Source organism: Thermobia domestica, chromosome 1 (assembly GCF_964235325.1).
Source record: "Thermobia domestica chromosome 1, izTheDome1.hap1.1, whole genome shotgun sequence".
NCBI classification, from domain to species: Eukaryota; Metazoa; Arthropoda; class Insecta; order Zygentoma; family Lepismatidae; genus Thermobia; species Thermobia domestica.
The window spans coordinates 182,392,530-182,458,198 of NC_137454.1; the positions used below are offsets into that span (position 1 = coordinate 182,392,530).

The 65,669-nt window shown below is 35.9% G+C and overlaps 1 protein-coding gene across 1 annotated transcript; it reads left to right on the forward strand.

The window, feature by feature from the left end:
- The first annotated feature begins 12,414 nt into the window (after window positions 1–12,414).
- On the forward strand, window positions 12,415–34,271 carry LOC145691758 (uncharacterized). Its single transcript, XM_081767077.1, has 6 exons — window positions 12,415–12,535; window positions 14,948–15,154; window positions 19,511–19,654; window positions 22,046–22,215; window positions 28,501–28,682; window positions 31,055–34,271. The coding sequence occupies exons 2-6, from the start codon at window positions 14,956–14,958 to the stop codon at window positions 32,088–32,090; spliced, it is 1,731 nt and encodes a 576-aa protein (XP_081623203.1). The 5' UTR covers window positions 12,415–12,535; window positions 14,948–14,955; the 3' UTR covers window positions 32,091–34,271.
- The last annotated feature ends 31,398 nt before the right edge of the window (window positions 34,272–65,669 follow it).

The following is a 65,669-nucleotide window of genomic DNA, read 5'->3' on the forward strand; positions in this document are numbered from 1 at the left end:
AGAATCGATATTTTTTTTTACAAATAAAATTTGCGGAAAAATGTATTGTTAGTGCTACATTAGTGCTATAATCAGAATGTTAGTGCTCCTAGTTACAGGAAATTATGAACAAATTAAAGTGGCGAGTCTAGGTTCACCACCATGATCATTATAGGTATTCTGCCATTATTAGCAAGTCACTTGCTTCAATTGAGAAACTTCCATACTCCTAGGTCTTCAGCTAACCTCTTTGTCTTCACGTATTATTTTTGATAACGTAAATCAGCTGTAGTCTCCTTCGCCCTCTTTCTCTCTTTCCTGCCAACACATTCTCATGATACAGTTCCTTCTCAGCCAATATCCCAACCAGTTTTTCTTCCTCTTTTCAATTACGTCTAAAATTGTCATTTTCTTCCCCACCATTTCCAGCACTCCCTCATTCGTTTTCCATTCGACCCGGCTAGTTATTTCCATTCTTCTTCACTCTCACATTTCGAAAGCTTCCATGTCCCCATATAGTACAAAACTTCACACGAAGCATATTATGAGTCTTTTTCTCAACTCTTTATTTAAGAACCTACAAAAATAGACTTTTCTTCTAAATACTTATTTCGCCATTCCTATCCTTTCTTTTATTTCACGTTTTATTTTTTTCCTCTTACTTCTTTATTTGCCATAGGCCGATTCGTTTCAACCAACATGGCTTTTACCTTTCTAACATTTCTTTTCATCCCATATGCTTCACACCCCTTCGTCAAATTTTCCAACATCTTATTGATTTTCTTTTCAGATTTCGCAACAAGCGCTATATTATCTGCAGACCATATACATCTAATAATTCAATCTCTTACCGAAATGCCGTATTCATTATGTAGGCTGCGTTTTACTATCTCTTCTAGAAAGATGTTAAATAATGTTGGCGAGAGACAACATCCTGCCGATCTCCTCTTTCAATTGCATTCTCTCTTATTTCTTATCCTATTCTAACATTTACTTGTTGTCTCATATATAAGTTTCTTATGAGTCTTTGATCTTTTCATTCCAATCCAATCTTCTTTAGACCTTTGAACAACAATTCCCAGTTCACGGACGCCTTTTCTACATCAATAAATAGAATACACATATTTCCATTTTCCCCTAAACCTTTCACTAATTACCCTTAATAAGCCAATTGCGTCTCTTAAATTAAGCTTCTTACGTCACTTAAATGATTATTTGCTTCAATGTCTCAAATTTTCTGTCCCGATATTTGTTGATATTATGGGTGGTGGCATTTTTTAATTTCCCGGGGCAGCAAAAATGTTAAATGCAGTTCTGCGTGTATTTGAATCAATAATATAGTAATATACTAATGAAAAGCGTGAAAATACTTTATGGCGTTGAAGAAATTTGTTCTCACTTGCTATCTCCACCCCTAAGGAAAACCTAAGGATAAATAATATTGCACCTAGAAGTGAAGATTCTAATTCACTTGGCACTTTATACTGTCAAAAAAGAGGAAGTTCTTGAGAGAGTTAAGCTGAACTCCTCTCTCCTTTCTATACAATAACACACATATATATGCATAAAAAAGAATGAGATGGGAAAAATTTGCATCACTGATGAAGAACTATGCTTCCTATTCTACCCAGATTAGGATATTGTAAGAAAAGTACAATTATAATTGGAGTTTCAACATTACAAAATGTTAATATACAGTTGAAGAGAATGTTGTGTCATTGTATATATATTGAAATATAAGTGGTAAGAAATAAATATCAAATAAACTTATGTAGCCCCTATAACTATTGTTACTATCAACATATTCCTAATTAGTGAAATTTAGAATTAAACAGTTGGTTACGCTGCAGAGCAGAATACTATACTAATTTTAAACACATATGTAGCGTTATTTATTATTACGCAAACTGCACAGACAACTTAAAAAAAAAAAAAAGATTTTTGGTCACTGTCTCTTAAAATTTACTAGGATCACGCTAATGAGGCTTAGAAGATTGCAATTTACTACATCCGTCTGTTACATTACATGATAACACTTAAACGAAAGTAATTTTTGAGTTCTATTCTTTGCAATAGATAGCTAGAGAGATTATCGCATTAGAGTACGTTAATGGCTCAATTCGTTAACGTCTCCACAAGGAACGATAACTTAAACGTGGCTATCCGTATCACATATCCCATAAGTGGAAATGTGTACTGAGATTAGATTTTATAGGTTAAAAAAGAAAATATTTTTTGAGGTTAAAAGATTTTTGGTTAAACTTATAAAAAATATTGATGAGGTTAAAATCACACATTCTTGGACTATAAGATGGTATATGCTTCACGTATTTAAGGTATAATAGGGTATATAAAGCCTAAAGTATTGTTTATCGAATCAGTTTAACTTCCAATATGACTTTTTTTTTGACAAAACCAAAAAAAAAAAAAAGAAAGAAAGAAAGAAAGAAAGAAAGAAAGAAAAGATATTGGAGTGATAAAAACCTCACATACTTGGGGTATGGCAGGGTATATGCCGTACGTAATACTGATCACTTCAACTATTTGTGTGGATTTATTCATAAATGTACATTTTGTATGATCCTCTCTATTGTCCTTACCACATTTTTTAAGGTTTAGTTTGTTACTACTTTCTACATTTCGTGATTCATTCGAACCAATCAAAAGATAAATCTGGATTTTATAATACACGGCTCCTGTATTAACCTTATAGGTAAATTGTGGTTAAATAGTATAGGGTCATTGCCCCTATGATGGCCACTGTAACGTTGTTTGCTCGATAACATGCAGTATATTGCAACGATACTCACAAAAAGTTGTGTACGCGAAGTGACACACTTCAACTATACACAGCCACAGGAAACAAAAAAGACACTCAGTATATCGTAAGTTATTACAAAAAAACTGAAAGGATGCAAAGTGTCCATCATTGAAACACACGCTCCATTGATGGCCACATGCATGCTCCTAATATGGCCACATTAAGATCTGCCTATTTTCCCTTCTATTAAGATCGAAAGAACGAATAAATTGTGTGAACGAATAAGAAGAATGTTATTTCCACCGTATATTAGTATTATGACGTTATATTATTCACAACATACACATGAACATACACAACAATTGGACATCCTGGCGTATATAGTTGGATAAATGATATACAAGCTAGGCTACAAGTATTATATGTAAGGGCTAACTACTAACTAGGGTCTAACACAAGCTACTACTTAACTAAGATATTGGACATGGGCTAACTACAGAAGTAATACATCACTTATATAGGTTACCTACTCATCATTTATAATTACATCATTTATATAGGTTACCTACTCATCAAAACAGTCACCACAAAAATATTTAGTTTTTGACATTCGACCGTATGATTAAGCACAGGTTTCATGTACCCAAGCACTACAACATTTATATTGAATCCAGATTTTATCATCTCCAGAGTCATCATAATAATAACCGTTACACTGTCCACAAAAATCTTCTTTCCTTGTCTTAGATGATTCCCTAGTCATCATGCGAGTAGAAGGCCTAGCCTTAAACATGTCTGATGTATCGTTGGAAGTCTTAATATTGGTGGGTCTATATTCCTGACGATGAAGAGATCTAGAAAACTTAGGTTTTGTAGCCACACCACGTGATTTTCTTTCTTTTAGGTGTTGGATTTTGGACGGAGATAATGGATTGTAAATAGCATTACGATGTGGCCTCTTTCGGTTGGTAGGCTGCACTTGAGAGATTGGCAAAATATCTTCAAATGTCACTTGTCGTTGTTCATCAGGTTGTGTATGAATAGTCGTACAATCAATATCATTAGGCAAATTCACAGATCTGGGTGCCGGTGGTGAGTCAGATACAGTGGATGTGCTGGGTTGAGGAGAGCTGGTTTAATTGCATCGTTGACTGTCTTTACTACATTCCTGTTTCCGAATGTTCCCATGTGAGTCTCTGTGTCCACAGAACAAGAATCTTCACTGAAAGCATATCCTTCTGGAGGAATCTTATCAGGATTGATTGGGAAAATCCCACATGCTTCGAAGTCTCTGACACCGTTAGATACAGTCGCTGCTTGCGACCAGGCTTCGAAGAACACAGCTGGGAAAGCTCTCTTAGTGAAAGCCTCTGAAAGATGGCGTCTTTTCCGAATGTTAGTTGCCTGGTTATAATAGTGTTTTAAAGGTTTCATTTATTTCTCATCACCGTCTCATTTAGCCTAACCGACATAACCGTGGGACGTAAAACTTAAAGATTTCATTTCATTTTTTCATTCTGTTTTGTGGAGGGATTTCTGCATCCTTTCTCTGGATCCGCCCTCGCTTAGAGATTAATGCTATCGATAATACAAGCAGGTCTGATTTCACAACCCAGTCAAAACGTTTCTTACTTGTATGGTTAATAAAGATGTAGATTAAAACTATTTCTCTAAATGCTGACGTTCCAAGTGGAATTTTGTTTTAAATCTGATTTGCTAATTTACATACAAATTCTTATTCTATATGCATCTCTACTTAAAGGAAACGCCAAATCTCTTGACTTTTAGGGCGTGGTCTCCTTCATAAGGCTAGCCAATTACAGAGATAGTAGCATTGACTCACTTCACGCATAAACTTGAAACGGCACTTCGAAAAAGATGTTTCAGTCACATACTAACATACAAAAAAATCTGACAACGTCGCAAGTGAATTCTATTGGCAATCGCCAAACGTCAGATTTGCCGTGGATCAGCATAGAATGGCCTTCATATATAACTGTTGACCCTATTATCTGATTATTGCAATAATTTAGTAACAGGAAAAAAAATGCTCACTATACTTTTCACTTCTGGAAAGTCTGACGCCAGCGTTTGCTTCTGCGCTGGTGAATCTCCAGGTTGCGTAAGTCATTAAATGAACGATTTTGTACTTTCCAGTGTCAGTAGACGGAGCGATGGCTCTGTGCCAATGATGGCCACGCCTAACTTCTCTGGCCATCATAGGAACTAAACTTTGTGGCCGTCATTGGCAAACACACTTGTTTAATTCACCACCGACGAGAGGGCAGATCACTCTAAATCCACAGCTAGGCTTTCGTGTTTTACCAACTAGAAGAAAGGTTAAAGCGACACCAACAATATTGTTTACAAAAAACACACTTAGCTAGACATGCATCCCTGTTGAACCTACTCAAATGTTATAAGAAAGTATTAAAACATGCATATTTCTCAAAACGTTGTGTGTACGAGAGTTAATACTTACATTTCAACGATGACAATTTCATCTCGAAATCAGCGTGGCTCTCTTCATTTACAAAATTCACAATTAGCGACGTTCTGTTATTACTGCTGAAATTACGTGATTGTGGCCATCATGTGAACAATGGCCATCATAGGGGCAATGACCCTAGCCAAACTCTCAGACAATAACCCAACATTTCTCGATTTTTCAAAGAAAATGAATTCCTATGATCTTGTAAGATTGCTAGTGAAATATTTATAGCCTATCTTTAAGATATGAAAAATCGATCTCCTAGCAGTTTCGTATTTATGAAAATGAACAGTTTCTTTTAGAGAGTTCTCCAATAGCTAGTACAACCCCAGAGGATGGAAAGATCTACCCAGAAAAAGAGTTGAGTTGAGTTGATTTTGAGTTTAACGTCCCTTTCAGCAGCAAGGCTATATGAGATGAGACCTACTGATTAACGTGGAATCCGAACCACATGTGCTCCCGCCGGGAAACGAACCCAGTACCCGGAAAAAAGATTCAGTAGTAAAAAGAGTATCATTTTTCATAGGGTGCCCATCATCCCTAGTAGTTGAGAGCAATCCTCCTAGATTTATACTTGAAAAGCAGTAGACGAGCTCTCCCTCCTAAATAAAATATAATATATTCCTACATTGATTTGCATGTCAAATACATAGGAAACTACTTCATTTGATAATGTGTGCTCCCTTCTTGTTCGGTTTAATGTCAAAATGTGGCCTATGTGCCTAACAGTGTTCAGTGAACAACGGGCTATCTAGTATTCACTGTGGAAGTAGTTCAAATAATTATTTGAACTAGTTATAATGGCCAGAAGAATGCACGTGGGTATATGTTCCACCAATTCTGAAGTAAAATCTGGGCTTTTTACTTAAGATTTTCATTTTGGCACTTAGCAGGGATTTTATAGTCAGTCCACACACACACACACACACCCACCCACCCACACACACACACACACACACACACACACATATATATTTGGTCTAGGAATTAACTCGTGCGGGTGGACAAAAGATGGGGCAACGAACGGAGCGTCCCACAGTTCCGTGTATCCACACATGTGTTGCAAACCCCTGTCATCGCGTATCGTTCGTAGTATAGGGCAGTGGATTAAAGCGTCAACAACACCAGTTTGTAGTTAAGTGAACATGGCGCAATTTGTGCCTGATAAAGTGTTTTTGCGGGGTGTCCTGCTGCATTACTTTAACATGCAGAAAAGTGCGACTGAAAGTCATCGTATTTTGGTGGAAGTGTATGGTGACCATGCTCTAGCTGAGCGAACGTGTCAGAAGTGGTTTGCACGGTTTAGAAGTGGTGATTTCGGCTTGGCAGACCAAGAGCGAGCTGGACAGCCAAAAAAATTTCAAGACGAAGAATTGACAGCATTGCTCGAGCAGGATTCGTGTCAAACGCAGGAACAACTTACAGCAGCATTAGGCGTTGATCAAACAACAGTCTCCAAACGCTTGAAAGCCATGGGAATGATTCAAAAGATGTCACATTGGGTTCCACATGAATTGAAAGACAGAGACGTTGAAAGACGAAAAACCATTTGCGAATTGCTGCTTCAACGACAGAGCAGAAAGGGGTTTCTGCATCGAATTATTACGGGTGATGAGAAGTGGATCCATTACGAGAACCCTAAACGAAAAAAGGCCTGGGTGAAACCAGGTGAACCAGGTCCATCACAATTAAAACGAGATATTCACTGTGCAAAGGTTATGCTGTGCATATGGTGGGATATGAAAGGTGTGGTGTACTATGAGCTGCTGCAACCGGGTGAAACTATGAATGGGGAACGTTATCGACGACAATTAATGCGTTTGAAGCAAGCTCTGGCCAGAACACGACCAGAATGGGAGAACAGACATGATAAACTTATTGTTCAACATGATAACGCTCGCCCACATGTCGCAAAACCGGTCAAAACCTATTTAGAAAATGTCGGATGGGAAGTTTTACCCCACCCGCCGTATTCACCAGACGTTGCTCCTTCGGACTACTACTTGTTCGATTGCATGAACAACGATTTGATTGGACAGCGGTTTACTTCTTCAGAAGATATCGAAACATGGGTCTCTGACTGGATCGCTTCCAAGGATGAGGACTTCTTTCGCCACGGAATCCGTACATTGCCTGACAGATGGGCGAAAGTGGTGGCTAGCGATGGACAATATTTTTCTTAAGGTATTTATGTATTTTGTGTTTGTACTACAGCTTCAATGTGTGCGTACCAACCGCACGAATTAATTCCTAGACCAAATATATATATATATATATATATATATATATATATATATATATATATATATATATTAATATGGTGTTTCAAATCAACACCAACCTGAGTGTACAAATGCTTCCTTTTAGAGTTACAGGTTGCCGAAAACATGAAAAATGAACTTTATAGGTCCATAGTTCCAAAACTATTGGACCTATGGTACCTTTATTTAGGAACTAGTATGTGCCCTATCCAAGTATCCATGTTTCAGAATCCTGCGTACTTGCGCAACAATTTCTATAGGAGGTAATTGATGAGTACTTCAAATTATATGCCCGTAGCGAAACTGCCTGCATAAAAATGGTTACGTGAGTACGTTAGTATTCTGAAACATGTATTTTTGGATAGCGCAAATATTAGTTCCTAAGTGAAGTCTTGATCCGACTACGGTAAATCCCATAGTATTGGAGCTATGGACCCTTAAATTTTATTTTCCCATGTTTTCTGCAGCCTATAGCTTCGAAAGAAAACCATTTATGCACCCAGGTTCGTCTATATTTTTTGTCTTATCTCGGTGTCAGAAATTACCTCTTAAACATTGTCGGTGTTGTTTTGAAATACCCTGTATTATATCACTTGTGTGTTTTATGTGTCTATCAAGGAAAATATTTAGTATAAACTAATAATAAAACAAAATATAATAAATTAGTTATGTTAAACTGCATTTGACAGGTACCAGAAATAACTACAAAAGAAATCCAAAACTCTGGCTTTGATAAATGAATTAAAACAGAATAGACAATGAGCAACGATTGAGCTCAAGTATTTACTAGTAATAAATGACCCAAAAGTAGACACAGGTTTTCAAGATTCCGAATTGTTGTAATACAAAATAAGAACTGAAAAAAAAGAACTAAAATAGAACTAGAACAAGTGGCAAAGTACATTGTCGGAATTCTTTGGGGGTCGGCAACTAGTCCCCTTTCCCTACACCACTGGAACAGACTTGATCAAATTATTCTTCAACGCAGGTTCCTTCAGTGTAAACGGAGATGCAAGGCAATAGTTAATAGGCAGGACTTGCACTTCAAGCTCAACCAATGGTGTCACTCTTAGTCTGGTTAAGAGTGTAAAATTTGTAACCATAAATTTGAAACGACCTTCTGTATATATCATGAAACGTATAAATCCGTTGAAATATCGATGTAAATAGTTACTACATTTTTTTCTCACTAATATAGTCATTAGAAAAATAATAGATATAAGCAGCCGCACTTAAACTCTCTGGAGAGTATTATGAAAACCTTAAGTTTATTATTTGTTCCGGAGATATTAAACAATATGGGCTCTAGATGTGAGTACAGGGTTCGAATCTGTTGATGGGGTGAGTGTATTTCCCATCACGCCAAGTAATTTCTCTGACTCGTCAAAGAGTTTCCTCTCCGGCATTTCATACATCGTTGTGTACAAATACTAGAAACAATAACGCGATTTGTTGTTTATATGAAATGCAGAGATAGAACGGATTTACTATAGGATGCACGCTTCATCCCGATCACACTTGTGCAAATATTATGCAGTTTATTAGCAAACATATGTTATAATTTATATCAGGAGATATACACTGACTTCCGTTGTGTGTTTAGCATTTTGACAGATTAAAGAACTAATGAATCAAACAATTTATGTTTTATTGTTTGTCACATGTAGTTGTATCTATGATACACAGTTGTTTTCTTTTTTACAGGAGAGACAGCTGCCGATAGTATAATATCTTGCTTTATTAAAAACGAGCTGAAATGCCCGTTCTTTCGCATAGAAAGAATAGGTTTATGGAAATGTATGAACCATTCTTAGGATAAGTATTTAAAGTGTAATAAGAAAACAAAACGTGAGATACTCTATTCTTTGCAGAAATTTTGAACTACTACCTCCTTTGATCAAAATGCCACAATAAAATCAAGGACTGAGGTAGGTACTAAGTTCCAAAATTCATTTCAAACGGACCAACCGTTTTTCGTGATGCGATCAGAGACAACATCCATTTCAATACGAAGAAAGAAATTATAGAAAATTCCTCTCTCCTTCTTAAAACGGAAATTTTCGAAAATGGAGAGAGACCTGTTCGTTAATTTTAGTGAGGAGTTTATACGCCGAATTTCATCTTGTTAACTTCACGAGCTTGTGAGATACTGTGTGTTTTTACTTAAATTTTGAACGCCCTTCACCCCCGTTAGGATACGCCCTTGAATCAAAGTAATGGGATAAAAACTCAGCTCAAGGTAGGTTCTAATTATGTCCAAAAATTAATTTCAAACTGTTTAACTATTTCACCGCGATTCGATCAAAACAACAGGCAATATTGCCTTCCATGTGAAGGAAGATATAGGAAATCGCCTCTCCTCTTTAAAACAGGAATTCTCAAAAGTGCTGAGACATGTGTCCACTTACTTAAAAGTTTCTAACTTGACAGAATCTTGAGATACTCAATTTAAGTATCTGCCAGGGGTAAAGTGCGGGGGGACGAAGTCTCCCTACCTTCAAAAAAAATATGTAGGGGTCCTCCCCAATTCCTAAAAAATTACAATTGGCAAAGATAGGCAGGGTGACGGTGTGATGTCATGCCGCTACCTACCGTTCCCCTACCTTTTCACATCCACTTTTACCCCTGAGTATCTCACTCGTAAGTAGCAGGTGCATAAGTTTTGACCACCAGGATAGGCCTATGCAAATTTACAAAGGAACAGCTATATATTGTACACTCGTGATCAATACAATCCTAATCTCATAATTATTGTCTGAGCCACAAACTAGAACTTGCAGTACACAATGTAGTAGATGGCATGTCCACTCCGCTACATTTCAAGACTTTCATGTATTCCTAGTATTCACATTTTTCTGCGAACCCGAAAAGTCAACATTAATTAATGGAAATCGCCATGTCATTTGAACTTGAACTTAACGAAACAGAACAATATTTGATATTTGTTGGGTAGCATTTTCGTACAGAACAGTGACAGCTGTTATGTTATGTTACACGACGCTTATCAAGTATTTTATTGAGAAACAATGGTTAAGTATACTTTAACAGAGAAAAGCCATATTTCAAGGATTTCTTAGAAAATGATCACAGGGAATTTCGTGTTCTCTTTAGATATATTTTGGAAATAATAAAGCTGCAGTCAACAAAACTGACACTATAACAGCTTTTTCATAAATATAGCTTAAGTTTGTATTGATATATTGACTGTTCAGCAAGATAACATAGGGATTCATTTTCAAGCTGCCCAAAATAAATATTCACAAAGTATTAAAACCACAAATTGAATATATAGATTGCTTTTTTTCGTTGAAATTCTAGAACTGCGTTTCCCAACCGGTGTGCCGCGAGGAAATCGAATCAAAATTGTTAATTCTATTACAATCAAATTGCAAGACATTGAGTCTCACATTATATTTATGAGGAAAAATGTATATCTGTGTTTCACATTACTACTCGTATGAACCTCTACTATGAATCTACAATTTTAAGTTTTATACTCTGTTAATATTCTGCACATTTTTAATGTTAGAAAGGTATTTGTTATCATTGTTATCACCATTATTGCTGCAGATTATTTCGTAACTTGAAATTTTAAAATATCATTAAATCCTTTCGACAAAGCAAACATGGATACAAATGACCTACATTTATGTTTTAAAAGTACAAGAGATTTGTTTCTTTGTTGTTTAATGATCTTCCTTCTTAATGAAAGTTTGGATACCGTTTTTGAAAAAAAAAATGTATTTTTAAAAACCTGAGTGCTATACTTCATTGTAATTTTTTCTATTTTTAAATTAGAATCAAAAATAAGCATAATGATTTATCACGGAGGAAAACAAGTAATCGAGCTTTCTTTTCTGTGAAAAGGATATCAGTAATCACAGAAAAAAATTACCACGTTATTTTATATTTACAATAATAATAATAATAATAATAATAATAATAATAATAATAATAATAATAATAATAATAATAATAATAATAATAATAATAATAATAATATCTATGGGTGTGCCGCGAGAATTCGTGTTACACCTGTAGTATGCCGCAAGTTGAAAAAGGTTGGGAAACGCTGTTCTAGAACATATTTCTGGGGAGGGGAGCAAATGGAAGGTTAGAGAAACTTTTGGGAGCAGCAATAGGTCTGTTTTGGGTTCCGAAAAGAATAGTTTCATATTATATGATCTACAATACAATACAATACAACAAGTCTGGAGGGAGAAGCATATCCAGTCGGGAGTGCTTTCCCCCCTACTATCTTCTGGTGTCATCACTGTATAGAAGCTGCTTTCAAACATGAATAATTATGAACTGCATGGGAAAAAATTAACCATGTGACTACAAAAAGGCTTTGTTTCTCAACTTTATCCGTCTTATGCAGAGTCGTTTTGACAAATGATTAGCGACATGCTAAACGCTTCGACTTACATGCGCGACTTCTGCAGGAAGCATACGTAAGTCGAACGCTTTAGTATGGCACAGTAATCACACATATGGCCCTATAATTTTAATATTATGTTGAAATGAAATCAGGCTTTATAGTATTGAACTGTTCACATAAATTAATAAATAAGTAAATAAATAAACTAAAATAAATATAAATATATAAAATAAATAAATAATAATGAAAGTGATTCAGTTTGTGTGCTAAATTGTTAAATATTGCTTTCCTTACTAAACTTCGGTAGAATTAAACATTAGAAAATATAATTTACTGGATAACTGACTTCGTTTTGTGTAATGCTAACTATTATTCTTTAATTGCATAATAAATATTTCGTAAGGTATTACTCTTTTGTTATCTTAGGAATCACTGTGCTAGAATTACACATGCTTAAGGGGAAATTTATCTTGAACAGATAGTATGTAGTACCTAATACATCCGCTAGATGGCAGCAGCTCTTGTGGTGTGCGAGAAGCAAGTTCTGAAAGTGAAATGTATTGATTTCTTGATTTCCCACTAATAAGAGCACATGTGGTGGAGTTTCCTGCTTCAAGATAATGGAACAAGCATTTAGTATTATAAGCAACTGAAGTACGAAAGTAAGTAGGTTTGTTAATCCATTAAAAAAATAATAACGGATTAACTAATGTTGATAATGGAATAACGTTTCGAAGCATGTTATTATTTTCATTTTAATGCACTAATTCAATTTTCATATTAAATTATTTGTCAAATGTCATGTTTCTTTATGGTGTACTTTCTTATGTCACATGTAAGTTTTGATTTAGTTGTCGATAACATGTCAGTCAATGAAATTTGCTGTGAGAGTACTGTTGACGCATGTATGCATGAATTTGTCTCAGGATTTTCTAAAGCTTTTGATTGTTGTCCACATTCAATATGAGTTACTTCTAAAAGTAACTTTAGAAGTGTAAAGTTACTTCTAAAATTAGACTAAATCTACATAAAAATTGGGATTTCGGAGGAGAGGAGTCAATGCCCCAGGACCCTCCTCCTGCGTACGTCTCAGGTTCTGTTGATCAATTATTTAGATTTTAATAGGAAAATGTAACTAAGGTCCCAATTTTATTTTGTTTTATCGTTCTCTAATTATAATTTTATATTGTAATTTCAAGTGTAGTGAATACAACGAAATATAATTGATTCTTTTGTTATGAACCCAAGTAAGCTTTGCTAAATTTGAAATGAAATGAAATCTTTGAGTTTTACGTCTCACGGTTATGCCGGTTAGGCTAAAGGAGACGGTGATGATGATTAATGAATGAAATGGTGGAGTGAAGAAAGTTGGAGGAAACAGGAGAACCCCGAGGAAACCCACGCACACGGTGTTTGTCCACCACAAAGTTCACTTGGCGGGAGTTGGGATCGAACCCGTGACCCCAAGCACCAGAGGTGAACGCTCTACCACTGATTGGTAAATTTGAGTTCATTGCTGAAAACTACAGTAACACATAACATAGAGGTATATTTTGGGCAAAAGCCCATTTAGTCATTGGCGTTTGCGATTTTTCTCAGAAATCCTTTATGCCATTGACCTGTGACGATATTTTCTAAATCATCTATTGTTCCGCTTCCTGGGAGTCATTTAGGGGGGGGGGGCAAGGAAAAGCAATTGCCTCCTGAGTTTGAGATTTATATAGATTTTATCAATAGAATAGTGGTAAATCAGTGAAAAAAGTTTAAATTTTACTTAGGTGTCTTGCCCCTCCATTTCAAGCAAAATCTGAAAGACGCTCCTGTTTCGCTTATGGTGTTAGGTGCTGAGAAAAAACACCCAATTTTCATACCAAAATTATCAATCTTAGTTATGTTAAGAAAGAAATGAATACCCATTTACCTTTACAGCCTTTGTTATTTATCTAAATACGATTCTCGAAAACACTGGCAGATGAATCTTCATCATCTCCTTCATCATGACATTTTCCAAGTCTATATATCAATTTTATTTCCATACCTGCGGATGTGAATAAAGCACTTAAAATTAGGGAAGTTCATTTTTTTAAAAACATAACTATTCTTTTATTATTTTTTTCCTGTAGAGTATACTCGTATTCAAGAAACAAACTCTCACCTAATTTTCAAAAGTTCTTTATTCGCATCCGTGAATATAGTGATATAATCAGAACAAATAAACTTTACGAAAAAATAAAAAGGAAATGATTGATTCGGATGGTAATTAGGACATCAGTAGCGTGGCTATTTGTCCCCGTCACGATCAACACAGCTTCTCAAAAAAAAAAAAAAAAAAAAAAAAACTAAAAAAAAGAAAAGAAAAGAAAGAAAGAAAGAAAAAGAAAGGAAAATGCAAAGTTGAATCAAGCTTGGTTCCCAAACAACACATTTTCAGTCAAGCCAATCATATTTTTTTACAAAACAATTATGTTTGACTTGCGGTGATCTTAAATGATAAAAAAAAATTGCCCCACAGAATATATATGTATATATTTCTTGATTCAGTGCAAAATAAATTAAAAAGTAGTAAAATCAAAAAGACTGGGCACCGTACTAAATTCGCTCTAAATTTTTTTCGCTATCTAAATTCAGTAATGAATCATAATATTTCTATCAGCGACATAGCCAGGGGCTCGGGACATTTCCCTTTTAAAATTCGATACTGATGGTAATTTAAGAAGAACACTCTTAAATGAGCGTTTCTTCAGTATGAATTAAGTAGTTTCTCTGATTTTAACTAATATTTCAAGTGTTCACCAAATAAGGACCATCAGCTTCATTTCAGGTTTTAGTTGGAGGAGCTAAAACTCCGATACCAGCAGAATTTCGCGTTTTTCATTACCATATTATTGTACTCTTGATTATATTATTAAACATTAGCGCTGATGGCAACTTTGTCTACATACAATGGAAATTCATCTATTAAACGAAAGTTCTAGTTTTGAATTACATTAAATTCTTTGAATCTATAAACTTCTTTCAAAAGTAATTTCCGTTTAATCTCTCCAAATATTTTCCTTTTACTTAAACCAATTTAGCAAACAAAATGGTGATGAAAAGATGTCCACGTTTATATGAGCTATGCCTATGCAAAGCTTCGACTGTTATGGAGGACATCGGCCGCCAGTGTTATGGAACAGATCTTTCACCAGAAGAAAAATGTACATCCCTGTTAGACATCGGCCTTCAAGCGCAATTTTGTAGTGATCCTAGGCTGTTGGCTCAAAAGTCTCTAGAACATATAGGTAAGTAAATAAATAATACGTTTGTTCATTTGGAATTTAATTACTATTTCGGAGCCGAGGAGGGTACATGAGACGCTGACCTAATATGAACCACAATAATTCTAATCCAGAATAAGCCAGGTTCTCCCGTCTCAAAGGAGTACATGCTCTATATTTAGTCACAGAGATGCTATTCTGTTATTTAGAAAGATAAGTTTTTGTTAATTTACGGTATAGTTGGGCATAATGACTAGTTATTCTAAAAGGAAGTCTTGAAAATTGGTTGTGGGTTAAAACATTTTAAAAAGATATTGGTGGATGAAAAGAAATCGGGTCATGAAAGGTTTGAATCCTTTAAATAAGTACATAGTCTTAAACAGTAGGAAAACTTTATGGTAGGTAGTTAAACTGAGCTTCTGCAAAAGAGTTTGAAGAAAAAAGGAATTATTTCTGTATATAAAACAAGGGAAAACAGTATGTTTTATTAATTGATTTTTTATTGCAAAACTATGCTTGTATATACATTGTATGGGAATTCTTACCGAACGACTCTGTTTGTACATTTTTGCGTCATTTTCCAGACCATAAACAGTAAGAGATACTCACATATATACAGTGGTCGAAGTGAGACGGTATGCGGTGGTACACCATACCGCCTCTGGTTTTTCGATGATGAAGACATACCGCCTCTGGTATTTTTAGTGATCAAGACGTACCGTCACGGGAGAGTAGATACTAAATACCTTTAATAAATCCATTTTTATACACAGTAATTGATGAATAGAATTGAACGTAAAAAGATTTTATTTCTTATAGAGAAATAATTTCTAAATTTACAACACTGACATTTTTGTTATCTTTTTCCCAACTTTCGTTTTTAAAATGAGGTGTCTTCAAACAAGTTAATCTAGTTTATAGTTTGATGAGATATATTGAATTGTATCTTTCGTACGTATGTGTGTGTCTTCTTGTCTTAATTCATATGAATGTCGTGTTTTGAGCGTAAGCGGATTTAAAGGTTGTCTGCTGTGGGGGCGATTCTCCCGGAGGTTTGGAATACCCCTCAGTCAATTTGGGGGTCCGGGAGCTTTCCCGTAGAAAATTGTTAGTATAAAAACTCGGTTTTTGAGCATTGTCGTGTATAATTCTCTATAATACAACATAAGGGGATTTTTTTTTCAGGAAGTTGTTGGCGACGGATGAGTCTCTCCATGCCCCCCCCCCCCGGTAACTAAAGAGAAGCTCTCCAGTGGTTTTCAGTCATTATGTAAATAGAAATGCAATATTTTATTCAACATACCCTCACTGTATGTCAACATTTAGATAGTCGGTATGTTGAGTCAAAACTGTAATAACCATTGCTTTTTTTTCCACTTCGAACTATATATATATATATATATATATATATATATATATATATATATATATATATATATATATATATATATATATATATATATATATATATATATATATATATATATATATATATATATATTTCGAAGTGGAAAAAAAGCAGTGGTTATTACGATTTTGACTCGAAGACCTGACTGACTGACCAATTAATTGGTGACGCCCAGGCCAAACCACGTATGCTAGAAACTTAAAATTTGGACCTAGCATAAGATTTCTGATGTAAGATTCCACTAACGATGGATTTTTTTGAAAAATTCAACGTGTTAGGAAGGAAAGAGGGGTGGAAATTACCTCAAAATGTCAATATCTTGAAATCTCTGAAGATTACAGACATGAAATTTGCTATATAGATTTCTCATTTAAGATAATTAGACACGTCTTTCAGCATTTTTTTTAAATATATTTGACCTAAAGGGGAAGAAAAAGAAGGAGAAGGAAAAGGAGTGGGAATTACAATTATTATTTTAAGATGTCCATATCTTGGTATCTCTAATGGTTCAAGACATGAAATTCGGTATTTGTACTTCTAATTTAAAATAATTCGACACATGTTTTTTAATATTTGCCCACGGAAAGTAAAAGGGATGCCGTTACAATTATTATGAATGCATGACTACATCTCGAAATTCGTTAAGGTTAGACACATGAAATCTGATATTTAGATATTTTTATTTAAAATAATTAAAGATGTTTTTCAGCGTTTTTCGTGTTTTTCAGCGTTTTTCGACTTGTATATACATATTAAAATATCAGTTTGGGGAATATGCACTCAGCACAGCTTATCTTGAAACTTTCAAGTTTTGCTACTGGTATTGAGTTCGATAAGAATCACGTACCGTCAAACAGCTGAGCACTTTGTGGATTCTCTCCTTCCTTCTGTTCTCAAGTGTCTTTATTTCAAAACTTATAGTTTATGAAATAGTACTAACCTACTCCGGTCAAGTAGGTGTGAAAAAGCCATTGCAGATCAGCTATTCTAAGAGAGGATGTTCTTCATTTTCACAAGCCAGATGTAGGAAGAGTACCTAACTTATAGGCCCCAAGTAGTTTCCTTTCCAATGCCTTTAACGAAGGACGATATTACTCTGACATCTTTCATCAAGCTGAAGATGCAATAACAACTTTTATAATGTGAAAGAAATAAACAAATAAATAAATATACATACGTCCTTCTCTGAAGTAGTAGCTGTCAAATTAACATATTTAAATTTTTCTTCCCTATTTCTCCATGTTTTTGCCTTTACATGTCCGTCAAGGGAATTTACATAGCTATTGTCTCTTTTCCCTTTTAACCTTCTTGGATATGTTGCAAATTGCGAAGCAACTCTTAACTCGTCAACCCACAAAGAAAAATTAAACACTAGTAAGCTAATATTTTCGATGTGACGACTGTACTGAAATGGTCAAAGATTGCTGTGACATGCTCATACGCTACAAGTTTTTCCTGACTTGTTTTCTACCCTCTCCTGCCAACAAATTTTCTTCAAATATATATATTTTTTTTACATATCTCAACGAAAACGACAGAACAAAAAATAATGTTTATTTTTACCCACTGGGGCAAATTTCGGGGGATGAGGGGGACATGTCTCCTCCAATCTTGGAACTCTTAGGGACTGTCCCCCCAATAATCCAATTTGATATGTGTTTTTGGAGAGAAATGTGATGATTTGTGTCCTATTGCCACAAAGGCAAGTGAGATGAAATTGATGTCCCCCCAGAATAGGCCTCAGATCTGCCCGCCTCCCAATGTTGAAGACAATTCTGCTCCCCTGATCCTCTACAGCTTGCTTTTCAACTTCATAAATATTTTGAACATCGCAAAAAAAAAAAAAAAAAAAAAAAAAAAAAAAAAAAGTAACAGTCTTACCCGTTCCCCCCAATGTTGAACAGAGATTTGCGCCGCTGTTTTTTACCTTCTCTCTTTCTTTGCCAAGTAGGTTGCGGAAAGCGGAACTCTGAGTAGTAGCTGCTTGAGTCTTTCTTGAAATCAATCGCCGCTTTTCTTTTTCTATATCAATTGCGGCTACAAATGAGCAGTACTAATCTGTGGTTCGCTGTTGTAGTTGATGGTATTGGGAACGACGGTGAATGCTTCAAACTAGACCGACGATAGGACACGTATTTGTTATTTTTGTGGAGGTCAATGATTTCTTGGTGCAAATATATTGATTTAATATTCTCTTAAGCCTTGAACTAAAGTAAAGAACACATTTTTTTGGAACCTACTTCCTCGGTTAGAAAGGAACTGGTTCCTTCCCGTATTGCCTCGCCCAAATTATATCCAATCGGCAGACTTTGAATTTGGATCAAATATGGCGTGAAAACTGTAGTCAAAACAGAACCGCTTCAATGTCACCACATGAATATAGGTCCTATTCCTTATCCTTCTCACCATTCTATCTTTCACTGATCTGTAGAAACAAAAGAGTTGCTAAGAGTTTCCAAGAAAAACATGTGGAAACAGCTTGGTTTTATTTTATTATAATACCAGAGGTCAGTTTTCAAAAGGTAGGAACAGCGCATATGATATCTTTATGGAAAAATACTACAGGTTCAGAGTGCTCCTCTCCATTAAGGGATTCACATAAAAGTCAATTCACACATCCCTAAAACTTAAAGAATTAATGGATGTTTAAAATGGAATTAATGGATGAAAACTTAAAGGATGCTTAAAAGAATTTAGACGTTATTCACGTCAACATCCTGACGACCGGCTGTTTAGTGAGATTTTCTGGACGGTCCCGAATATTCCGAAACGAATGGAAACCCTATAACAATAATCCAGCAAATTATTACCCTCAAAGGAAAATAAACAACAACGACCATTCTTTAACGTGCAACAAACAATCACGAAAGCGACTCTGAGGCTTTTACGAAATGAACAAAAATTGATTTCATGGTTAATATAAATTAAATGAAGCAAGTATTAAATTTCTAATGTATGTTTATTTTTTTCAGCAAAATCAGTGCAATCTTCTGTATCATCTCCTCGCTTGCAGTCTATGCTGAAAGATGTTCTCTGTTCTCCTTTCAAGTCAAAAGAACCTGACAATTGGAATTTGATTGAAACTCATCCATTCGTTGAACAATTAAAGAGTTTAGGTAAGTAAATATTTAAGTACAATTAAAAAGAAAAGAAAGTAATCTTTAAGTTCCTTCAATTAAGTATTATCTATATTGCAATTGGCCGTCTTTAATCCTGCACGTTCGGGATTATGGCGGTGCTGGATTAGCAATTTTGTCAGATGATTGAACAATATAACTTGAACTGAAACACCAAACATAAATTACTCTAGGTAAAAGTGCAAACGATTAATACATATATTGGTCGGATATGGACTTTTGGGTTTCGGGTAGAACTACGAAGAATTTCGAAAAACTACTTATTGAGGCTTAATAACAATTGAAAATGTATTATTATGGTAAATTTGGTGGGTACCCCGATGGGGTTCGGGGTACCATGGAGTACATAATTTCTGCATTTTTAAATATTTTGAAACGTATGTCTCCGAAATTTTCTAAAGAACGTTACAAATACCAGTTAGCCGAAAATCTCAACTAGTTACATCTCATAGTTTCCGAAGGTGTCACTCTTTATTTCCCCATATTTCGGTAACCATGAGATGTAACTAGTTACAGTTTTTGGCTAACTGGTATTTGTACCCACCAAATTTAGCATAATAGTAGCCCTACATTTTCAATTGTTGTTAAGTCTCAACAAGTAGTTTTTCGAAATTCTTCGTTGTTCTACCCGAAACCTAAAAGTCCATATCCGACCCATATACTTTCTATGTTTATGTATATTCTGAACTTGTGCAGACGATATAAATATTCTATTTTACAAAGTATTTTATCATTCTAGCAACTGCAGGAATAAAAATATTCTTATTTATTGTTCAATAGAGTTCACAATTAAATTGAAAATCCTTGTGGAAGACAACACAGAAGAGGCATTAATGAAGTACAATGATATTAAAAACAAGTAATAAGAGCTTTATGGCGAAAATATACTGATGAGTGTTATTGTTGAAAAAAGTTCATGATATCCCGTTACTTCTGTGCTTTGGATTTCTCCTTCAAAAAAATCTTTACGGATTATACATAACTTCTATAGAACTGTAGGTTTTGTTGAAATCCATCCGTACAAAACCTACCTTAGTTTGTTAGAGGGAGCGCACTTGAAATTATGAAATTTTGCAGTTATTTTGCATACTCCCTTCGAAGTTCAATACACTTCCTTACACGGTGCTCCAATTTTCCGGATCAGTTAAAAAATTCTGACGACTGTTTCTCACACCATTTTTCCGTAGCTCTAACCACTTTATCAGAGCCCAAATGGCGTTTTTTCGAGCGTTGTTTGAATTTCAGGAATAAATAATAGTCTGACAGAACTAGATCTGGGGAACAAGGAAGATGATCCAGACATTAAAACCCGGATTATGCAATACCAGCTGTGTTTACAGTGCTCGATGAACAGGAGCTATTCAGTTTTCCACGGCGTTGCACTTTCAACTTGTCTTTCAGTTTTGTGTGTAAAGCATAGTAATACTCTGCATTGAATGTTTGACCTTTGGGCAGATATTCTATGAAAATGACTACATCCTTATCCCAGAAGAATGTTACAAACACTTTCCCAGTCGACTTCTGTCTCTTGAACTTCTTGCGGCAAGGGGGATCTGAGTGTAACCACTCCTGTCTTTTGTTTCGTTTCAGAATCGTAGTGGTACAACCATGTTTCGTTCATGGTTACTATCCATGATACAAATTAGTCAGCATTGATGTCAAAATTGGATATGACTTGCCTTGGTGCTTTTACTCTTTCACGCTTTCGATCTGCTGACAGATTTTTGGAAATCTATTTCGCCGAGAACTTGCACATGCCCAAGTTATTATGAATTATGCTACCGATGCGTTCCCGAGAAATGCCCACAATCTCTGTCACACGTTTTGCTGAGATTCTGCGGTTTTCAAGAATAATGTGATGAATTTCATTCACGATTTCGTGGACAGTTACTGCTTTTAGTCTTCCTCCACGTGGAGCATCATCTATTGAGAAATCGACACTTTTAAATTGTACCGCCACTTCTAATCCACTGCATATGGCAAAAAGTTCCCTATTGTTCCACTGATTTCCTCACGAATTTGCTTCGGGGAACAAAAATTTGATGACAGCTCTGAAATCGATGTTCGTGAAATTCGCTGCTTGGGCACACATCATCACTTCAGGACCCTGAAAAACACAATAAAAATTTTGTTATTAATCTGAATATTTAAATTTGTGTACACAGAAACATGTTCTTTAAAATTGTATAATTTTATCATTCTATCTGTATTCCTTCTGGGTTGGGCTACGAATTTTTCATCGGCCCCTCGTATTTGAACGGAAATTAAAATTTAAGAGTTAATGTTAATTTTAGATAATTTAGGTAATGCTTGTGAATCTGATTTAGTGATTATAAACTATGGTTATTGTAATAATAATAATAATTTCAGCTCCTGAAACTGTAGAAGACTTGATGTGTACAGCAGCCACTTTGAGATGGAAACGTGAAAACAGGCAACAATTTTATTCCGAATGGAAAATTTTTTTAACACCTAACATTCGATGTGCAATACTTAAGCTAGACAAAGATCTAATTGAATTTGTTAAGAAGAATTGTAAGGTAAGAATATATCAAGATATTTGTTCCTATAAGATAGATAATTTGGTTTACTCGAGCGTAAAGTTTATACTGGAGAAACATATTAACGAAAACACCTAAATATTAGGAGTAATAATTTTACGTATTACCAAACTATATGTCTTCCAAGTTAAGTATGATATCATAAGCATAGATAGTTGGACTGTTCAAACATTAATTACTAACTGGGAAGTGTTGCGGCTTATACATTAATAATCCAGTTAAATCAGAAATGATTTGTTTACTCTCTAACGGTTTAATTCTCTATTTTATGTAGCTTGACATATAAAATTAACTTTCACTAGGCATTTTTTGATGTGTTTACTTTTAAACCACTAACATCTGCATTTTGATTTTACAACTGAATAGGAGTGCTAACTCTTGCAGCGAATCACTACATAACACGTCATGTGATAATTTGACTCGATTAAACCAAAATTTTGTATATAGATAATTAAGTGGTTATTTAGTAGGTCTACGAAATAAAGACTAGCCGACAAAATGAACAAACGCCTCTAAACGTGACGTGAAAATAAAAACGATTTTACTAAGTAGTCTTAGAGATTATCTATACTCACAAACGAGGACTGGTCATAATGAAGCACCAAAGCCGAAAGCAGCATTGATTGCCTTTTAGTTCTTTGTAAAGGCTTGACTGATTTGGACCAAAATTGTCATGAAGGTTAATTATTGCTCTACTTTGTTTACAAATGGTCTGCTAAATTTAGTTAAGATCAGACGAGGCCAAATTTGGTCAAGATCAGTAAAGCCCAAAATCTGAAACTGACAAATGCCTCAAGAATGACCTGAAAATAGAGTTGATATTAAGAGACATAGATGATGAATTAGCAAAAACTAGAGGGAATCGAGACAAGAGAGAGAGAGAGAGAGAGAGGAAAACCGTGTTAAAAGTTATGGGCGATCAAAGTATCGATTACATATACACTAAAGAAATGAAACATACCCTAAAGGGAACAGTAACTCAAACATTTTTTTATCACATTACAAGTGTTGAATGTTGTATTCCCTTATGACACGGCACACATCTAAAGCTAGCATGTCTAGTGTAACATACTCAAACTTGGTTTGTTCCACTCGTTCATCTGATACACGCGGTCTTCTGGAGCTCTCCCTTGCATAGGCATCCCGTATTCTTAAATTACTTGTACCACTTTCGAGTGTTGTTATCTGATAGGGATCACATCGCACCAAAAAGCACGTTGCAATCCATTTGCTAAGATATACCTTGCGAATCCCAAGACACATAAGGCTTTATGCTCAAGAGTCGTCAACATCTTTACAACTAGCACTATGTTACGTCGGAGTTACGAGACACCATCGAAAAATCTGTTTTAGCTACTCTTTCTTATAAGATAAGTTACATTTGTGTGTTATAAATGAAACAGAACGTACATTTAATTAGAATCCGGTAACCATTTAGAAACACCTGGTATAAGAAAGTAATTAAGTTTCATTTCACGTTGTGAATGAAACTAGGATCGACTTCCAAATCATAGAAATACAATATTGAAACTTGACAGGGCCTACGGGCGGAGATGGAAACTGTTCTTGGAATGTTGTATATACCAGGGGTATAAAAGCAAAATACAAGGAATATTAGAAATCTTCATAGGGGCAGGCGCGTTAAAATCCGTAAGGAGTGAGTTATAGAAATACAGGATGGACCTAGTAGGAGTTGAGGAAGTTAGGTGGAAAGGAAATGGATCTGTGAATCCCGGAAATTTTACGTTCTTTTACGGGGAAGGAAATAAAAATCACCAATTAGGAACAGGGATTTTCGTTCACAAACGAATATTACCAGCAATTAAGCGGGTTGAAATTGTTACTGACAGACTTTCTTTTATTACTCTCAAGGGTCGATGGTGTGATATTGTTTTAAATGTACATGGCCCAACTGAAGATAAGGATGACGATATTAAAAAAAACAGTTTTTACGAAGAAGTGGAACGGATATTTGACCAACTCCCGCAATACCATAGGAAGATTCTATTAGGGGATTTCAATGCGAAGGTAGGACGAGAGGATATTTTCAAACCGATTATAGGGAACGAAAGTCTGCATAAGGAAAGCAATGTCAACGGTGTTAGACTCGTGAACTTTGCAACATCCAAAAACCTAATCTTGAAGAGTACAAAATTCCCACATCGCGACGTTCATAAATACACTTGGAAATCACCAGACGGAAAAACACATAATCAAATTGATCACGTTTTAGTATATAGAAGAAGGCAATCTAGCATAATTGATATCCGGTCGTTTAGAGGGGCTGATTGTGACACTGATCACTACCTGGTAGCTGCGATAATAAGAGAGAGATTATCGTTCAATAAAGGAAATATTCAATATTCGAAAACGGAGAGATTTAATCTAAATAAATTAGAAGAGAGCCAGATAAGAGAGGAATGCCAGATTGAAGTTTCGAATAGATTCTCGGCTTTAGAAGATTCGGAGTATACTAGTGTGGAGGATACTTAGATTGAAATTAAAGATAGCATTAAAATTTCAGCAAAAGAAAAATTGGGACACGTGGAAATACGCAGGAGCAAAATATGGTTCGACCAGGAATGCATTAAACTAGCAGAGAAGAGAAAACAGACAAAATTACGTCGGCTACAAAATCCGAATGAAATAACTACACAAAATTTCGCAGACATCAGGCGGGAAACTTCCAAAACTTTTAGAACAAAAAAAAAAAAAAAAAAAACGCGATTTTTTGAAAGCTAAAATTAAGGAACTTGAAGATAATAGAGAAAATTAAAACATTCAGGACATGTATAAGGGGATCAACGAATTTAAGAAAGGCTATCAATCTTGTGCTTATATATTAAAAAAGCTGACAGAATAGTTCTGACTGATATGGATAGCATCTAAAATATATGGAAAGATTTCTTTGACGATTTGCTGAACACGCAGCCGTAAACTAACGTGCATGGAGAAAAGGAGATACACACCGCAGAACCATATATTCCAGATCCCAACCGAATAGAAGTAGAAACCGCTATAAAGAAATTAAAGAAACACAAATCTCCGGGTGTAGATGAAATTCCAGCTGAGTTAATTTTAGCTGGAGGCAAAAAATTGTGGAACAAGATATAAACTCATTCTTCTTATCTGGAACAAGGAAGAATTGCCAGAAGAGTGAAAAGAATCAATCATTGTTCCAATTCACAAGAAAGGCGACAAAACTGGCTGTAATAATTATCGAGGCATTTCTCTTCTGTTAACATTCTACAAAATCCTTTCAAACATTCTATTAGCAAGATTGACCCTATACGCAGATGAAATTATTGCAGATTATCAGCGCGGATTTAGACGAAATCGATGAACTATCGACCAAATATTTATCATTCGACAAATACTCGAAAAAAAGTGGGAATACAATACCCCGGTACATAAACTATTTATTGATTTTAGAAAGGCCTTCGACTCGGTTAGGCGAGAAACATTATACAACGTTCTTACAGAACTTGGGATACCGTGAAAGCTAATTAGATTAATTAAGATATGTTTAAGTAAATTCCAAAGTGAAGTCCGGGTAGGAAAATTTTGTCCAAGATCTTTCACGTCGAAAATGGCCTGAAACAAGGAAATGCGTTGTTGCCATTATTATTCAACTTTGTTCTGGAATATAAATCTAGGAGGAAAATCAAAGGTAGCAACCAGGGCCTAGAATTAAACGTATGAAATGAAATGAAATCTTTAGTTTTACGTCCCACGTTATGCCGGTTAGACTAAAGGAGACGGTGATCATGAGAGATGAGTGAAATGGTGGAATGAAGAAAGTGGGAGGAAACGGGAGAACCCCGAGAAAACCCACGAGCACGATGTTTGTCCACCACAAGGTCCACACGGCGCGAGCTGGGATCGAACCGGGGACCCCAAGCACCGAAGGTGAACGCTCTACCACTGAGCCACCGCTAGGAAGTACATAATTTATACGGTTTACCCAACATTGTTAGGGTCATCAAGTCTAGGAGGCTTAGTTGGGCAGGTCAGGTAGCTAGAATGGAAGAAAGTAGAAACACTTTCAAAGTCTTGACTGGAAGACCAATCGGAAAACGACCATTAGGAAAACCTAGGCGCAGATCGGAGGACAATATTAAGATGGATCTCGCAGGGATAGAAATACAAAGTAGAAAATGGATCCAATTGGCGAGAGATAGAGTGGAGAGCTTTTATGAACGCGGCATTGAACCTCCGGGTTCCATAGGCCACAGAGTTAGTTAGTTAGTTATAAAAGCAAAATCTGCTAAGTCCAAATTAAGACAAATTGAGTTTTTTTTATTGCAGTTATTTGCTCGTTGGGAAGTGAACCAAATCCCAAAACGTTGCTTACCAAATCTTAATATTTCTCATTGAAATTCAGTGGTGAAGTTGATCTTTAGAAGCAATATCTGCTATATCCATGCGTACATTTCTCTTATTTTAAAGCAAAGTATACTACACGCACCACCCAATCACAATGAATGGATTGAGCATGTTTTGCTTCTGAATGCACTTATGTCTATTTTTAGTGTTCACTGTGCCAGACTCGGTGCAAGTTGGAACTGGCACTATGATATTAAGCCAGACTCGGTGTATGAATATGGGAAGAGGTCTAATGGGATTGCTTCATCAGTCTTCTACATGTGGAATAATCTAGTTACTATTCCAGAAGGTACGAAGACGGTGCGGGCATTTGCAGGCAGATGCAGAGGACAAAATAAGAACACAACAATGATAGAAATGCTTGCTATCGATGCTCCAAAAAGTGTGGTAACTATGAAAATATATTTTCGACTTGCTGGCCACTCATACATTCCTCCAGACAAAGTGTTTGGAAATTTTGAGACTTGTGCGTGAAATACAAGAAATAATTCGTCCTAATGATTATCTACATATGCTTGACAAGTACTCCACTGTAAAGAGGTTTGGAAAAGATGTCAATGTCCAAGATTGAAAAACCGCTGCACAGAAAACAATGAAGGACGCAGGAAACGTTCGCTTCAAGATTTCAAATTACAAACAAATCATAATAAAGAAAAAGGCGAACGAGCAACTTCAGAGCAGAAGCTTATTACAACAGCGAGAGTGGGGTTTTGAAATCAGTACTAAAAAAAGGGTATCAAGCATCCGCTATTGTGCCAAGGGCATAAAAAAAGGAGTACCAGTAAACAGAAAGAAGCTAGATGATGTTGACATGCTGCTAAAGAAGCATTTTGGGGAAGGCTGGCGAAATGATAATGATCTATCCTTTTATGAAAAGATACCTCGTGGTCCAACAAAGGAAGAAGATGATAATTATTATACCGAAGCCTTGGAAGATGAGGGCGTTTTTTGAGGGAGACTTTTCATTTTTTTTTCTTACAGCGACTTTCATTTTTTCTAACAAATACGAGTTCACAAATATTTTGATTTTTTTTTTGTTTTCGTAACGTATAAGTATTAAACGTTCTTTATATCCTGAAGTATTTTGTTTTCTTATTATCCATGCAAAATTGTCACAACATTGCAAAACATGATGCAAATAGCAATCAAATTGAAGATTTGGAATCAAAACATGCTCAAGTCGAACAAAAATGTATTTATTTTGGGAAAGCTATATGAAACTGATCAAAAGAGATAGCACTAGTTAATGCAGACGTGTAAAATCTACCACTAAACAAAAAAATTGTTCAACAATTCTGAAACATAAGAGTGTTACACATTTTTTTTCGTTTCCTGACAAAATTGAAAAATGTACTTAGCTGGTTTTGCTTCTATTTCTCTGACACATAAAGCTCTTGTCGTTCTTGCGCTACATGAATTCAATACAGAAATTCAAAATGAAGAATATATCACTTCCGATTTCAATAGAGAGATAAGTGATTCTCATCGAAATTATTTCTCCCTTTCGCATTTTTGCTTCGATATCTATTGCCAGACGGGTGGTCGCTATTGTTCTACAAGGGTAATCCGAAAATAAATCTTATACTTTTTGCGAGATAATTTTTGGTCTTGATCCAGATTTATTACACAATTCTGAATACGATTGAATAAAGAAGCAGCTGATAATAAGGTTGGAAATCGATAAACAAAGCAAACATCAGCTAATGTGTGTTTTGTGGCAGATACAGCCTTCATAGTCCGTAAACGCCACACATTTTATACTGGAAACAAGTAGTCCTGGATTTTTTTAAAATAAATAAACTTGATTATGATATTTGTACAAACTCTGCTATGATATTTTTCCTGTGTTCTTTTCTATTTATTTAATTTCTGTTTCAGGCACTAACTCATGTTTACGTACTACACGATGAAGCAGCAACGGTAAACGTAGATCTTTTTCTATTACTGTCTGAAGCCATAGATGTTCTGTTATGGAATCCTGATGTTTTACCGAATAAGAACATCTCAAATATATTGCATGAATCTTCTCAAAGTTTCGACAAGATTGTGCGACATACATTGTAAGCTGAAATTATATTCAGTACTATTCTAATTATAGTACATTCCTGGTAGATACAGTAATGCTAATCTGAAAAATACAAGTATTCTCAAAACCATATTTTGAAGCCCCTTAAATTTCATTAAAGCTCTGTAAATTTCAAAATGGCTTTTCAGCGCTAATTTAATATCAAGATCTATAATAGATCTGAAAGATATGACAAGGTAAATTTGGGTATGGGTAACAGGAAAATGATTAATGCACTACTGGGGTCTTAAGTACTGTATTGAAGTACTGGAAGTGAATTGGAAGTAAAGTAACCCCACAATCTCAAGGATGTGTGGGGTTAAAAGAAATTTGATATTGGACGACGAGATAAAAAATTTTCTTGGATTTTTTCCCCAAAAATTGTTTTTCCCCAAAGATCTCTCTAAGGTAGAGTTTTACCCCAAATTTACTGACAAAACTCGCATGTTCACAATAACGAGTGTGCATACCAAAATGCATACTACTGTTAATTCGCCATCTAAATAACTAATACTACATTAAATCTGGCAACTTATACTTCATGCACTTCCATTTTAACTAGAGGAATTTTGTACAGATACTTGAACCAGATGATAACATTATTTTCACATGTTTATATTTTTATGTGGCTAAATACTTTTACTATAAAAATTAATTTAATTAATTATTTAGAAATACCTAATTATCGAGCGCCTGCTACTTAGATAACCCAAATCGTTACAGAAATATGGTTGATTGCAAATGACTAGGTGTTCTGTTGACTTAATAGCAATAAGTTTGAACATTCAGATTTTTATATCCTTTTGCAAAAATTTTGATTCAACTGTGTAAATCATAAAATGTTAGAATACAAAACATGTAAGCTAATACATTATAAACATATAAAGTCTTCAAGTTAAGGAAGTTAAGAGTAAAGAACTTGATTGTAAGATGTTGAATAAAGATTAGGAAATAAATCAACGATAACCACATAATAAACTTTTAAAAACAGTGCTTTTATAAAATCTGATACTTTTTTTTCTTGGCGGAATAAAGTCAAGAAATTAACGCTCTTTCTAAGGTTGTGGAATTGCGACCAACACTCTTAGTCTTACATGTAAAAGTCTATATGGTTGTGCAAATCCGAGACAAACATACGGCGTTTGATTGTGCATGAAAAGAAATGGAGATCACCACAATTTAAGCTGCTATGCACTCTATGGATCGCAGCTAAGAAAGAGAAAATTTTGAATGTCGCCGAAATGAGAGAAAGGCAGTAATGACGATGAAACTGAATGTCTTGTAAAAAACGAATTAAGCAAACCAAAAGTAACCTACCAAGTTTAAGACGGACAATCAGGACTATGAACGACTATAGACAGGTTTTCCATCTACAACGCAGTGTTGCCAACTCAACAGAAAGTTTATATATTAGAGATAACCCAATAAAATCGCAATTCAGACACCGGGAAAATGCGTAACACAAAAAACAATAGAAAAGATTGATTACACATGCTTGGAAAAGGTGGATGATATTCATGCGTGAATATCGCACGCGAGGGAAGACAAATAGGGGAAAAGAATAAAGAACAATATTCATCCGTATACCCCCTCTACTTCCGTTTCCTTTCAAACATAGCAAAACACATCACATTATACCTCCATGCATCTCTTTATTTTGTAGTACACACGTCAACTAGTTTTGTTTATATTTCCGCGCCAACTACGCGGATCCTTTCTTCCAGTTGTATATAATATACACAATGAAATCTTCACCATAGAATCTCATTGTTCCGGTTCTATGCACTATTTGCTTTTAGGACAGCTTTCCGCTGCAAACAGTATGTATTGAATTGTCTGTCTTTATAATTGATAAGATTCATTTTGGTTCGCTTACTTCCACTGTTTGCAAGCTTGTTTCACCGTCATTACTGCCTCTCTCTCATTTTGGCGACATTCAACCGCTCCCTATGGTTCATAGCAGCTCAAATTTTGGTAATCTCCATTTATATTCATACTAAATCAAACTCCATATGTTTGCATCGATTTTACACGACAACCATATGGGCTTTTACTTGTTAGTTTCTTTATTTTATCCCACGAAAAAGATTCTCAATTTTATTGTATTTTATAAAAGCATTTGTTTTTAAAGATTTCTAACGGTATTATTTAGAAAGAGTACACTTTTACATATAGCTACTAAGTCTTTCACTGAACACTCTTGATCTTTCTTACTCATTTAGGACATTTTTTAAATGCAATATTACAGTATTCCATACTTCCATAACTGATAAAGCACATCTTCTGTTAGCCTATTATAGTGTAAATTATATTATTTATTATACGAATAACCTCATTTTAAACGATAATAATTTTTGTTTTCTCTAGTTTACAATATGGTTGGACGACTCGTTCATTATGGGGAGACACAATGGATGCCAATCCTGGATTAAAACAACTATTTCTTACTGGAAGCAATTTAAGTCCAGATGATTTGCAAATAATTCTTAAGAAGTGTCCAAACTTAGACCTTCTTCGACATGACGGCTTGGTGGCTGCTCTTTTCCATATGCATCGTAATTTGTTCGTCGAGGATTTGCCACAGTATCAACTAAGGAATCTTGATATGGGATTCTTGTCGTGTGGATTGGAGGATCGACAGAAACGTATTTTACCTGCAGAAGCTGCCCTTACTGCTGTCAGACTATGTCCAAAAGCTGAGATTATCCGTATCGTTTTACACGAAGAAGTGGCCATTGATACGATCTTGCCTTTGCTAGAAGTAAATGGACTTAAGGAACTAGTTGTGTTAGTGGACCCAGACAGCTGTGAGACGCGGCATCGTTCACTATTATCAAATGTATCACCGTATATTTTTGCGAGAGGAATAGCTCCGATCATTAGAAGACATGGCAGAACGTTAAGACATTTAGAGTTAGCATCACTTAATGCGGTAGATGTTAGCTTTTTATTATCAAGCTGTCCATATTTAGAAATACTGCGGTTGGTAGGAAATTCTTACATTGACAATCTGTTTGATCTTCCATTAAATTTTAATGAATTTTTAAATCTTGTATTCTTACAAATTGAATCACCGAGAAGCCCAAATTTAAATTCAGTCGCCTGGAAGTTTTTATTATCTTCGAATAACCTTACTTGCATTTACTTAAACCCGTGTGATTTGGACTTACAAATACTGAACAGTGTTACAAAAACTACAGAGTACAAGAAGTTAAATGCAGTTTTTATTGGGAAGTGTGACGTGGTGAAAAGAGATCATATCATAGCTTTGCTAACTGCCAGTGAGAAACTGAGCAAGATAAAACTTTATCAATGTAAGAACATTAGCAATGAGGAAAGTTCGTTTCTGAATCAAATTGCAGAAGAACTACATCTACCAGCAGAGGTTATTGTATGTAATTAGTGAACATGTTTATTGTTTAATACTTGTATTTAGAGAATCAGATTCCATAACTCGCGAAATTCTACAATATTATTGGCGTTTAACCCCTCCTTCTCATAAAGAAACAATGTCCAAATATAATACATACTAATCAATACACGCGGCCGCGGTGGCTCAGTGGTAGAGCGTTCACCTCTGGTATATGGGGTCCCGGGTTCAAACCCTGCTCGTGTCAAATGAACTTTGTGGTGGACAAACACCGTGTGTGTGGGTTTTCTCGGGGTTCTCCCGTTTCCTCCCACTTTCTTCATTCCACCATTTCATTCATTTCTCATAATCACCGTCTCCTTTAGCCTAACCGGCATAACCGTGGGACGTAAAACTCAAAGATTTCATTTCATTTTTTCATTTCACTAATCAATACATCTCATTGAGCTAAATGTAAATTCTGATGTGCAGTTTTCGAGAAAACCGAGGAAAACGATTTTTTTGTAAACAAAAAATGAACAATTAAAATGAAACTGATACTAAAGTACAAGGCTAAGTAAAAAATTATCCCAAATGTTGACATACTCTTATTACATTTTTCATACTACCTTCTGTCCTCGTTTATTTTCTTGTTATGCTGTTGTGGTCATGCTATGAAAGTTTGATTCTAATTCCTCCATTTGTCTTCCTTTTGTTGCAGATAGATTATGGTTGCTTCATTAGAAGTTTGCACCAAAGAGGAACAACGAGCAGTGATTCGGTTTTGTGGCCGCAATGTATATCAGCAGCTGCAATCCATCAAAGACTTTCGGCACAATACGGGAAGTGTCTTGCCGCAACGGAGAGTCTAGAAATGGACTGAAAAATTCAAACATGGTCGCACAAGTATTACGCACGAGCAAGGAGCCGGACGACCATTTACGGCCAGAATTGATGATAACATTTAGCGTGCACCTAACAGTCGAGTGACTATTGATAAAGCCTTTGATGGATTGCGACCCATGATACACCTTCCGACCACAAAAAGCCGAATAACTGCTCGTTGTCCCTCTTCTTTTGTGCCAACTTAGGGTTACCATTCGTCACGGCCCTCTCATGGAATCAAAATCTGCGTCCCAGCGTCCCGTAAATATTTCTCGGGACACTTAAATGTTCCGGACTTCAGCGATAAGAAAGGAACATTATAATTTGCTTTTTTTACAGGATTAGGTATATAATTATTTTCTGCTTACGGGAAAATCATCTGCTTACGGGCAAATCATCTGCTTACGTTTGCTTAACTAGGGAGGAGAATGTCTACTAAAATAATTAAAACATATGATTACGTAATACTCAAACAACTCTATCTAATGGAAGAAAGTAAATTAGTACCGTATATAACACTTCTTTTCAATTTAAGCATTTGAAAGATTTTCGTAATTTAGTAGCGTCCCGGATTTTCATTTTTGAAATATGGCAATCCTATGTAAACTTCTAATGGAGCGGCTATGATCTATCTGCAGCAAAAGGAAGACAAATGGAGGAATTAGGATCAAACTTTCATAGAATGACCACTACAACATAACAATAAAATAAACGAGGATAGTGACTTCCCCTCGTATTCCGTCACCAAGCTTTCTCATAATGCCACTAGGAAGGAAACAGTACAGAGGATGTAGCACAAAATTATGATTAATTCTAAAACTTAAATATTTTTGTTTCACTGTAATAATTGTTAACGGAGAAGACATATTGTCGTTGAAATAACCTCTCAAAATCTGTTTCTCAAAAGTGCGATTTTGTGTTTACACTGGCACCTTAATTATGATTTTTAAAAAAATGAAATCTACTGCTCACTCGGCTTTCTAATCAATTCAATATCTCAGAAACGAAGCTTCTGTCGCCTAGCGATCAGTAGATCTCATAAAATCAGATGTGAACTACCGGTGTGAACGTCACAAGCGAAAAAGTTTGAGACACGTCTATTGGCTATTCCAACGACGACGGAAAAGTATCAATCAATAGGTCATATCCAGCTATGAACAAGATGACATGCTTGAAAATATACTAATTCTTGAAAATGAATTCTGATTTTCGAGAAAATCGGGAAAAAAATATGTTAGGGCAATGAAAAGTTAGCCTATGTAGTTCGTTGCCAATTTTTATTGTGTGAACAGATCCCTTATTTATTTATGTACTATTTATGTAAAAAAGAATAAACTGTTAATTAACAAAGTCAATGTATTATTGTGTCCTCTCTTGATGGTGACAACCTACTACTTCCATTTTGAAATATTAATAAATCAACGAACAAATAAATAACGTTCTCCTGTTCTCAGAAAATTCAGCAAGTTTTAACTCTTAATATACTGTCGAATCAGGAATTTTAGTCATTGTTCACTAACGTTTAACCTATAATCACTTTTCTTTTTTGTTTGAATTTCGTCTAAATAATCTTGTTACTTGATTCTCTTCAAAAGATGTCCTGATCTGTTTTTGCAGTTTCATTGGACTACATTCTAGTTACTTCATTTTTATATATTAAGATTAGTGTGCCAGTGCTATTAGGGTGGAAGCTCAAAGCAGAGAACTTAAAACAAGTGAGTATCGTTTGGCATTCTGAGACTTCCAAAATATGCGAATTCAATACTCAAACTTGAAGTAGTGTACGTAGTACAAGTACTGGTTGCAATAGAGTAATAAGATCAAAGATAGAACCTGTTCCTCGGACGTTGAATCCATATCAGAAAGCCATTACTCACTATCTTAATTGAGGAAGTGGTTGATATAAACGATTGTTTGTTTCAACCTTTATCGCTATCGAACAAAAATTGTATCTTTCACCATTTTTGTTCGATAGCGATAAAGGTTGAAACAAACAATCGTTTATATCAACCACTTCCAGTTTGAATAGAGCGCTAAGGGAGTAGAACCTATACTTGAGACAATAAGTCGACTCCGCAAAACCGTTTCTTGATATCTTTTACCGTTTTTACTGTATGGAAATCACTATTGAAACCGGAAATAATAGTAAATTTGAACTACTCCGGTTTTGGTAGTGCTGTGAATATTCATGATATGTTGTCTTGATACAATAAATCATTTGAACAAAATTTCTTCTCACTATCTATTACCCTGTTTATTATGTGACAATAAGCTTTGAAACCGGGAATGGCTAATTTTAACAATTTCCGGTGTGAATAGAGGGTTGATAGAGAAGATACAATCTATTTTTGGGACTTTGAATCGATTGCAAAACACAGCACATTGATAGCACTTACCGCTTCTGCTCTATGGGAATCATCAATATTGAAACCGGAAGTAATAATAAATCTGAATCGCTTCCGAATTTGGCAGTGTTGTGTATACTCATGATAACGTTGTTTTGAGACACTAAATAGTTTCCAAACAAACCAGCTTCTCGCTATCAGTTGCTATTTTTGGTCTCTATCGATAAACCGAAAATGGATAATTTTAATCCTTTCCGGTTTGAATAGAAGGTTAACGGAATAGATGGAATATATTCTTGAGACGCCGAATTATTGCAAAAACATCATTTTGATAGCATTTGCCGTTTTTACTCTGCGGTAATCAGTATTAAAACCAGAAGTAATAGTAAATTGGAACCAATTCCAGCTTTGGTAGAGTGCTATGGGTAATCATGTTGTACTGAAACTCTGAATCGTCTTCAAAAAAAATCTTGCTATCTACTACCGTTTTCGTTCTATGGCGATAAACGTTGAAACCGGAAGTGACTAATTTGAACCACTTCCGAATTGAATAGAGAGTTGAGGGGAGGATATGGAACCTATTCTTGTAATGCTGAATCGATTACAAAAATATCTCGATATATCTTATCGTCTGCAAAAAAAAGAAAAAGAAAAGAAAAAAAGAAAAAGAAAAAAAGAAAAAGAAAAAAAAATCTTGCTATCTACTACCGTTTTCATATTATGACGATAAATGTTGAAACCGAAAGTGAGTAATTTGAACTACTTCCGAATTGAATAGTGTTGAGCGGAGGATATGGAACCTATTCTTGTAATGCTGAATCGATTACAAAAATCTCGATATCTCTTACCTTTTTGTTCTGACAGGCCCTACCTGTCGACAGACGGATGGACAAAGCTGTTCTATGAGACTTCCGACACATACCCATAGCATAGGTTGGAAGTCCAATAATACGATGTATATTTGTATATCTATATATTTTGTGTATATCTATATGTTGCATGATTTGCAGTTACAATTTTATAATGTTAGTAAACTTATTAATTTTGTGAAAGTAATTGACTAACAGTTCCGTTCAAATTTCTCCTCGCATGGGAATAATTGTATTTGAAAGCATTACAGTGGTTCGGATTCCACCTTAAACGTTAAGTCAACACACCTCATATGTCGCATTCCAAAACGCATAGCATAACCTTATTGGATCTCAGTGTGGACTTCACCACAAACTGTAGAGCTTGTCCTTGCTTCGAGCACAATCTTTCTGGCACATTGCTGTCGTAGGTTATCCTCTTTTCATCACTCATGATCCCACACTTCAAAAATGGCTCAAGATCGTTACATTTCATTAGATTCACAAATAGCAATTCGATCGAGTAAATGTTTTTGAGTCATAATTATCATGTGGTACCCAAACATCATATAGCAAAGTTTCGCGAAAAGTTCACTCACTCCATGACGCAATACCTTAAGTCTGAGTCTAAGAATTCCATCATTTGTTGCACATCTACTAGCTTCAACTTCAGCTGATCCACTGCGACTCATAAATTATCTCTTGAGATATTGATGCCATCTCTTGCATAAAAGACTAACTACTTTTTAGACTACCTGATAAATTACAAGTTTTGCAATAATATTAGCGTTAAAAAAAGAAAAGAAGTCCAAAGATTTAATTGAACTGAAAAAAAAATGATATGGGTAAGTGTGAGTGTAAATCCTAATGCGTATTTCTTTCTTTCTTTCTTTCTTTCTTTTTTCTTTTTTTCTTTCTTTTTTTTTTTTTTTTTAGAAAATCCATAAAAAGAGTTTCCTTTTTGTAAACCTACGAATGTATGCTTTTGTTCAACTGAAGCTGATCCTAACGTATAAAGTAATCAAACTTTTCATAACATGTGCATTATGACACTTGCAACACAACAGCATACAATATTGTAATGTTCTATAGATAGAGTCAATAATGTATACAGAGGTTTTTACCTTTCACCTTTTATTATAAAAATTTCGTATATAATTATTGTAGAAAGTTTCTATAAGTCTTTTCTCTAAGTCTTTTAAAAACTAAATAAATGTTGTTTTAGTGTAGGATTTGAATGAACCCCTTCAGCATGCAACGTTGCCTTCGGGTACATAGGATGTTGCGGCCCCGGCGGCTCAGTGGTAGAGCGTTCGCCTCTGATGCATGGGATTCTTGGTTCGATCCCAGTTCACACTAAGAGAGCTTTGTGGTGGACAAACAACGTGTGCGTGGGTGTTTCGGAATTTTCCCGTTTCCTCCTACTTCCATCTTTTCATTCATTTCTCGTCATCACCATCTCCTTTAACCTAGCCGGCATAATGGACGTAAAACAAACATTTCATTTCATATACATAGGATGTTGTCTTAGCCCAAGGCGGCCTTAGACAGGATAGGTAACTCCGAAGCCCAAAGCGGTCTTGGTAGAAGATCTTAAAGGTTTATACTCCGTAACCCAAAGCGGTCTCGGGAGTAGATAACAAGTGGTCTCGGTCAAAGTCTCTGTAGCTCATTGCACCCTCGTATTGTAGGTTAATGATCAGTACAAAATACTGATAATTTCTAAATCCAGTCGTCCTCTTTTATAGCCATCCTTTGAAGGGAGAACCTATGGAGAGTTGTCGAATATTTTCGTGGTTCTCCGTGTTCCGTTTGCATGTATCGTCTGCCATTAATTCTTTACAAATCGTAAAAAAACACGTGTTTATAATAATAATAATAAAAAAATGTAGCTTATAGTATGTGAGGGTGTACAGCTCCTTCCACCTTCCACACGGAAAAATATTCCTAAGATTATTACTTGCAAGTTACACATAGATCATGATCATGTTGGAACACTGTATATTTGAATATCACTGGTACAACAAAACACTATACGAGGGTCACTACGAAAGATACGCATTATTGTGGCACAGTATTTGAATTCCAACAATTGCGTTCGGTACTGGTATCCAGAGCGAAGAAGTGAAGCAAGTTTCAACTCGCCTCGCTTATCGGCGTGGCCGTATCGCCTTCACTTGTTTGTTGATGTGAGCAGTATTCGGCTGTTTAGAATGGAGCTCGAAAGGGAGCATTTTCGGGCAATGATCCTTTACGATTTCAAAAGTGATTTGAACGAGACACAAAGCCTTGACCGTTTGCAAGGGGCATTTGGGGACCTTGCTCCTTCCCGTGCTACAATTTTTCGGTGGTTTAGTGAATTCGGAAGAGGCCGGACATCGCTTAAAGATGAAGAGAGAGCTGGACGTCCGGCAACAGCTGTGTCAGATGAAAACATTGCCGCTGTGGAACAAATGATTCGAGAAAATCCTCGAACAACTTTCAAGGACATTGAATCTACAGTGAACATTGGATCGCCAGCAGTAACAAAAATTCTTCATGATCATCTTCGGCTCAGGAGGGTTTCATCTCGTTGGGTGCCTCACACTTTGACTGAACAGCAGAAGTCCATGCGTGTGGAATGGTGTGAAGAAATGCTTGCAAGATTTGATGGAGGCAATTCTCGACGCTTCTCTGACATTGTTACTGGTGACGAGACTTGGATCTATCAATTTGACCCTGAAAATAAACGCCAGTCTACAGTTTGGATCTTTCCAGACGAAAATCCACCCACGAAACTGAAGCGACCGCGAAATGTGAGGATGAAGATGGTCGCAACCTTCTTCTCCAAATCTGGCCATGTTGCAACTGTTCCACTTGAAGAACAAAGGACTGTTACTACTCAGTGGTACACCACTGTTTCCCTAACAAAAGTGTTCCAGAAGCTTCGGGAACGGCGTCCAAGAACTGGATTGCGTGGGATCCTGCTTCATCATGACAACGCGTCCGCACACATGGCCAACATCACAATTCAGTTTTTAGAATCTACGGAGGTCAAGCTTATGGCTCATCCGCCGTATAGCCCTGACCTGGCCTCGTGTGATTTTTTTCTGTTCCCAGGATCAAAGATTGCATGCGTTGGAAGAGATTTTGCAGCCCTGAAGAAGCTGTAGTGGCTTACGAGGATGAACTTTCAACACTTGAAGAAAAAGACTGGCAAAACTGCTTCCAAAAGTGGTTTTCGAGGATGCAAAAGTGTGTACAGTGTAATGGTGAATACTTTGAGAAAATGTAAGTAATAAATTGATTTTAACTATGTAAATTATTTCACATCTCAAAAATTTCGTAGTGACCCTCGTATTAATTGAAAATAAACAGCACTGAAACATTGTGGTGAACATAGAAAAAATGACTGAGTCCCTCCCCGCTAAGCAGGACCCATCCAAAAGATGTAATCTTCCTCAGAGCGGGTTGGAATGCCATTAGTAGAATTAATAAATATAAACTAGTTCACTGATCGTGTTCATGAGGTATATCCTGGAAACGGGGCGCCGGCGAAATGATATTTTCCAAAGGAAGTGAATGTCTTTACGGATAGTGTTGCCACGAGACGAGACAGAACCTTTTAGACGAGACACGAGACGAGACAGACTATTTGTCCCGTCTCGAAAACGAGACGAGACACGAGACGAGACGGGACGTCTCTTGAAATGTCTCGTCTCGTCTCGTGTCTCGAAAATGAAAACGCTGGCGGAAATGGCCAAGATTGAAATTGCCAGTAGTCATATAGATTGCAAAAGGAGAAGACATGTTTGTGTGAAAACATGTTGAAAGCCTTCATAGAAAAGTGTCCTCTGTCTATTGAATGAAACAATCGTGATACATGAGCTTCCAGGAATATCATCCTTAATGTCCTGTCCCCAATTCCCCTTGCTGTAAACTGAGGAATTCTCATTTTTTTTCATTTCTGGCTGGAATAATGACAAACAGGGAAGATTTTTACAAGGTCAAGAAACCAAACTACCACGACCATCTATTCAATTTGAAAACTGGATAAGGTCTACACTCATTACAGGCTGTAGTTGAAAGTTCTGGCTGGGATGGAACAGAACACACTACACTTGTCTTTATTCTCTGGTGGCGGTATTCTTTTTGCTATATGAACCAAAAACGGCAATTGAAGTATGTCATCTTGCAACTAAAATTTTGTCTTCTCTCTCTCTCTCTCTCTCTCTCTCTCTCTCTCTCTCTCTCTCTCACACACACACACACAGATATAAGCTGGAATTGGGAGGCCTTTCATCTTAACTTGGTGTTCAAACGCTTCACTTCGGTTATGCACAAGAAATCCCGTCACCAATTTATGAAAGGCCTCCCAAGCGTTTCTTTCCAACTCCGTCATTTTTTGTTTAAGTGGAGCACTATTAAGCATGACACGAATCTGAGGCCCTGTGAAAATGCCAGCCAGAACTTTTGCCTCTGATAAAGCTGGAAACATTTGTTTGATACATTGTAGGGTAGGTGAATTGCGACCCAGAGCTTTCACAAATTGTTTTGCCAATCCCAGCTTAATATGTAATGTTGGCATGAGAATCTTCCCCCTGGGCACTAATGCTGCATTTATCACATTATGTGTTCCTGGAATAAGCTCCGTTCTTTCAGGCCACACGGTTTGATCACGTTGTCCGAGTGTCCCACAGACATAGAAAGCAGGAATATTTAGTATAACCACTTTGCAACCCAAGAAGAAAACCAATAATATTGAAATCCCCACACACGTCCCATTGATGTTCCTTATATTTTGTTTTCTCCAACATCAGCTTCACACTTGAATAACTAACTCTATTTAATCAATTTACAATTCTACTATGTATCTTTAGAATCTATATTCTCTGTTTCGTACTCCGAACAATTATCTTTAATAACAAATGCGATACCACCTAGCGAGTATCGAAGTAAAAGGACGCAAATTACTCTGCACAAATCAGTATAGGAGAAAACTAAAACATGCTTATATCATTGAAAATATTGCCACTACATAAAAATAAGTGCCAGATTCGTGTTCAGGGGGTCAAAATACATAAAAATTCATCAACAAATAATAATAAGCAAAATTTTGTATACCAGTGTTATCTGACATTAGTGTCTTCATCTTCGACGTACCTATGAGCAATTTACTGTATATTCGTGTATTGAAACTGGTGAAACAAATTACAATGTTTCAGAATGTAAAAAAAAAAAAAAAAAAAGCCAGGGTCGAGAAGCCTCAGACAACTAACAGCAGAGATATATTATCTTGTAAACTATTTTTCCTTGCCTCGTGAGCTTATTTGAATTTATTTTTAAGACCTTTAGGCAACTTTGGCCTACCCCGAATGGATGTTGATGGGAAAATTAGTGGAATGAAGAAAGTGGTAGGATACTAGACAACTTCGAGAAAACACATACGAAAAATGAAATGAAATGAAATGAAATCTTTGAGTTTTACGTCCCACGGTTATGCCGGTTAGGCTAAAGGAGACGGTGATGATGAGTAATGAATGAAATGGTGGAATGAAGAAAGTGGGAAGAAACGAGAGAACCCCGAGAAAACCCACACACACGGTGTTTGTCCACCACAAAGTTCACTTGACGGGGGCTGGGATCGAACCCGAGACCCCAAGCACCAGAAGTGAACGCTCTACCACTGACCTACCGCGGCCCCCACACACATTCGACGTTTGTCCACCACAAAGCTCACATGGCACTAACCGAGATCGAACCGAGTACCACATACACCAGAGGTGAAGGCTTAACGGTGTAGCTACCGTGACATTTCTTGTCTTGTGTGTTCTGGGTAATACGTGTAACTTAGTTGTATCTTGATTAGCATGGTGCTGTCTGCTACATTTTACTTTCGTTCCCATGGTATGCTGCTATATTTTTTACGAGACAAGACGAGACAAAACGAGACAAACGAGACGAGACGAGACGGGACAGAACCTCTCGAGACGAGACACGAGACGGGACGATCACACTTTTTCGAGACGAGACACGAGACGGGACAAGCTTTGCACGAGACGAGACGAGACAGCCTAAAGTATCGTCTCGTCTCGTCTCGTGGCAATACTATTTACGGAATGGTGGAGTCTCACTAATAAGACGAATCTTACGAACGAGCAGACACAAATGCGTTATAATTAATATCGAAATTAAAACAAAGAAAAGGACTGAAAGAAGGATTGGGAACATCTTTCTGAAATTGATAAGGTTCTTTAAGAGTGAGTCTTCATACGTTTATAAATAAAATGCAGAGATATGCCAATCACAATTAAAAGTAAAAATATGATACAAGATATAGTTAAAAGAGTCCATGGAAAAGAATGATGCAAATGAAATTGAGGGAAATAGCTCGAGAGATTATTACTGAAGAAGTGCTTGTAATGACGTAATTTAATGCTGAATTATGTAAAGATTAAAAGTAAAATTAAATTTGTAATCAGTAGGAAGAGTTGGGTATTCGAGGATTCGAAGATTCCAATGCTCATTGATAAGATAATGATAGAACTGATTTCCTGGGCATCCTGTATATATTAATGATGAACCTTATTTTACCAACATCCTGTATAGTATATATAAAACATTGCGGCTATGCTATGAGTTATCTATGATCTACATAGAATGGGATGTATGCAAGGGGTGTCATAGCAATAACCAAAACTTCCTTAATAATCTAGACATCGATAAGTTTGGACACCAATAAATTCGTGATTAATCATTTCGGTTGAAATAAAAGAATTTGATCTGTGGGGAATGTTTTTAATGTGTGTAATTTTGATCAGTAGTGTCTATTTGAAACTTCCCAAGCACTGACTCATGACTAGGCATTGACAAATATGAAACAAGTACATACCTTTTCTTATTGATGTCGTCTAGATGAACAATATGATCCATACTAGTTACAAGGTGTTCCTCCTGATAGGTCTTCGAAGCTACTACTGCCCTGACTTTGGAAAAGAACAGTAGTTTTGTTACTCGACTCGAGACGAGGTTATGGAACTTCCTGTACTCATGATGAAATACATAAAGACGTGAACCTCTGAAATTCACTTCTGCCATGATATTTGTCAATGCATGGATCTTACATGTTGAATTGTGAAAGCTAGCTGACTTCAGTGCTTGGCAATGATTTTAAAGACGGAATTACATAGCAGTTTTACAGATAAAGAATTCATTAATTAATCACAATTTAGTTTTGAAATATCCATCATTTCCCTTCGCTGTTCGTTGAATGTCCTTTGAAGAACATTGAACTAAAAGTACAATCACGGACAAAGTTTAACGATGATATCGATGAGCGTCCGTGATAATATGATGTCGTTGTCAATCATGCAAGTCGCATCGAGATAGCGAAAAATTGTTGTTTTTCTGTTCTTGTGTGGAACATTGACCTTTTATGCGGAAATACAAAAATACAAGGTTGTAATTCCATTCAGAGAATGAATTTATGATTATTTAAATAAGAGACAATAATATGAAGTATGTGAGTGGACGATCATAATTATCCATTTTAATGTCTTTTTGTTTCCTTTAAGGGTGAGTACTCATATCTGGTATTTTGAATGTTTCAAACCCGTAGAGAATGGTTTAATCCTGTAGATTAAAGCATCTTAGATATGTTTCTTGAATGTTAGGTGTAGTTCCATAGATATATTAGAGTTTAACCTATTAAGAATTTTTGCCGGACCATGATAGCTGGATGTAAAAGTTTCTACCTGCCCTTTCCTCCGGGACGGGAAGTATATCAAAACTTGATCTCCGGGCTCATAAATCACCTATCTTAGGATTATAGAACGCCAATAAACCGCCAGCTTGGATGTCACTGGAATCCGAATACACTCGAACCTGTGGTATTTTTTTTAAAGGTGTTATAATTGCAGTTAAAAATTTATTAAAAAAACTCACTAAATCTTCGCTACTGCATAAATACAACCCAAATATGGGTAATAATAATATTTTTATAACACTAAACCTACCAGTAAAACGTGGTAATTCTCGGTCATCTTCAAAATCATCAACTAGTAAAAATAATAATCATCCAACACCCCTCACGGAAGCAACACAATCTCCTTACACACACACTCATACCCAGCATCTCCACCATGTGGTTATGCTTAAGGTTTATTTTAATGGGGGTACATTGTGAGAGTTTTTTTTTTTAAACATAATTGATTTTGTTTTATATTTTTGATAGAAGTGTTATGTAATATTAAATAAATGAGGAAATTTTAGGTGTGAATAAAAGATATAAGTTTTAAAGGTGTGATTGATTTTAATTTTAGTGAAGTTATGAGATGTTTGTGAATTGGTTTATGTGTAGAGACATTTTGGTAGTTGATAGATTTTTTAAGCACATACCTGATTTTTTGTTGAAGATTATTGTGTTATGACAGTTACTTTAGGTTTAATTTTAGCTTAACTTTTTATTGATATAATAGTGATTTTTCGAATTTTATTTGATGTAAAATGTAATGTTTAAAGTTTTAAAACAAAATTGTTTTAAATAATTTAGTTACATTGAAATTATTAACGATGTACTTTTTGGTCGCTCTTTTTTTTATTTTAAAAATATTGTAAGGTTATATATTATTTTTTTTTACTAAGATTGTTATTTAAAGTAATGTAAATCAATGCCATGATTTAAAAATTTGGGTTTATGTACAAGTTGAAATTTGGTTTAAACAAAAATAAATTTGTTAATGTAAAATTTACATAATAAAAAGTTTATTATGTAAATTAAATTGTTTTTAGCATATAAAACAAATTTGTAAATAAATTATATAATTTTTAACATTTTATTATAGTTTTAATTTGTATTTAAATAAAAAAATTTTTGTTTTGTTTATTTTTAAAAGTTAAATTTAAAATTAAAGTACAATATAAATAAAAAAATTTATAACTGGCCGGTTACAAACCTCAAGAGAATCGTCAAAATGAAACAAGGAACGAGCATTTATGATATCTTCTTTTAGTTTCTAAAAAAAAAAAAAAAAAAAAAAACGTCGTTATCCTTTGTCTATTTAAATTTTGATTATTGCTCCCGACCTGTTGTAAAGGCTCGATTTTTGTGGTAAATTCTTAGATATGAACATAGGCCAATAACACTTTTCAAAATTCTTTCTGTTGTTTTTTAAATATATAATCTTCTTTCCTATCTTTGGAGATATTTCAATATGTTCTTCAGAGACGCGGAGGGCTAATAGTCTAGTTCTGCCTACTACGCGGAGACCTAGTAGTCTAAAATAAATATGTCTTCTTCTTTCAAATGAGCAAAAATTGTGCTTTCGTAATTTGTGAAATAATAGTTCGAAATCTGATAACTGTTGCTGAAAATTGTAACCTACGAGTACAATGTTATCTGCAAATGATGTTTCTATTTGGGAAGTTGTCTAGAATCATTCTAGTTGCAATTAATAACGCCTGTGAACTGGTTTTATGTCCAACTACACATCGGTGTCACGTCAGATGTTCATCTTTTAAAGTGTTCAACGTCTCAGACGATTGGAATGGTACTGAAAGATATTTCGTATGTAATAGTTACATTTTTACTGGTTCAAAAGAATTCTAAATTCGGTCGAATTTGGTTTCTTTACAACAACTGGTGAAACAACGCTATTGTTGTCTGTAGATTGTATAATTTTGACGTTAATGAGTTGTTGTATTTGTCTATCTACTTGATCACGTACACGTAATGGAATTGAAGGAAAGCGGTTATGGAATGCAGCAGATTTAGAAATTCTAATCTTGTGAATGTAGTCCCGGAAATGGCCTATATCATCAGGGACATGCGTAAAACTATCTCTGTATTTATACAGTAAGTGGTGTATAGTATATTTTGGAGACGAAGTAAAATTCTCGTTGATATCAAACAAGTTGATATTAAAGAATTTAGTTGTATACTTCAATCGCAGTTCAATCTTTTCTTTTGTTGTAAAATCTTCATTGTTTTCTGAGGAAGGTGATTCTTTTATAGGAGCAAAGGAAGTGTGACATCCCTCAAGCGCCGCCACTCGGGTATTCTTTAAAGTAATGGCACAGCTAGCTGGATTTGAGACAAGAACTGTCAAATTCCCTTTAGGCATTTTCTCGTTAATATCTTGCAGTTTGTACTCGTCTTAAAAATCTTGAATTAAGGGCACAAAAAAGATTCTGAGTCGTCAATCTTCTTGAAAATAATTGCGGGAAAAAGAATTCCTTTTTCCACTATCCCCCAGAAAACAAGAACAAAAACCACGGCTCAAATTGAAGGTACTTCTCAAAATATGGTAGACATCAAAATAAAGGTGTTCAAAAGTCCAATTTGTTCGGAAATTTTTCGAAGTCTAATTTTACTGGGCTGTCATTTGCTTCATATACGGAGTGCCCAAAAGTAGGTATATACCCCTGCATTGATGAAGTATAACAGTCTAGTTAATGGGTTTATTCACATCGGCTGTTCCAAGCTTAAGGTATAAGGAAAATATATTAAGAACAAATAATAAAGCAACTTAGTCTAGCTGATGGATAACAATATCAAATGATATAAAATACAGTGATCTGATCAGTACTGAACTATAGACCTACTTTTGGGCCACCCTGTATATGTTTAGATGCAGATACTACGATGCTACTGCTAAATTTATAATAATTTCATAACAGAATAAGACTGGATAAAATTTCAGAAAATATTTCGTACGTGATTCACAATCCACGATAGGTCTAGTGTTCGGAGTCAAGTTTTAAAGTTGAACGTTCAAGGGTATCAATTCCCTCTAAATTTCCTTGTAACAGTCTTGACAGGGAAGAAAGCTAGCTCATATTTAAGTTTTTTACTTCTAATTTTATTATTTCACGGTATTATTGAACAAAAATATTGAAAATAGAAATGTCAGCACTGTTCGCTGCTATTGAAACCTTCAAACATTTCGAATATGTAAAGAAAATCGAAGTATTTTTGATAAAAATAATTTAGAACAGGATACATGACATTTTTACAGAGTGGTACAGTATTGACTTTTATTTGTTTGCAGTCTGTTTTATTCGAATGGGTGTACTGTAAATGTCCTAAGAGGTCATCAAATGCTTTATTTTTGAAAACAAGAATAGTGTTTCCCACGAATCCTTGTAGCTAATAACATGATTCTTGGTATACAAAAATATCATGAAAAATAAAATAGTATGTTACCCTGTGCTTTTGAAGATTAGGCAAGTAAAGATAAAAAGGGACAATTTCTATAATAATAAAGCAGTGCGCACCCCCACAATAATATTCCCATTGCTCAAAATACGTTTTAAACTGTTATAATTTTTAATCTGTAATAATTGCAATTAGTGACTATTTTGGAATAATTTTCAATACAATAATTTAGGTATGTAGAAATAGTCACAATTTTCAAAAACAGAAATGCAATCAAATATCTTTAGATAGAAAGATATATATTTATATACCCGTAAAATTGCCGTTTTAGAGTTACGACACTCCTATATTACAAGCGGGAGTTGTTCCTACCTTTTTTACCGGTATATAAAATCTGAACTAAAAATAATGGAGTACGTATTACTCTTTAAGAAGAAGGATGAGAAAATTTCTTTTATCTTCTCTAGACATCCAAACTACGTAGTAGCTTTCATTACCACGGGAAGATAACTAAAATTCTTAGTAGATTATTGAACGTAATATTATTTTATAACGCGGTTTCTATCATGACACTCTCATTAGAGTGCTATTGTATGGAGGAAGTAGGGGTTTAAACAGTGTCTTGCGATACCCTTATGTTACGGAGATAAAAGTTGATTTATATAAACTCCTTATCATGAGCAAGTGAACACGTGCTTCAGCTTTTTCGAAAATCCCAATTATAAGGGGACAATTTCTATATTTTTTGTTTATATATAAAAATTACATCGACTTTGTCTGTGTCATCATCACGGGAAAACTACTGAATTGTTTGAAATTAACTCTCGAACATAGGACTTGGCTCGACAAGCTTTTTGTCATGTTACTTTTGTTAAATTTATATACTTAGGAGGAAGAGTTAACATATATGCCGAAAATTTAATATCTCAGGAGAACCTCATGTTAGTGAGATAAGAGTCGTTGTATCAACTACTTATTTAACTGAAAATTTAATATCTCAGGAGAACCTCATGTTAGTGAGATGAGACTCGTTGTATCAACTACTTATTTCACCGAAAATTTAATATCTCAGGAGAACCTCATGTTAGTGAGATGAGACTCGTTGTATCAACTACTTATTTAAAGAAGTGGCAACGTACTCCAGCGCTTTCTAAAATTCTGATTTTAAAGAGGGTTAGGGAGCAATTTCTCAAATAGTTTAATTTCTGATTTTATATTCACATAATAACCAAAGCATGCAAACGTTTGAAACGTTTCAAACTAAGTTTTGAACATAATTAGTAGGGTTAGGATCTTGATGATTTTGCATCTTTTTTCTGGATTAGTATAAACATTGCTCGTTGTGTTATAAATCCTGTTTTATTAAAAAGAAGTAATTTAAGACAAACTTGTTTGTGCATTTTTTTGCATTTTTTGCCCATTTCTGTATATAAGTGCATTTTTTAAAGTTTTTGGACATTTTACGTGCATATTTAGTATTTATTCCTACTTTTAACTGCATAATTCTCATTTTTCTTAGCTGTTGGTAGACGCCTAATTCTGCAGTTTATCTGGTTAAAATGCCGAAGATAAAAGAGAGTAGTGCTTCCAAGCTTAAACGATTTGTGAGTGAATTTGGAGCTGAAAAAGTATTTACAACAGATGGAAGTGTTCTCTACTGCAAGGTGTGTGATACGGCAGTTTCAGCCGAAAGAAAATTCACCGTTGAACAGCATGTTTCGAGGGACAAACACACACAGGGACTTAAGTTACGTGCGAAACGAGAGGCAAACGCCGCGCAACAACTTCTCCCGCAGTATGGTACATCCAAAAATCATTCTGTTTTTTTTTTTTTCGAAGTTGTGTGTGAAGCATTTATTTGTGCTGACATTCCGTTGAACAAAGTGGACAACGTGACATTGCGTGCCTTTTTGGAAAAATACACTTGTAAACCCCTCCCCGATTCTTCGACATTAATGAAGAATTACGTGAAAAACTTTACGAGAAAACAGTGCAGTGCATTAGACAAGAAATGGCCGGAAAGAAAATATGGGTGTCCATGGATGAAACGTGTGATTCGGAGGGACGAAATGTAGTGAATGTTGTTGTCGGAGTGATGCATGAGGGTGGGCCGGGTAAAAAATTTCTTTTGAATTGTGAAGTTCTGGAAAAGGTCAATTATTCCACGATCAGTAAGTTATTTGATAAATCAATGCACCTCTTATGGCGTCCTTTACGAAAACGTGCTGCTCTTTGTAACAGATTCTGCACCGTATATGGTAAAAGTAAGCGAACTCACTGCAGACGCTATATTCGAAAATGATTTACGCCACGTGCCTCGCGCATGGTTGCCACAGAGTGGCTGAAGAGATACGTGTGCAGTTTCCTGATGTTGATAAACTCACAGGAAGTGTAAAGAAATTGTTCAGTAAGGCCCGACCACGTGTAGCTGCTTTAAGTCGGAGCATCCTGAATTCCCTCTACTACCTAGCCCCGTTCTTACCAGGTGGAGAATGTGACTAGAAGCCTGTAAATACTATTGTCAAAACTTCGAAGCTGTAAAGAAAACGATAGACTCTTTCGACTCCTCCGAAGCTTCCGCGATTCGAACTGCACAAGAGATACTGGTCAATCGTGAAATTCAAGGTAAGCTTGTGCACATTCAATCTAATTTTGGATTTCTACCAGGTGTGATTACTTCTTTAGAGAAATCTGGAGAAAAGTTGACTTCAATTGACTCAATCAAAAATGCAGCAAGTGCATTGGAAAATGTTCCTGAGGAAGTAGGACTTGTACTGTCAAGAAAAATGACAGATATATCGATAAAACCAACCTTCATTTTTATTTTTGTTTATTGCAACTCAGTGTTAGGCGCAACTTTTGAGAAAAACACAACAGAGTAGAACCACGTATATATATATATATATATATATATATATATATATTGCTTATAACAAAGAAGGATTATAGCGCTCTTGGTGATACTCTATACGCTTTCTAAGGTTTTCTTTTTCAGTTTCACTTAACTCACTTTCCCAGTCTAGTGCCTTTTCGCCTTCTCCATCTTCCTCAAATATTTTACAAACAACGTCACAAGACGATGCATAACCAATAACTGTATTCTTCTTTAAAACTACATTGTGAGGATTTGGATTTATAATGGGAATCAGTCTATTCTGATTCGGCAACAATGCATTGGGAATAAAAATATTGCGCTTTAACAACAAATCTACGTTTGGTTCAAAACACGAATATTCCTCTACATTCTGAACATTTACTAAGTCTATAGGAACAAAAGTACGTGTGTGAGGCAAAAGTTTTGTTTTGACCTTTAATACTAATTGAGGCTGTCCTTGTATATTGACTTTTGACAAAATGCTATCTGGCAAAACATACTGTATTTTCTGAGAATTTGTAAAATTTGATTTGGGAGGTTTACCATATCTATACAATGTCAATGTCAAGTCGGAAAAGGAAATAGAGGCATTTTGATGACTTAGAAAATCAATGCCCAATAAAGGTTTAGAATTCAAAGGTATAATTCTAAAACAATGTACGTAAGACTTATTTCCTAAGAAAAATTTCAAAAATATTACTTCCTTTGAAATAATTTTAGCACCAGACACCCCTATGAGATTGCTAGTAATTTTTACACGTTTCACGTTTTCTGGAACCAAATGCTCAGGCCAAACCGAAATCATGGCTGCAGTATCAATTACTAAATCCTGTTGCATTCCATTAACTTTAGCAGTAATAAGACATAACCTTGATTCTACTCTTATGGGGATTTGATGCTTTTGAATATCTACCAGATCCCCCCTTCGATCCGTAGATGATTCTAGTTTAAATTTTGCTTAGGAGCTCGACAAAATCTAGCAATGTGGTTTATTCCTTTGCAAGCCCTACATATTATAGGTTTGTACGAATCAGAATTATTTTGACCTGTGTTCTGGTTACTGGCTGAACTACCCTGTGCTTCGTTCTCCCGGTTAAAATAATTCTGAGTTTGCGGCCTTTTCTTCTTGTAATTATTGTTATATTTTCTCTTATCCTTCATGGATGATTCAAGAGCTAACACAAGATTCTGCATATTTTCGCACACTTTCTCAATATCAGTTTGGGAATTAGAGGTGCTAACCTCACCCTTACTCGTCTCATTATGGCTTTGAGCTAAAGCTTGTTTAACCTCCCCTAATTCTTTAGAAAGTTTCTGTATTTCATTGTTATGAAAAGAATTTGGAGCTAGTACCGGCGGTTGATAAGTAGGTGGTAAATGATACGAAGAAAGAAGTGAAGAATCATATTGCATCTGCGGAAAGGAATGAGAATTCCCCTGTACATGAGGAAACATTGGTGTCTGACCAGACATCCAAGAGCTACCAGGAAAATTGTAAGGTATTCCCTGCGGAATGAAGGGATTTTGTGCATAAGCATTAATTTCTTGCTGTTCTTCCTTAATACGTTCACTTAACATTGTTTCTTTGCGATCTACACTGTTCAACTGCTTTATTAATTCGTCCACTGAGCCAAAATGCTTGTCGGCAACTACACTCATGTACTTGGACCTAAGACCGTCTATAATATACATAATTGTCTGCTGAACGGTAGCAGTGGGCAAATACAATGCAACTAATCTGGCTTTTCGAATGGCATACATTTGTGGAGATTCACTAATAGATTGCTTAGCCCTACGTAACGTGTCTTCTACTGTTAAAGGCGAAGATATGCCTCTAAAGGTGGAAATCATGTCTTTCTTTACATCGTCATAAGATTTTCCATCATATGTACCTTCCTTCTTATAATTTAAGAACCAATCAAAAGCTAAATCTGTCAAACAAGTAGGCAAAACCTCTTTCAGTTTGTCATTATTCCACTTATAATATCTTCCGGCGTTTTCTAACTGTTCAAAAAATAAATCTACTTTATGAGGCTCATAACCTGTATAAGACGGAATTTTCACTAGCTGTCCTATACACTCCATAAAATTATTCCGATTTTCACTAGTCATTTTGCTACGTTGTGATTCTAATTGCCTACGAAGTTGCCCCCTCGTACGTACGCCACTAAAGACCTCCGTGGTTATTGAAACAGAATATTCCGCTAATACACACAAAAGGAAGTTTCAACTCAGCATATTCATAATAGCGTTGGCAAACGAGGCCTTTAACACAAAGCAAGAGAAGAATTCATTACTACGCATACAAGAAAGAAAAAAAAAGGAAAGGAAAAAAGACAACGAATTATTACTCGAAAGCAACACGACATACGAGACAGTTGAAACAGCAGATGCTGATTCGTCAAAAACAAAAGAAAATAAGAATAATCTATACAACAACCTTCACAATGCCAATCATGAAATGGATTCTAAATAAATTCAGATTTTATTCTAAAAAAGTTGAGTATTATAAGCACTACTAAATAATGGGGAAAAATCAGAAGAGAGGAAAAAAAATAAGTGCTTGAGACCAGCATTCCACCATGCTTAATTGGGATCGTGGCAAGTCTTATGCGAGAGTAGATATAATAAGGAATTGGGGATGCACTGATGAACTAACATTTAAGCGAATTAAATGAACAGACCCAAATTTATACCTTTTAATATACGGATTTATTCCCTTCCTATTGATAAATGAGTCTATTGGCCTAGGATAAAAGTTATATCATACTCAGAGAGACCTTGGGTACATACCTCTTTTCCTGTCCATACCGGGCCCACTACTTCTCCTTTCGTTGGATGTCTTTTCACTTCTGATCACAAAGACGACGGACCGAGGTTCTAACCAGAATCATCCTTAGCCTTACTGTAGTCTGGATTTTATTCAGAAGTCACTTCCTAGGTTCAATTCAGCAGTTTTCTATCATTGAACCCGGCAGTACACTAAAGAATGCGGAATCCAGACAGGGTGGTATGATCAGGACAGAGCAATGTACTCAAAGAAAATACTGTAAAACTTCAATGGATCGTTCTCTCCAAGTATGATACAAACAATATATATATATATATATATATATATATATATATATATAGGTAATGCACTAATAAATAGTAACGGATGATTTTCTGTGAAAGCATTTTTTTCAAATTATAGTGCATATTTTTAGATTTTTAGTGCATAATTGCATTTTTTATTTTGCATTTTCCTCGCATTTATAGTGCAATAAAATCCTAACCCTAATAATTAGCATTTGGATCGATTTGTTGTTTTTCTAAATTAACTTATCTTGATTGAAAGTTCTGAACAAAGTTATCACTTCGGTAAAACTGAGGTTTTTTATTTCACTTTTATTCAAATAAATATGGCAAAGAGAATTGAAAATATACCTTTAACATATTTCCCTTAAACCTTACCAAGCAAATAACGGGCATTTTTTGCTAGAATCTATAATACTCTACTGCTAATTCTATTTATCAATGCCTTACGATCCCTTCTCTAAAGGTATTTAGAAGTATGTCATATCTATCTTATACCAAGATAATAACTTGGATTTCTATGGACAAGAGATCAAATGAACTAAAAATACTAGTTTTACATCTACGATTATGTCCTTTAGATTAAAAGAAAAGGAGGATAAGCAAGGAGATAGAGCGAGAGAGAGAGAGAGAGAGAGAGAGGGAGAGAGACAGTGAAAGAAATGACGAAATAAGAAAGTGGGAGGAAACGATGAACTTCGAGAAATCCCACGAACATGAAGAGCAAAAACGAACATTTAGCGTTATATATAAGCAGTGATGAAAATTTTCCGGAAAATTTTCCGATCCATAAAAGCATACTCCACTTATTCCTACATAGTTGTTTAGCCGTGATGTGAAGTGGAAAATTTTCTTCTATAATTTTCCAGAAAATTTTCCGTTCTTAACAAATATCAGTGATCAAGTAACAATTTCTCAGTATTCATAAAATTGATTGAATTCATGTATAGAAATGTTAAAAAGTGAAAGATCATTTAAAGAATCTGAAAATTTTCATGGCTCAGACAATTTTCAATACTATGTAGGAACAAATGAAACAATTTTTCATGAATCGAAATATTTTCTGTCTTATATGGAAAAAATGAAGAACTTTTTATGAGTCGGAAAATTTTCATCATTTCGAAGCTAAAAGTAAAATAAGTTTTTGTGAATCGGAAAGTTTTATTGACCTGTAGAAACAAGTGAAAGGAATCTTCATAGATCGGAAAATTTTCATCACGATGTAGAAACAAGTGGAGAAAACTTTTCATAATCCGGACAATTTTGGATATTATGTTTAGCGATGTCTGGTGGAAAATTTTCCACTATATTTAACTGCACACTCAGCTATAAAATTCAATTCCTTTAGAGGAAAGTTAGACAGCAACAAGTTATCATTTTCGAATTAGTTTTCGGAAACTAGAAAATTTTCTAATATTTCAAGTTGGAAAGTAAAAATATACAGTGTTTCTCTCTCCCTCCCACTCTCTCTTTCTCTCTCTCTCTCTCTCTCTCTCTCTCTCTCTCTCTGTGTATGTGTGTGTGTGTGTAAAGTGCAGGGAACATACATCAAATTCGCAGAGAACAAATATCCCATTCCAATATTTAAAATGTAACAACAAATTGAAAAGAAACCTTAGTGAATTTATCAATTTCAGAAACAGAAAATTACACTATTTCTTCACATGTAGGCCTGCCTATGTAATGAAATAACTACATAAAAGTTCCTTATGGAGATTATTTTTGTAACAGAAAATAAGAAAAAATGATTTTATTGTGTTTAACACTCGTAAATCATAATTTCAATATTGGAATTTTGTATAATCAACATCTTACAGCAGATATTTGTATTGTAAAACTACCATTATTATGTATAAAAATGTATTAGAAATAATCACGATTTGATAGTGCAAGTACACCCCCCCCCCATATATATATATATATATATATATCTTTTTTCCTTCTCTTTTCCTCATCTCCGGACAAACAAACTGCAGAATCGATTTCCAGAAATAACAATACTGTGCTTACTTTGACACATTGGACAAGAGATCAAGAAACGGAAAATCTGAATTTTTTTCAGAGATGATGTTGCACTGATGCTAAAATATCTAAGCATTAGTTAGAGTGATCTTATCCTTACCTCTGTAGTCAAAATAACAACTCTAGCAGAAATTTTTACGAAACCTGCCTTCATATACATGAGAATGGTCACATGCTCTGCAAGGCGAGGGGTGTAAAGACTTTTGATCGTGGTGATACATTAGCAGCGGTGAAGAACCTTACAACGACAGCATGACGTTATTCAGGGCCGTAAATTGTGGGGGACAGGGAAGCAACTGACCTCCCAAGAAAGATTCCCGCTGTTCGAGGGGGGCCCATTTTAAGGCAAAATATTCTGACTTCATATACGATACGAACACGAAATCATAAATGAAGCATCGAACAGCAGGGTTGAAAACATACATGATTTAAAAAAAAAAACAAAAAAACAAAAAGAACGTTTTTTATGTTTAAAACATGTTTTTTGTTTAAAACGTTTTTAACGTTTAAAACAAAGTACTTTGTTTTAAAAAAACATGTTTAAAATGTTTATTTTGTTTAAAACAATAATCTAAATAGGCATATATATTACATTTTTGCACTCTTAGGTATTGCTTGTCATCTATATTCAATCGCTAGATCAAATTTCGGGAACTTCCCTAATTTCGATCCGCTCAAATGTTCATTTCCGGAGAAAGAAATCGGGAATTTCCCGATCTCCGTTCACAGAATATGTAGTTTAGTTTCTTTGTGTTACGTTCTATCAGGGCTCTAAACCTCAATGGCTCAGTCTTAAACCTCAAATTAAGGCTGGAAGATGGTTTTGGTACCAATTTATTCCTGAAAGATGCAGCTTTGCTGATGTACATTTTATGTATGTGGAAGGAGGGTAAATATCGTATTTTTTTTGTTTTTTTCAACAGTTTTTTGGGGGCCATTCCCCCTCTTGGGGGATAGATTCATAAAAGTTGTTACGTGAAGCAATGAAGTAGGCCACTACGTGGTAATATCGTGTATTTGGACTTCTTACTTATATGGGGTAGCAGGAAGGGGGCAAAATTAGCCTTTTTTTTTTTTTTTTTTTACGTAAATTACATTTATTTTCACAACAAACATCAATAGCTCAGTCCTTAATTAAGCTAGAAAGATGATTTGCTACCAAAGTATTTTTGAGGGATGAAGCTTTCCGTCAGTTGCATTTTATGTATATAGGGGGTACGTATGCACGGCCGAGAGAGGGAGGATGAAGTTGTTTTTTTAAATTTTTCATCAATTGTTTTCATCAGGTTTTGGCGGGTATTCCTCCCTCCTTTGTGGTACATCCATAAAAATTATGTGAAGCAATGAAGTAGTCCCCTACATGATAGTAACCTGTATGTGTACTTGTTGTTTATAGAGGAAGAGGGGGTCAAATTTGGTTAATTTACATTTATTTTCGGGACGATCCCATATAACACAAGATATATTTCATTGAAGTGGTCTAGAAGCATAATTCTTGTTCGTATACATGATGTGTGCAGCAAAAATGATTTGCAACAATTACTGAATGGACGTGCTACTATAGTGGGGGAGGGGAAAGAATGTCTAATTCAATGAATGTTTTTCTGCCCATATATTTTTTTTAAATATTTCCTACATAAAACGAATTCATTACGCAATGGCTACCATTTCTTATATTATTGTCTCAAGTATGTGACCTACACATTAGCATCATGTTGTCAGTCAGCGTAGGGAGACTGCAAGGATTGCCAGGGACCCGCAAAGTCAATATTTTCATATTTTTAATGATTTTTTATGTCTGTTCTTTTTCTACGAATACGGCGGGAATTTCACGAATGTTACCTCGTTGGAATTTGTGGTCTATAAGCTTTCCAATGGTGTATAATTCATGACTCTGTGATAATTAGGGGGTTACCAGAGCCCTGAACATGAGAGTCTACCGTTTTGTTAAAATCCCTGGCGGGTCTAGAGTTAATTGTGTTGTTATGCCGTAGACACTAATCATTATTAGCTACCCATGTTGCAGATAGAGATGTATCTTGAAAACTGTTTAGTTAAAATGTCATTTGCTCTTTGTAGGCTAGTCACTGCTCTTTTCTATGAGTTGTATTGTATTTGTCAGTATTTCTTCTAACTTTTGATGTGAGAACTGTTCATTATTATGAAAATGATAGTGATCAAAAAATACCCAAGTTTTGAATTTGTGAATTTGGATCTTAGAATAGTGTATAGTGTGTTTAACCTCCATTATTCTTGGAAATTAAGAAATGTTCAAATACTTCACTTGAATTTCTGTTGGTTTAGTTATACGCACATTGATGTACAGAATTTCGTTCAGTAATTGCTGTTATAATAAGAATATAACTTTGCTTGTAATTTACTCCATGCACAAATCCTGCGGAGGATGGGTTGTTTGTTAGAAAATTAAATCAGCTTCTTCAATCTGATATTTTAGTTGTTTTAAACGTCCAACTAGCATCGAAAAAAAAACACGTTTAAAACAATTTGTTTAAAACGTTTAAAACAAACTGAATAAAACAACAGCCCTCGTTTTAAACATGTTTTAAACACTTGTTTTAAACATATCAACCCTGTCGAACAGGTTCACTACATTACATAAACAAACCAGCAAACAAAAAGTAAATAAAACAAAAATGAATCGTAGGCCCATTTCGATATATACTAGGGCCCCTAGAAATAATATTTATACGTATGGCTTTGAGATTTGTCAATATTATTCCCTTAATTCATTTGTCAAGTATGGAACGGTCCCAGGGGAGTAACTAACGGCCCCGCAGACCTTGCTGTGCGGGAGGGCTCACAAGCTCTGAGGGACCCATAAAGAGTACCGTAAGAGAAATATACTACTTTATCCATTGTTTTGCAGTGTAATATACGAGTGAAGTGGTGTGTTTAGGGGTGTACGAGTGTATATACAATGAAATTTAGTGAATTCAACATAATTCTAGGTTTTAGGATTATTTTGTATAACTGGAGTATGAAATGATACTTAGGGTAAATGCATAACAAAAATGCATAACAAAGATACCTTGCGATCGAGGCCGAGGTTTAAGTCGTGGTCGCTACCTCGATGTCTAGGGCTAGATGGATGAAGGGTGCACATAACGAAGAGGTCGCATCCTTGCTGTACGTTCTCAGTTTGAGGAGAAATACTGTGACGCTTGTGAAATTATTGCATAAAAGCCACTGCAAAAGGACATGAACTAACTAACTAAATCTATGGCCTATGAACCCGGAAGTTCAATGCCGAGTTCACAAAAGCTCTCCACTGACTTCTACCCTCAGCTAACAGGATCCAGTTTCTACTTTGTATTCCTATTTCTACGAGATTCATCTTAATATTGTCCTCTTATCTGCGCCTAGGTCTTCGTAATGGTCGTTTTCCGATTGATCTTCCAGTCAAGACTTTGAAAGCGTTTCTATTTTCTTCCATCCTAACTACATGACCTGCCCACCTAAGCCCAGGGCCGGATTTCCCAATAGGCCCGGTAGGCCCGGGGCTATGGGCGCAAGCTCCCAGGGGGCGCAGGGCCGAGAGAAAAAAAATTAAAAAATATCTAGAAATAAAAATAAATAGCCATAACTTAACATATTTTTTGAATTGATTTTAAAAAATCAGGCTAATAAAGCATTCTGATTTTGAAGTTTATTGGAACAAATAATTGTTGGTAAAGTTAAACTATTTGCATCGTGGAGTGGTGTTTAAGCAATTAACATATAGGCCTGATATAATTTTTTAATAGAGGTTTTTAGGATAGTAACTTTAACCAGATTAGGAGCGGAAAAAATTATTGGGCCTAGGGGCGCCAAAATGCTAAATCCGGCCCTGCCTAAGCCTCCTAGACTTGATGGTCCTAACAATGTTTGGTAAACCGTATAAACTACGTAGTTCCTCGTGATGAAGTTTACGCCATTCCCCATTCCCGTTCCTCTTGGGTCTGAATATTCGCCTCAGGATCTTGTTCTTAAATACTTTCAGTCTATGTTCTTCCGTCAGTGTAAGCGACCATGTTTCGCAACTATACAGAACAACAGGTATCATTAATTGAAACTGTCAAACAGTTTATAAATAGAGATGGACATGAGACGAGACATGAGGAATGCCAAAGTCTCGTCTCTTGTTTCGCAAAAATATTCGAGTCTCATCTTTTGTCCATCTCTATCAATAAATCAAAGACTTTTACCTTTATTCAATTTTCTGTGTAAAAATACCCTCTTTCAGCACTCAGCCAAGAAATCATTTCCCAGTAAAATGTTAAAAAAAAGAAGAAGAAAGATCAAGTATGTCTTCAGGTTTCGAGGTGAAGGGAGTATTAACTTCAGCAAATGAAGTTTCATCACTGCAGTTCCATTATTCGACGTTTCCTCCCTATCGATACGTGAGTCTTTACAGGTATTTCTTTACCTTATATCAGTAATGAATTTAGAAGAAACACTTATCTATTAATCTCGGAATTGGGTGTGTGTGTGGAGGTTTTAAGTATAGATATGATTGACAGTAGCGTTTTTTTTTTTTTTTGTTTTTTTTTGTTTTTTTTTTTTTTTTTTAGAAACTCGACAATTTACGGACTTCAGCCCGAAAGCCTTATATAATAATAAGCTACAGTACAATTCTCAAATAAATATGAATAACTTCCCATTCCCACTCTGACATTCCTATTTCAGTTGCTATTTTCTTCCATTCTCTATTTAAAACGTGCCTATTATAATGTTTGTGTTTCTTATCCCATATTGCTGGAACATTCCTCACTAGTTCTGTTAATATGTCTTTCATAATCAAATTTACTAGTGCAGCAAAACCTCTCGAGCATACGCACACACTATCATCTGCAGACGAAATTCTAAACAAATGAAGGTTTTATTCCGTCCAGAGCTTCAGGGAGAACTAATGAGAACACGAACCATAGCGACGCTTCCGCTGAACATCGATGTAAAAACAAACTCGGTTGTTTATTATCGCGACCACTAATTCACCCTCGCGGTCGACCTTTTGGTCGCGATATAACGTACATCTTCGTCATGCACTTACTCATTTGAATCCATAGGTTTATGCCAGTATCGAGGGTGCGACCGCGACTTAAACCTCGACCTCGATCGCGAGGGCTCTTCGGCATGTTCGTACCCTAAGTATTGTGTTTTGGTGTAGACCCCTATTACAAGAAAGTGAAAAGTGCGCCTAATGGCAACGAACATGTTTCGGGAAGCTGCAAAAGCAAATATTTCTTTAAATGTCGTAGCATGTGCTTGTAGTATTTACTGTCTATAATTTTCTAAGAGTAATAATATACATTTAATAACATGTGTGGAATTAAAAATTAAGTTGTTCATTAATTCCCAGTTTCAATATAACTTTTGCAAAACAAGCCTCATTTTTCGTTACTATGATTAATATTATCCTTTCTATTTATTTGTTTGCAAAGTTTTTATTAAATAATCTGATCACACAATTTTCCAGACAGAATTTTGAGATATTCATGTGCAAGGAATCAAATGTCTTCTTACAACTTCGTTGTTTAAAAGTACAAAGGGCTAGTACCTACTTGCGTTGCTATTGTCGATTTACTCAATAAAATATGAACCGCGGTGGCTCAGTGGTAGAGCGTTCACCTCAGGTGCATGGGGTCCTGGGTTCAAACCCTGCTCCCGCCAAGTGAACTTTGTGGTGGACAAACACCGTGTGCGTGGGTTTTCTCGGGGTTCTCCCGTTTCCTCCCACTTTCTTCATCACCGTCTCCTTTAGCCTAGCCGGCATAACCGTGGGACATAAAACTCAAAAATCTCATCTCATCTGTCAATAAAATATGAAATACAATATACAGTATTTTAAGAGAAAGAGATAATATCCTATTAGTTATACAACCAGGGAAACTACGATTGATATACAAATATCCAGCTCATGTCTTTCCTCCCTCACTTTTAACGTCTATCGCCACCACTGTTTTGGTTTTTAATGAAATCATTCAAGCAAGAGCATTCTGATTAGAAAGATGTATACCAATGTTAAAGTTTACGAAGAATTTCTATTTACCAACTAATATCCAATGAGTATATTGAAAACGAAACTTGTGATTACTGGTAAAATTTCTACATCCTTTTTACCTGTGATCAGATGTAGCAAAATAGAACTCTTTGGTGTTCAATTTGACATTAAAGAGTAGAAAACATTGATTACTCACATTCCATGTACAAGGACCAAAATACTTAATAAAAAATTTGATGACGCACTTACAAAATGAACTCACGTTTTCTGTAAAGTTTAATGTAATATATTAAATTTCAAGTGTCTGCAGGAAGTTAGGAAAAAAATATTAACACTTTAGTTACGAAACAACCAGTTTCACTTTTTACCTGTTCGCATATTTTCGATCACTAGACTACCTGCTTTATGACGATCAACACATCCACTGTACCCCTTAAAAATGTAATAAAGAAATAACGGCCATGTTATATATATATATATATATAATATATATGTATGTATGTATGTATGTATGTATGTATGTATATATATCGGGTGATTCCATTAGTCCGTACCAGGCCTTTAAATCGAAAACGGTCCAAGATAAGTACCAACTGAAAAACACGTATCCCATTAGTTGAAAGGACAACAGAGCGAAGTAAAAAGTTTCGTCCCAAGGTCCCCCGCAGGGTCCAAGACGGGGTCCAACTCAAAATTGTCAAATTGAAAGAAGGGTCAAGTGGTATATCGCTTGAAAGCTATTGTAAAAAGAAAGAAGCTACAACAAGTCCCGATTCTCTACGATCACCCTATGCAAAATGGCGGCGGGTCAAAATGTCATCAAAATTTGCATTGAAAACAATATGGACACCCCTATAAATATGAAACAGGAAGCCAGACGGAAAAACAGAAAAACAAGTGTCACATGATGTTCACAGGACAACAGATCGAAGTAAAAAGTTTCGTTCCAGGGTCCCCCGCAGGGTCCAAGACGGGGTCCAACTCAAAATTGTCAAATGGAAAGAGGGATCAAGTGGTATATCGCTTGAAAGCTCTTGTAAAAAGAAAGAAGCTACAACAAGTCCCGATTCCCTACGATCACCCTATGCAACATGGCGGTGGGTCAAAATGTCATAAAAAGTTGCATTGAAAACAATATGGCCACCCCTATAAATCTGAAACGGGCAGCCAGACGTAAAAACTGAAAAACAAGTGTCTCATTATTTCAAAAGTACAACATATTACGGTAACCAGATCCAGATATCCAGCCAGGATCCACCTCCAAATTAGCAGTTGTTTAATTGAGCTGGAGGAAGATCCTGAACATTTTGAACAGCTATATTTCCTCGGTAACATACGTTTTCCGGGTACAATACTACAGAGACTGTTCAGTCCTCTTTCGTGACACTACTGAAAAGTGTTGCCTTGTCTCGTCTCGTAGTCAACACTGGTAACATATACAGTATGGAAATGGAAGCGTTATGGTGGACAGGTAACCATATTATATTGAAACGTCTAACTTTGATCTAAGAATTAATTTACCATTGCATAACGTACGAAGGATATATCATATTTACCTTGGAGACGGCTGCTGTCCGTTATGTATCAGATGTGCACTTCACACAGCACGTTTTACATCACGTTTTGCCGAAATTGACGTCCATGTACAGCAAGACAATGGTCCAGACGGCGATAATAATTATATCCCACAGCTTCAGGCTCCGCCTCGCCTATGCTTCGAAATGCGGTCATTATACGTTGCCTCATATCTTCTGGTGTAGTTGGTCTATTCGTGTAAACAAGCTCCTTGAGTCGACCCCAGAAATAATAGTCCATGCACGTAAAGTCTGGAGAGCGAAGCAGGAAAGGAGTATTGGACCCTCTTCCTACCCAACGGTGCGGAAATAAAGTATTTAATGCACCTCTGCATATACGAACAGCATGTGCTGGACAACCATCCAATTGCATCCACATATTACGCCGCACATGAAGTGGGATGTTTTCCAGCAGTTGCGGTAGATGTTCTGTCAAGAATTGATGGAACAGAGCCGACGTTAAATTTCCATTAATAAACCAGGGCACAATTACATGTGTTCCAATGATACCACCCCACACATTGATGCTCCAACGTCTTTGTCGGTCGATCTGTAGTGTCCAGTGCGGATTCTCCACAGCCCAATAATGCGCATTGTGTAGGTTGACATGACCATCACTTGAAAATATTGCTTCGTCTGTCCACAGCACGTACATACTGAAAAACGTTGGGTTTGTCCTCAATTTCTGACGGGCCCAATTACAAAACTGGAGGCGCTTATTACGGTCGGCATCTGTTAGCACCTGGCACAAGGAGATATGATACGGGTGGCGTTTATGCTTCCGCAGTATACTTGTTTGACTAATTCCGCGATCCCGGGCAATATCTCTTGAGGATGCATTAGGACGTACTTCGACAGCAGCCAAAACATCAATAACGACATCGTTGTCATCTACAATTGGAGCATATTTGTGACCCCCATATTGAGGAGGTATGCGCCCTGTTTATTTCAGACGATTTGCTAACCGTCGAAGTACATTATGGGAAATTGATTGTCGCTGTGGGAACTTTGCGTTATAAATTCGGGCTGCAGCACTATAGTTTTGCCTACATTCCCCTAACACCATTATCATGTCAAATGCCTCCCCGTTCGTATATGGCATTGTTCCAATACAATGTTATCTTTAGCAGACACTGCACTAACACACGATATTAGGGTAGTACATGCCACCTTCTACAATGAAATGGAAGCCTTCTGACACGCACAAGCAACTCAATTCGTAGCGCGTATTACTTTTGCACAGCACAAGTACTTCAGTACAATTCGTACTAACGACCCTTCAGCAAAGCCTGCTCAACTTACTGTGGAACAAACTGTGTTCCAGCGTACCTCACGTTCGTGCCTTTCAATTCAAGCTTGTATGCGACTGTTTCTTTCGAAAGGCGTATGTTTTGTACAACAAACATAAACCAGCAAACAGCACAGTCCAGTTGCAGTAATCGTTATCAAAAATGTGTATGTTTCTTCATTTCGGTATTTCATTTGAAGTTATACGTTTCACGACATTAATGTCTCATGAATTTCACTTTTACACGACGCATAGGGAAGAAAAGGGCAGGTATGGACAGGGCTGGAACCTTGCGTCAATCTCATTATTCGCCTGTTGTTACTGAGGAACACTGAGCTTAAGATAGGTATACAGACGAACCAGGCTGACATCATTCGACCTAGGGCGGGAATTGGGGGGAAAATGCATTCTCGAACGGAAATAACAGAATAACGCGGAGAGGGTCGCAACGTGACACTCGGGGATTGGCAAGATTTATACGTCATTGGATAGCACACGGCAAGTCCAAAATACGGACCATTTATACCGCTGTTTTCGGTTCTGGGCTGAATGTGGGCAAATGGTACAATACAACATGTCCCAGGGGAATGTTCCGTATAATTGCTCTGTCGTGTCGTGACAAAACGCTGTAACTTTGGCGAAGAAGTTTTGCGAAAATGAGCCTTAAAGTTTTCATCCGAAAATGTGATCTGTATCGTGTAGAACCAGTGTAACTAGGCAATAATGGTCAACCAGTCAATTTTCACCAAATTTAATCACACAACATGCATTTACGTAACATTACATGTAACCACGTGTTTCCAAAGTCAAGATACACTATTTCTACACGATACAGATCACATTTTCGGATGAAAACTTTAAGGCTCATTTTCGCAAAACTTCTTCGCCAAAGTTACAGCGTTTTGTCACGACACGGCAGTGCTGTACCCTGGAGAGTTATGGTGTGCATCATGGAAACAAATCATCGTGTAGTGCACACAGCCGAAATATTTCGTCCGTTGCACTAGCCAGTCGGGAGGATACAATGTTCAATTTCCTTGATCCCATAGTGTCGGAAGTCCAGGAGGGGAGAGGCCACCCTAAGAAGCAACATCATAACTACCGATAAAGGGCTTTCAAACACACATCCTGTGCGGACACCAAGGTCAAGATCTGGGAAGAGCCCCAGACCTCTTACAAAACAGATGCAGGAAACATTGGTAGATCATGCTTGCCTCGTTCCACATCTCGAAGAATTCTGTGCAAGCAAACTGAAAACAGTTGTTTTCTCCCGACCGACTAGTGTCATTGAATCAATATTTCGGCTGTGTGCACCACTCGCTGATGTGTTTTTATGATGAACACTACAACTCTCCTGGGCTACCGGGCACTGTCCAGCAATTTTACCGCCAATTCCACTGGAATATGTGTTTTTTCATTCATTTCAATGCAACTTTTGATGACATTTTGACCCACCGCCATGTTGCATAGAGTGATCGTAGAGAATCGGGACTTGTTGTAGCTTCTTTCTTTTTACAAGAGCTTTCAAGCGATATACCACTTGACCAGTCTTTCCATTTGACAATTTTGAGTTGAACCCTATCTGG

Excerpts from the sequence above, each read along its gene's own strand:
- LOC145691758 (XM_081767077.1), top strand. The coding sequence starts at position 14,956 with ATGGTGATGAAAAGATGTCCACGTTTATATGAGCTATGCCTATGCAAA. Across the intron at positions 19,655-22,045 it reads TGAACAATTAAAGAGTTTAG|CTCCTGAAACTGTAGAAGAC; the intron begins GTAAGTAAATAT and ends TAATAATTTCAG. Across the intron at positions 22,216-28,500 it reads TTGTTAAGAAGAATTGTAAG|GCACTAACTCATGTTTACGT; the intron begins GTAAGAATATAT and ends TTTCTGTTTCAG.